At 47.5% G+C, this 72,089-nt stretch overlaps 2 protein-coding genes across 3 annotated transcripts; both read left to right on the top strand.

The window, feature by feature from the left end:
* Positions 1-5,696: 5,696 nt before the first annotated feature.
* Positions 5,697-8,021, top strand: LOC119952073 (interferon-inducible GTPase 5-like). The gene is made up of 2 exons (XM_038775615.1): positions 5,697-5,731; positions 6,749-8,021. Exons 1-2 carry the CDS (start codon positions 5,712-5,714, stop codon positions 7,947-7,949), a joined length of 1,221 nt encoding a protein of 406 aa, XP_038631543.1. The 5' UTR covers positions 5,697-5,711; the 3' UTR covers positions 7,950-8,021.
* Positions 8,022-28,012: 19,991 nt separating this feature from the next.
* On the top strand, positions 28,013-63,945 carry LOC119952056 (interferon-inducible GTPase 5-like). 2 transcript variants are annotated; one of them, XM_038775556.1, is made up of 3 exons: positions 28,013-28,095; positions 61,595-61,740; positions 62,745-63,945. In XM_038775556.1, the coding sequence occupies exons 2-3, from the start codon at positions 61,721-61,723 to the stop codon at positions 63,943-63,945; spliced, it is 1,221 nt and encodes a 406-aa protein (XP_038631484.1). In that variant the 5' UTR covers positions 28,013-28,095; positions 61,595-61,720. The 2 variants fall into 2 exon arrangements, with proteins under 2 accessions (XP_038631484.1, XP_038631483.1); XM_038775555.1 differs by lacking the exon at positions 28,013-28,095 and adding an exon at positions 43,513-43,638.
* Positions 63,946-72,089: the final 8,144 nt, after the last annotated feature.

Here is a 72,089-nt window from a genome sequence, read left to right as displayed (position 1 = left end):
TTTCTCTCTCTCTCTCTTTTAGTTCTCCTCCCCTTCTCTCCTGTTGCTGTTTCTCTCTCTCTCTCTCTCTTTTAGTTCTCCTCCCCTTCTCTCCTGTTGCTGTTTCTCTCTCTCTCTCTTTTAATTCTCCTCCCCTTCTCTCCTGTTGCTGTTTCTCTCTCTCTCTCTTTAATTCTCCTCCCCTTCTCTCCTGTTGCTGTTTCTCTCTCTCTCTCTTTTAGTTCTCCTCCCCTCTCCTGTTGCTGTTTCTCTCTCTCTCTCTCTTTTAGTTCTCCTCCCCTTCTCTCCTGTTGCTGTTTCTCTCTCTCTCTCTTTTAATTCTCCTCCCCTTCTCTCCTGTTGCTGTTTCTCTCTCTCTCTCTTTTAGTTCTCCTCCCCTTCTCTCCTGTTGCTGTTTCTCTCTCTCTCTCTCTTTTAGTTCTCCTCCCCTTCTCTCCTGTTGCTGTTTCTCTCTCTCTCTTTTAAGTCTCCTCCCCTTCTCTCCTGTTGCTGTTTCACTCTCTCTCTCTTTTAATTCTCCTCCCCTTCTCTCCTGTTGCTGTTTCTCTCTCTCTCTCTTTTAGTTCTCCTCCCCTTCTCTCCTGTTGCTGTTTCTCTCTCTCTTTTAGTTCTCCTCCTCTTCTCTCCTGTTGCTGTTTCTCTCTCTCTTTTAATTCTCCTCCTCATTCTTGCTGGCGTTGATCTTCGAGCCTTCCACCTCCTTGAGGGGAGCGGAGCTCCCCCGGGCCGTGCCCCGGCCGCCAGCTGTTGCTGCTTCGCGTTCTGCTGCTCTCTGTTTCGACCTCGCGCTTGGGGGGAGGGGCGAGGGGAGCCCGCGCTTAGTGCTTTTTGGCAGGAGAGATCGGAACCTCCGATAGGGGATGGGCTACGGGACTTAAAGGGGCATGGTGGGACACAACCAGGCCAATGGGTCCCCCTCTATTCAGTACATCACAGTGCTTCAACACAGCACAAAGAAATCTATGCAAACTCTCTTTTTCTTTTTCCCTTTCTCCTGCTGCAGGTTGTAATAACAATTCTGACAGACTGAAATTGACTGCATTTTTGACAGAAGAGCTGGCCACAGTTTCTGCTCTTTTCAGCTGCCACCAACCTCTTGTGGGATCTTTCCCTGCACTCTCCCAGACCAGATATTGGCAGACTTCTATGTTTCAAATGACACATTCTGTATTTTCCAGAACAGGGTGAATGTGGTAGTATGACTAGGGGTATTACGGTACCTGGGAGTGTGAGCTGCCATTGGTGCAGAGGACTCGCTGCCCATTGGCCCAGATATGTAATGTGCCTCTCAGCCAATTGGTTTTGTGTCCATTGATTGGCCTTTAACCTGCCCTGTTAGCCTTTGACCAGCCCTGGTAGCCACAGTATTAATGTGGCTCATCCAGTTCAGTTTCTGGTCAATGTTAACCCCCAGGATGTTGATTGTGGGGGATTCAGCGACGGTAATGCAATTGAATGACAAGGGGTGGTGGTTAGATCCTCTCTTATAGGAGATCATCTTATAGGTCATTGCTTGGCTCTTGTGTGGCACGAATTTAACTTGCCACTTGTCAGCCCAAGACCTGGATATTGTTCAGGTCTTGCTGCATTTGGACATGGACTGCTTCATTATCTGAGGATGGTGCTGAACATTGTGCACTCATCCGCAAACATCCCTACTTCTGACCATTAAAGGTCATTGACGAAGGAGCTGAAGATGGTTGTGTGTGGACACTACCCTGAGGAACTCCTGCAGTGATGTCCTGGAGCTGAGATGATTGACCTCCAACCAGGTATACCTCCAACCTTGTGCCAGGTATGATTCCAACCAGCAAAGAATTTTCCCTTTGATTCCCATTGAATCCCATTAGCTCGGGCTCCTTGATCCTACACTCAGTCAAGTGCTGCCTTGATGTCAAAGACAGTCCACTCTCATCTCACCTCTGGCATTCAGCTCTTTGTTTGAACCAAGGCTATAATGAAGTCAGGAGCTGAGTGCCCCTGGCAGAACCCAAACTGAGTGTCCATGAGCAGATTATTGCTGAGTAAGTGCCATTTGATAGCACTGTTGATGACTCCTTCCATCACTTTGCTGATGATTGAGAAAAGACTGATGGTAATTGGCTGGGTTGCATTTGTCCTGTTTATTGTTTACGGAGACCTGGTCCGCGATCGGGACCCACCGATCCGCGGGAGGGCCTGTGCCATTGGGGCACTATGGCCGTGATTCTCCCAACGGGAAACTAAGTGCCGATGTCGGAGTGAAACCCGGAGTGTTTCACTCCGGCGTCGGAGGCCACTCCTCGCCCCTATTCTCCCCCGCACTCCCCCGGGGGGGCTAGGAGTGGCAGGGCGTGAATTCGAAGCGCCCGGCCTTGATGCTTGCGTCAATGCGGCGCGCCAGGAATGACGCGGCAAGCAGCGCTGAAGTGATGTCAGCTGCACATGCGCAGGTTGGCCGGCGCCAACCCATGCATGCGTGGTTGCCGTCTTCCCCTCCGTTGCCCCGCAAGACATGGCGGCTTGATCTTGCAGGGTGGCGGAGGGAAAAGAGACGCCGGCCCGACGATCAGTGGCGGGGTGGAGGGGGTCTCCTTCACAGGTGGGGGGGGCCTCCGATGTGGTCTGGCCCACAATCGGGGTCGACAGATCGGCGGGCCGACCACTTTTCCCCCCCCCCCCGGGCCTACTTTCTGGCGCGTTGGCCCCTGAATACTGGCTCCATGTTGAGTTGGAGCCAGAGCACTAACGAAGTCCCCCGCACACGTGCAGGTTGCCGGCAATTTATCGCCGCAAAAGGAGGTTGGAGTGGCGTGAACCGCTCCAGCGCCATACCCTGTCGTCGTGCCAGGGCCTGGTTCGCGCCATCATGAAACGCGATGACGTTCACGACGGCTTGGGCTCTATATCGGAGAATCGCCCAAGTTCTTGAAGAATGGAATTAAAAAGCAAGGTAATTATATTGAGCGCCTTGGATTGATTACACTACAAGCACTGGACACTGAAAAATTATAGAGATCATAGAATAATACAGCTCAGAAAAGGCCATTCCACCTGACCATTCCAATCCCATTTTCCAGCACTTTGGCCCTGGAGAACGTGCAAAATAGATCCACAAGGTTGATACCAAAGTAGAGCAAATACACTGCAGGAAAGATCAAACAGGTTGTGGCTGTTTTCTAATAGAGGCTGAGGGGATGAACTTGATCACTTGGAACATAACACAAGAAATAGGAGTAGACCATACAGTCCCTCAAACCTGCTCTGCTCTTCAATATTATGGCTGAATCTTGACTACAACTTATTTTTCAGTCCTGTCTCTTGACTGCCCAAAAATTCCAAAATTCTATCAATCTCGACGACCCCAAACAATGTCCTTCTGACCATTCCCTTACTATTTCTTTTATATAAATATTGTGTTTGATCCAGAAGCAAGGCAAAACTATCTGAAGCAGCAAGAGGATTCAGAGAGATGAAAAATCCAATAATATTACTGTCAGGAGGGGTTGTTTCGGAAGTGGCAGCGGGCAGGGATCGAGAGATTTGGAGACCTCTTTATTGATGAGGGTTTCCCAAGCTTGGAGGAGCTGGAGGAGGAGTTTGAGTTGACAGGTTGGAATGGGTTTTGGTATATACAAGTGAGGGATTTTGTGTGGAGGCAAGTTTCCACCTTGCCGCACCTGCCGACCGGGGACTGCAGGATGGTGTCGAGAACAGGAGTAGGAGAGCGGAAGGTCTGAGAGATCTACTGAGAGCTGATGGAGTGGGAGGGAGCGCTAATATGGTTGAAGAGAAAGTGGGAAGAAGAGCTGGGTGGGGGGTTGGAGGCCGGATTAAGGGAGGAGGCCCTGATGAGAGTTAACGGTTCCTCGTTGTGCACCAGGCTCAGCCTGATACAATTCAAGGGCACACATGACAGTGGTCAGGATGAGCAGGTTCTTTGAGGGTGTGGAGGATAGGTGTGGGCGGTGTGAACCACCTTGAATTGAACCACCTGCGAACCATGTCCATATGTTTTGGGCATGTCCGAGGCTGAGGGGTTTCTAGCAGGGCTTTGCTGACGTCATGTCAGAGGTCTTACAAGTGAGGGTGGTGCCGAGTCCAAAGGTGTCGACCGTTGATGTGTTGGAAGGCCCGGGAGCCCAGGGGGTGAGAGAGGATGACACCCTGTCCTCTGCCTTCCTGGAGGCCTGGAGACGGATCGTACCAGGATGGAGGGAATCGGAACCCCCGAAGCCGGGGGTGTGGGTTCGGGACATGGAGAGGTTTCCCGGGCGCGATTCTCCGCTGCCCGCGACGGGTCGGATAATAGCGGGAGGGCCTTCCCGACATTTTTCCCGACCTCCCACTATTCCCCCCCCCCCCCCCCCCCCCCCCCCCCCACGGCCGCCCCACGACACGAATCGCTGCTCGCCGTTTATTACGGCGAACAGCGATTCTCCACTGGCCGATGGGCCGAGTTCCCAGGCCTTTACGGCCGTTTTCACGAACGCAAACACACCTGCTCTCACCGTTCGTGAAAACGGCTGCAAAGTGCCGTCCCGGATAACCATGACACCGATTGGCCGTGCCAAGGGTGGCATGGGCCCGCGATCAGTGGGCACCAATCGCGGGCAGAGGGTCCGATACCCGCGCACTCTTTGTTCCTCTGCCGCCCCGTAGGATCAGTCCACGGGGCAGCTGGAGGGCATGACGGCCCACGCATGCGCGGGTTTGACGCATATACGTGATGTGGTCATATGCGTGATGAGGAGCCGTCCAACCCGCGCATGCGCGGCTGATGTCATCGTGCGCGACGGTCGCTAAGCCCGCGATGCCGTTCTTCACGGCGCCGCGCTGCTAGCCCCGACCGGGGGGGGAGAATTGGGTCCCGGGAGGAGGCGCGGAGGCTGCCATGAAACACGACCAGTTTCACGGCAGCCTTTACAACTCTCCGCATTTGCGGAGAATCGCGCCCCTCAGACTTGAGAAAATTAAATTTGCCTTGAGGGGTTCGGTGCAGGGGTTTTCCTGGAGGGGCAGCTGTTTATTGACTTCTTTGAGAAAAATTAAGCTGTCGGGGGAGGGGCGGGAGGCCGTCAAAATTCATAAAGTAGGTTAGCTAGTTGTTTAAGCTGTTTTACACAGACAGATTCCCACTTGAGAGACAAATCCTGACTATTATGTGTTGAAGTGAAAGTCTCATAATGCTCAACATCATTGTTAATCTAATGTTACTGTACAGGTGCAGTTGGACACAGCTCATTGAAGCTTTTTCGTTAAAATCCAGGTTTTCCATTCCTTCCGATTAAGAGGGCAGTGGGAATTACATAAATCCTGGTCCTTTTGATTGACCTGCAAATTCAAACTTCAGCCAGTTCACTGCTCACTTACTTCCCACACTGTTTAAAGATGACCCTTTAATTCCCCAACTTTATCCCTACCGATATGGAACCTGAAATTCCTATTTGCTCAACATATTGAAGAAACTCTACTATTTCAAATAGTAGATATACCGATGCTAGAGGCAATGGCAGAACACAGATAAATACACAGTATTATACAGTACACAGTGACACAGAAAGCCACTCACACTCTCTACTTTCCTCTCAAAGGAGAAAACCCAACACAACCAAAGATAAAGAAGTGACATCAGGGGAGAACTGCACGCCTCTGCCCTCTCCCGCTTTCTGAGGAGGAATCTCTGAGATCGCTGAAAAGTCTCACGGGGAAAGCCGCGACAGAGAAGCAGGATGGGAGAATCCAGCTCCAGGTTGGTCAAGAAAATCCCCATATTGTGTCTCTTCAGTTCCTCTCTTCCAGCACACCAAGTCATTGTAACACATGACCATTGCATAATGTAATCACTTGTAATGAGAGTGTACTGAACAATTCTATATGTACCTCCATTAACCTGTCCTCTTGTTCAGCTCTTCAACAGAGGAGGAGAAGCCTCAAGAACCAGGGCCCTCAGTTTGGGCTTAAGCCAACCCTCACTTCACCAACCCTATCACTGCATCTGAGCCTCACAAACAGTAAGTGTGTGACATCCAATCGGGATGGCTCAGTCAGATTGAGGGCAGATCACATGGTGATTCACAGAGTGGCGAATAGAAATCAATTGTGGATTAATGAGGCTGCAGTACTGCTGTCTGGAGAGACAGGAGAAGATTGCCCTTATCTGTGCCACCTCATGATCAAAATGTAAGGGACAGCACAGTAGCATTGCGGTTAGCACAATTGCTTCACAGCTCGAGGGCCCCAGGTTCGATTCCCAGCGTGGGTCACTATATGTGCGGAGTCTGCACGTTCTCCCCGTGTCTGCGTGGGTTTCCTCCGGGTGCTCTGGTTTCCTCCCACAGTCAAAGATGTGCAGGTTAGGTGGATTGGCCAAGATAAATTGCCCTCAGTGTCCAAAATTGCCCTTAGTGTTGGATGGGGTTACTGGGTTATGGGGATAGGGTGGTGGTGTGGACCTTGGATAGGGTGCTCTTTCCAAGAGCTGGTGCAGACTCAATTGGCCGAATGGCCTCCGTCTGCACTGTGAATTCTATGAAATAACTATTGGGGGCACGGTTACTTTCAAGAAAAGTCAAATTTACTGGTCCTTCATCCAATTGCTCACTGTGGGATCTTGCCGTGCATAAATTAGCTGTCATAATCAGCTGCATGATTGCCATCCAAAAGGAATTAATGAGATGTATAAGGAGGTTTTGAGGATGTGGCAATGTGCGGTATGAATAGGGATTATTTTCCAATGATGTAAAACATGTAAAATGTTTCCTTTCAGAGATCAAACTACTGAAACTTCAAACTCTTCATTCTTCACTGAGGATGAAGTGAGGAATCTGAAATCTGAATATGAAACGGGTGGGATGGAAAAGGCAAAACTACTGATACAGAGAAAAATAAATGATCTGGAGAACACCGAGCTTAACATCGCAGTGACAGGAGAATCAGGAACAGGGAAATCCACCTTCATCAATGCAATGAGAGGACTTGACAAAGATGATGATGGAGCAGCTGAAACTCGAACCACAGAAGGTACAATGGAGCCAACCGGATACAGACATCCCACCCTGCCCAATGTTTGTTTGTGGGATCTGCCAGGAGTGGGAACACCAAAATTCCCAGCGAGTAAATACCAGAAAGAAATGAAATTTGATAAATATGATTTTTTCATCATTATCTCTGGCTGTCGATTCACAGAAAATGATGTAAAACTCGCCAAAGACATTAAGCGGCTGGAGAAGAATTCCTACTTCGTTCGATCTAAAATTGATAATGATCTCCATGCAAAGAGAAAGGAAGGGAGGGACTTTAATGAAGAAAAAGAACTGGAAAAGATCAGGAATTATTGTATCAGGAACCTGCAAGAGGCAGGAATACAATCACCCCGTGTTTTCCTGATATCAAGCTTTGATCAGAATCGATATGATTTTAATCTGTTAAATAAAGCTCTTGAAGGTGATCTTCCTGGTATAAAGAAAAGTATTTACATCCTGTCCCTTCCAAACCTAAATTTGGAAATTGTAGAGAGGAAAAAGAAAGAGCTAAAGAAACAAGTCTGGATGTTGGCATCACTTTCCGGAGTTGTGGGAGCTGTGCCAGTTCCTGGAGTTTCCCTTGGTTGTGACATTGCGATACTGATTAGAGTAATAATAGATTTCCGTAAATATATGGGTTTGGATGATGACTCTCTTCAAAGACTGGCGAAGATGGCAGGGAAACCTGTGGGAGATCTGAAAGCCGTGGTGAACTCTCCCCTGGTGGGTAAAATAACTCCCGATATAATAAACAGATTAGCCTGGGGTACCGCTGCTATTTTCATATCTGGTCTTGAGATTGCACTTGACATCATTCCAGTTGTTGGTTCCATCTTTGGGGCAGGATCATCATTTCTTATGACCTACAAACTGCTGACTGGTGTACTGGATGATTTAACAGTGAATGCAAAGAGAGTGGTGAAGGCTGCATTTGGGACTGACTAAAATGATTCAGAGCAAACACCAACCCAGTGAACCAATGGAGCAGCTGATATATTAAAGATCTCTAACACTGGACATTACAGATTCTTCTACCATATTCCCTTTTTACTGACTTAATTCCTGGACATATTCCCGACCCATTTTGTGGAAGGAATTTCATGCTATGGTGTTTAGTGAAAGGTTTTGTCTCGGTGTAATCTGAATTTTAAAAGAGCCCACCTAATATCACACACGAGGCCCATGCGATTCCCTTCATTAAACATAATAACAAGGAAATTTGCCCTGTTCCTAGAATCAGAGGCCGGGATTCTCCGTTGCCAGTGCGTCCCGCTGTGACGAGGAAGTAATTTTGGTGCTCTGCCAAATCTCCCATTCCCTGCAGCGGGACTGGAGAATCCCGCTGCCGTGAACAAGCGGAGAAACCTTTCCCTAGAATCATATGACACAGCTTGTGGCCATTCAGCCCATCATCCCTATGTCAGAAATCTCTGTGTTCTCAATGAGCTCCTTCTCCGTGAAGTTCACATTTGATTCATGGGTTTACAATGGAGTGAAAACCATTGAGAAGATATATTTTATTTCCTTTTTGACAATAATTGCTCGCTGATTCCACCCTCATCTGTGTGATTTACAGCAAATTTGATACCTAGGTTAACAGTGCAGTCTTTCTTCCAGTACACACTGAACACGATATAGGGATTTATTAAGAGGAAACCCATTTCCTAATTCGATTAAACCATTATCCACTTTCACTGGACATCCCTCTCGATTCTGTCTTTAGAACCATTGCTGCATCAAACAATGTCTGTCTGAAAAGGAATCAATTCTCTACAGTTCCAATAAATTCTGTTTTGTCCGAGAAGCAGCAGAATCCAAGATTGAGACAGTCAGGATCAGACGGTTGTCGAATGATGAGAATACAGACTCCCCATCATATATATTCCATCTGTCATATAGAGTCATCCTGACCATCCCTCGCACAGATCATCCTTCGCACAGACCCTTCCTCACACTGAGCATTCCTCACGCAGACTGTCCCTCAGACAGACCATCCCTCACACAGACCATCCCTCACACAGCCCATCCCTCATACAGACCATCCATCATACAGACCAACCCTCACACAGATCATCGCTCACACAGACCATCCCTCAAACAGACAATCCCTCACACAGACCGTCCCTCACACAGACCGTCCCTAATTCAGGCCATCCTAATTTGGTGAAAAGTTTATAGCAATGAACAGGAAAAGCTCTGGGAATGTGGGGAAATATATTAACTATTGTTCAGAAAGGCAATGAATCGCAATAAGATAAAAGCAAAATACTGCAGATGCTGGGAATTTGGAAAACAGAAGTGCTGAATAAACCCAGTGGGTCTGGCAGCATCTGTGGAGGAAGACACAGAGTTAATGCTTCAACTCCAATATCGCTCTTCTTTGCTTCCAGCGTAATCAGGGAATGGGTGTTGCTCGTCCATCAAACATTCCAGTTAATGTGGAATTTCATTATCAGCACAACACCTGTAAATGACTGAATATGCAAGTACTCATAAAGTAAAGAACTATGGGCGCGATTCTCCGCCCCCCATGCCAGGTGGGAGAATAGCGGGAGGGCCTTCCCGACATATTTCCCGACCTCCCGCTATTCTCCCCCCCTCCCCACGGCCGGCCCACGACACGAATCGCTGGCCGCCGTTTTTTACACACACCTGCTCTCACCATTCGTGAAAACGGCCACAAAGTGCCATTCTGCACAACCATACCACCGATTGGCACGGCCGCACCACGGCCGTACCAAGGGTAGCATGGGCCCGCGATCGGTGCCCACCGATCACGGGCAGTGGGTCTGATTCCCGCGCACTCTTTGTCCCTCCGCCGCCCCGCAGGATAAGTCCATGGGGCGGCTGAGGGGCATGACGGACAGCGCATGCGCGGGTTTGACGCATATGCGCGATGACATCATCCGTGCATGCACGAGTTGGAGCTGTCCAACCCGCGCATGCGCGGCTGATGTCATGAGTCTTGGCGGCCGGGCTTAGCGAACGCTTGCTAAGCCCGCGCTGCCGTTCTTCCAGGGGTTGCGATGCTAGCCCCGACCGGGGGGGGGGTGAATCGGGTCCCAGGAGGGGGCAGCCTTTATGACTCTCCGCATTTGTGGAGAATCGTGCCCTATATTTTTACTTCTAACATTCAACTGTGCATTTAAACATAAAGTGTAAAATAATACAATACAATGCGTTCCGATAGTTTCATAATTCTAGTTTGTAAAGTGAGAATTTGCATTCGGGGAATATCAACAATTTCGGTTGGTGGAGAATTCCGGTTATTTAACCGGATAAACAGAAAGTTTGCTGCACTTTCTGCCACCAAGTGGCATTGGTGCTTGACCCTCAGTGAGTGTAGGAGACAGAGGGTGATGACAGATGGCTGCTTTAGTGACTGGAAACCAGTGTCCAGTGGCGTACCACAGGGGTCTATGCTGGGTCCCTATTGTTTGTCATTTAGAGAAACAACATTGATGACGATGTTGGGGGTAGGATCAGTAAGTTTGCGGATGATACAAAAGTTGGCTAGATAGTTAATGGTAATGTTCAATGTCTTGGGTTACCGGAAGTTATAGATGGGATGGTCAAATAGACAGAAAAGTGGCAGATGGAATTTAACCCTGAAAAGTGTGGTGATACACTTTGGAAGGAGTAATGTGACAAGGAAGTATTCAATGAATGGCATTACACTGGGAAGTTCTGAGGAACAAAGGGACTTTGGTGTCCATAGATCTCTGGAAGCAAAAGGGCAGGTTAAAAGACTGGTGAAAAAGGCGTATGGAACACTTGCCTTTACCAATCGAGGCATAGATTCCAAAAGCCGGGAGGTCAGGTTGGAGTTTTATAGAACTTTGGTGCGGCAATTGCTGGAGTACTGCGTGCAATTCTGGTCGCCACATTATAGGAAGGATGTGATTGCACTGGAAGGGGTGCGGAGGCGATTCACCAGGATGTTGCCTGTGATGGAATATTTAAGTTATGGAGGGAGGTTGGAAAGGCTTGGGTTATTTTTGCAGGGACAGAGAAGACTGAGGGGAGTCCTGATCAAAGTGTACAGGATTATGTGGGGCATGGACAGAGTGGATGTGGAGCAGCTGGGGTGTGTATCTCTCTGTATCCTCCAAAACAGCCAGTACCTTCCATTACTCAATGGTGAGATCACCGACACCCATCATGGTATTGACAACACATTCATCAGTAGAGTGAATGAAACACTGTCAGAATGATGGCCACCATGTCAGTTCCAGCTGGCTGGAAAAAGGGAGAGGAAAATGATCCGAAATAGCAGCAGAAGAGCAGTTTCTGCTGGGGGAGAGGTGTGGGAGTGTCTTACACCAACACACGAGCCTACTGTTCTGCAATATCACTTGATATGTACAATGGGTTGATGTTATTGATGTGTTATATTGTATTTTTAATCTGCATTGTGATTTTCTTGGAGTAATTGAATTTAATTATCATTTAACCATATGTATGATTTCTTGTTAGCTGATGATAAATATATACATTTTTCAACATAAAGGCTCTGTTGAACCTTTTGGTGTATTAATTGTGAACTTATGTTTATCTGTCCTGTGGGAGCCCACAGGAATCAGTGTTGGAGTCCTTGCTGTTTGTGGCTTATAGAAATGATTTAGATATAACTGTTGGAGGGTTGATCAGTAAGTTTGCAGATGATCTGAAAATTGTTGGGGTGGTAAATAGTGAGGAGGATAGCCTAGGAATACAGGAGGAAAAAGATGATCTGGTCAGATGGGCTGATCAGTGACAAATGAAATTCAGTCCAGGTAAGTGTGAGTTGATGCATTTGGGCAGGAAAAACAAGGCAAGGGGATACATGATAAACGGCAGGACCCTGGGAAGCACCAAGGATCAGAGGGTCCTTGGTGTGCATGTACACCCATCCCTTGAAGCAGCAGAACAGGGAGGTACAGTAGTTAAGAAGGCATATGGCCTGCTTGTCTTTATTCGCCAAGGCATAGAGTTTAAGAGCAGGAGGTTATGCTGCAACTGTATAAAAGTTTAGTTAGATCCCTGCTAGAATATTGTGTGCAGTTCTGGAATCCACATAACCGGGTGGATGTGATAGCACGGGAAAGGATACAGAGAAGACTTACCAGGAAGTTGCCTGGATTGGAGAGTGTTAGTTATGAAAAGAGATTAGATAGACTAGGATTGTTTTTCTTGGAGCAGAGGAGACTGAGGGGGGGGGCATGATTGAGATGTATGAAATTGTGACGGGCATGGAGACAGGAGACTGGGAGAAACCTTTCCCTTTGGTGGAGGGATCAATGACCAGGGGGAATAGATTTAAGGTAAGGGGAAGGAGCTTTAGAGGGGGTGTGAAGAACAACTTTTTTCACCTAGAGTGTGGTGGGAGTTTGCCTGAAAGGGACGTGGAGGCAGAGACCCTATAACATTTAAGAAGTATTCAGATGTGAAATTGCGACCTAGGGCATACAAGGTTTATGGGCCAAATGCTTCAAAATGGGATTAGAATAGTTAGGTGGTGGTTTTTGACCAGCAAAGACTTGATGGGCCATGGAGCTTTTTCTGTGCTCGATAACTCTCTGACTCTAAATGATTTCCAGGACAGATGGAAATATAATCAAGTGAAACTTACGAACAATGCCATTGTAACATTCTAAACATGAATATGGTGTCTTTTGCTCATGTATCTCTGCTTTGGAAACCAGGTGTTGTTGGCATTGCTGCTGAGACAATACTGTCCCAACTCAGGCAGGTAACATCCACACACCATGTAATGATACAATAAATGCTGAACTCTTCACCTCATGTTTGTGCTGAGTATTTATTTGTCACCACTATTACGATTCAAGACCAGGCCCCAACAGAGGCTAGGATACTGGACTGAAACCCCAATATTTTAGTTTCTTTAGACTGTGTGGAAAGAGTAATTTCACAAAGAAATCAGGTTTTGATATATTTAAAGCAGAACTTTATTATGTATACAATATTAAACTTTTTAACTTTACACCCGAAATGAACAGCTTATAATTACCCTTGAAACAACACATTACCTGGCATGTTTCAGCTTCTTCCTTGTCCCCAGACAAGACTGCTCCGCTTCAAATATTGTGACTCTTTCATAACTGTCCTGCTGTGCGAGAATTGTGGACTTAGTGTCAGACAGATCAGACCTCACCTCTGATCACGCCGAAGCCTTCTCCAAAACTGACCCTCTGCATTCCTTGGCTCCACACAGCGACAACATCATCTCCCCAAGCTGGAAAACAAATGACCTCTGCAGACTGAAAGCACATTAACTCCACAGGGACTTTCCCCAGTCAAATTACAGTGCATTAGTCCAGGCTGAAAGCCAACAATCCTTTATCAATTTCACCTACTGGCTCCTCAAAGCCCTCAGGGCTTTACAAAACAAAATCCCTTCTGAAACATGACCACTGCAGTCAAGCACACTATGTTAGCGGAAGAAATTGCTATGTGTGTCACAGAATTGATATAAGTAATAATAAAGATGTCTCAAGTTTTATAGCAGCACAGGTCAAGGGAAAAAACCAGTAGACAAGGGGTTAAAATGTTGAACCTTGAAAAAAGTCACCTAAACTTGAAATAATTCAATCATACTCCAGGGCATTAGGATAAGAAAAGGGACCCACAACACAGAAATCATGGTTCCAGCCTGTCTGTAAGAGATTCATTATTTAGCCCAGAGCAGGGGATAAAAACACATTAAGAAGTTAAGGTTAAGGGAAATATGTGGAAAGAATCCAGGAGATTGTAAAGAAGCATTGTATTAGTTGATCGTTTTTCCATTAAAGGGCATAGAAAATAGGCACACTGATCACCTTGTCTTGTTACAAATGAATTGATGACGTCAATGCCTACTTGTAACTCTGAAAGAACTTTAAATGTATATGCATGTAACTCTGACCATGATCAGAGCTGACTTTTGTGAGCTAAGGATAGTAGCAGAATGTGCCTCTCCTGTGTGCATACAGCGATTCCGAATAAACGCAACTTTTACAACCCCACGCGGTCGAGAAAAGACTCTGAGTATTAGTTCCCTCCAACACTTAGCACTGTGAGCAAGGGTATCGGCACAGGACAACCGCCGACTATGTGGCTCAAAATCGGGTGAGTGTTTTTATCTACCACCCATAGTTAGGGAGAAATTTCACGTTAGTCGTTGGCCGACTGTAAGTTGCGATTCCAAAGAACGAAACGGATGAAGAGTCTGACCGCGTGAAGTGGAGTAAAATCGTTGGGGGATACCGGGGTGTGGGTTTGGATAGTTATGTTAAGGAAAACTTGTTAAGGAATTGCTTTGGAGATTGAAGTGCCTGGTCATAAGTAAAAACCCGTAGGACAAAATACCACGGGAAAAAGAGTTGGAAGGATCTCACCTGCTGTGAGAAAGGTATAGCCGCAGGAGTAACCGTGAGAGGGTAGAGCCACGGAGGAGGAACCCCGCAGGAATGGTGTGTGTGTGTTTGTGAGAGTCAACGGCAGAGATGGCCGGATCCGATAAAACAGGCAGCAAGACCAAGTTAGAGCAAGATAGATGGGAACCTGAGAGATCGATCATACAGATGATTGTAACCCAGAATAGTAAGTTAATTGCAAAGATGAGGGAGAAAGGATACAACCCAGACGCACCCGCAGCTGAGCAGAAGGCCTAGTGGACAAACCAAACGAAGAAAAAGTATGAAAAGGGGGTAATAATGGCAACTGTGATTTTAAAGAACCAAGGGATTGAAGAATTGCAGGAGGCAAGAGTAGCAGCTGTAAGACACGCGCAGGAAGGGGACAAGAGAAAACCGCAGGGAAGATTTGTAGAGACTGTGACCCCGACAGCTCCATGTGTCATGGAGGAGAGTGACTATGTGGATGACTGGGACAGTTTTGAGGAGGGAAGGTACGAGGATTATGCATCCTCCGTCCTTATGAGGAAAAGGATGAACCATTGCCTGTAGCCCCATTGCATGTAGTGAGGAAAATGGTGGAGGGGCAAACCACTGAGCAGCATATCCAAATACTTTTCACAGCTGGGGAATAAAAAATGATCCTGAATGAACTGCCTTCTCTAAAACGACAGGATGATAATGGCTCATTTTGGGATAAACTGGACGAATTACGGGAGGCTCATGGGTTAACCACTGATGATATTAATTTATTGTTAAGGTCAAAGTATGGGCAAGCATGCCACAACCATACAGAGATCGCACGTGGGTCACGCAGAGGTGTGGGGGAGACTAGGATCCCCGCTTTGCAACCTTTGGAATGGCAGTGTGAACGGCCCTTGGGAGAGGTAGCCCAAATTGACTTTACTTAAACAGGGACCAAAGGAATGAATTTGAGGATCAGTGACGGACTGGCCAGGGTGTCGGCTTGCCCGATGGCAAGTGGGCCCCTGATGAAGTGGGCCCCCTATATCAAATAAAAATGCAATAAAGAAACAAACACAGACAACTGTTTTAGTAATAAAAAGGAATAAGAAAAAGAAGAGAACAGGATACAAATAAGCAGTGCATGAAAAGGAACAAAGCAGGGGAGGTAGTGAAAGGATGTTCAATAGGGGGGCCCGGGTTGGGCATAATAAAGGAAATTCCATGTTTTCAGAAAGAGTGTGTGAATTTAAAGATAAAATTACAATTCGTGATTTGAGATGGTCGACAACTTCAAAGGATATCAAGCAGAAGTCTTGGTTCAACCGGTACATCGGCCCGGGGCCCGGAGAGCCAAGAAGGGGCCCGTGAATCTCTGAAGGGCCCTTAAAAATTATAATTAATTAGATAAATAAATCTCCAACTTTTTTCCTGAGATTTGTATTCTAACTTAATAAAATATAATTGTTTTTAAAAAGAGCAATACCAAATAAAAATGCAATAAAGAAACAAACAAATAATAACTCAGTGTATGAAGGAACAAAGCAGTGTTAAACAGATGTGAAAAGGAGTGGAGGGGGGTGGGGGGGGCGGGCTGGTTCACCCGCGTCGGACATAGTTGGAAATCCACGTTTTCAGCAAGAATGTGTGAATTTAAAGATAAAGTTACAGTTCGTGATTTGAGATGGTCGGCAACTTGAAAGGATATCAAGCAGCACATAGGGTCGTGAGGTCACCAAAAAGGAGAAGCGGTACATTTGACCGTGAATCATGAGGTCAAAGATATTGAAGTGATAAGCCATGATCGGTAAACTCAAAGGGTTGTGACTTGTAACACTGCACTGGTATCAAACTGGACATGTTAACTTTGGTCGTGGGACCATTCTTAATGTCTTACAATAGTCGGACCAAACTTCTAAGTTTCAACAGTTGTCTCAGTTGCTTGCTGGTGTGAACACTGGACAGTGGATTGTCTCCTCTTCTGAAGCTGCATAGGCCACAGTAGTATTGACTAATGAACATAGCCTACTGAAGTGTAAATAAGTTATTCTATATTTTTTATCAAGTAGGGGTTTATCTGGCGTTCCTTCAAGTTATTCTTGCAATCATCAATATTCATTTTTCACAATGTGGGCTATTTTTAATTAAGTTTTTATTTCAGGACTATTACCCCTACCAGCATGGAAAAGAAAAAGCATAAATCTGGGTCACTAAAACGCAAAGAACAAAAAGAAGCAGAAAGGAAGGAATCAGCCAAGCAATGCAGGTTTATTACAGAGATTACAATACCACAAGCACAATCCACATCAATATCCAGTTCTGCAACAAATAATCAAGAAGCAAGAAACAATGCTCATGGTGATGATGCAATGACATGCGAGTTACAAGAACAGAGAAGAACTACTTTGAATGTAGAGACAAATACAAGTGCATCCATTACTAATCAAACCAGGCCCAATATTTCTTCTGGCTTCCTTGTTCCGATATCTGTTATGCCTGTAGTTGCAACATCTGAACACATAGCTTCAACTAGTGACAGGGAATCAGATATTCCTTCAAACATAAATGACGGTTTCTGAAGCACATCCTGTAAATGAACCTACACAAGAAAATGAAAGATCAATTACTGGAATCTTCCAATATCCATCACGAGCAAAGCTAAAACAGTTTTTTGCTGAACATCCACTTCAGCCACGATGATCTGCCATTTGATGCTCGTTTGTATGAGAGGAAAATTATGAATGACTCAGTCCCAAGAAAATGGCTAACATATAACAAAGAAAATAAATGCTTATATTGTTCATACTGCTTAGCCTTTGAGTTTCCCAACACTTGTAATCCATCACCCTTTGTACTTGGCTTTAGTGACTACAAGCGTATTAGCCAGAGCTTGACTTTACATGAATCGACAACAATACATGCCAGAAATGCTCAGCAATATATCAGTGTGGTTAATGATGGCACCTTAGATAAATTTTTTGCAGCATCACTAATTAAAAGGAAAGAAGAAGTATTGAAGTGGAGAAGTATTGCCATGAGGATTATAGACATCATAAAGTTGTTACGCAAGCAAGCACTTCCTTTCGAGGTCACAGAAATAAATCGGCCTACACTCGAGATAATGAGGTTCTGAATCATGGCAATTTTTTAGCTACAGTGCAGTTGATGGAAAAATATGACCCCATTATGGCAGCTCACGTTTCTGCAGTGCAAAACAAGTCTAAACAAAGAATCAAACGATTAGAGCAACAAGGAAAGGCTCAAAGTAAAGGTGTGGTGGACTTGTTACATACCTGAGTAAAACAACTATAAATATATTAATCAAAATTATGAAGAATATGATACAAGAAAGAATTAGTCATGAAGTTTCTCAAGCAAAATGTTATTCTATTCAGGTTGATTCAACACAAGATAATTCATCCATCGATCAGTTTAGCATTATTATTTGGTATGTGCTTAAAGGTATTATCTGTGAGCGACTACTTTCAGTTGTGCCAAGTAATGATGGTACAGGACAGGGACTTTTTGATCTATTGATTGAAACATTACAGCATCTTAAAATTGACCCCCAAAAATGTTTATCTGATAGCACAGATGGCGCTGCAAGCTACCATGGCCAGTATAATGGTTTACAATGTAAAATTGCTGATGTGGCTGATCAACATGTTCATATATGGTGCTATGCCCATGTATTGAATTTGGTGATAACTGAAACAACAAAATGTTGTGTGCCTGCAGTTTCTTTTTTCAATTTGCTCCAGAATAGAGCAACTTTTGTGAAAGCATCATACAAGAGAATGGCTGTATGGATAGAAGTTGTTGGAAAACACCTAGGACAATACAACATGAAACGATTAAAGCTAATTGGTGAGACCAGATGGTCAGGAAAATCCAATGCAGCAACAACTATATTTGAACGTTTTGATGATGCTGCTGCCAGTACTTTCGTAAATATATTGACATGCTTATCAATGATACAAGATTCAGAAAAGTTTGATGCAAAAACAAAACATGAAGCAAATGTTTTACTTCAAAGTCTTCTAAAGTTTGAAACCATATTGACAGCATCTACTTACTTGTATATATTTGAAACTACAACCCCATTATCAAGTTATCTACAGACAAGTGGTTTAGATATGTTTACTGCATGGAGTTTGGTAGATTCAGCTACAACAAAGTTGAAGGAACAGACAAGAACATTTGATAATGTTCACAGCAAGGCTTTGGAATTTGTAAATAAATGTAATGACAGGATTTCACAGATGAATATGGAAGAAAATCAAACATTGGAAATTGATACGTTGGAAACAGCATTGCCAGTTAAGAGGCAGAGGAAGAAGAAAAGAATGGCAGATGAGCTTATTGATGATGAAAGAAATTCCTCAGATTCTCTAGCTGATTTTCGGGTAAATGTGTTTAACCTAATAATGGATCGCATTGCCCAGTCACTAGAATCACGCTTTGTACAACACAAACAGTTGTATAAAGATTTGTCCTGCTTGGACCCAGCAAATTTTAAATCCATTGCATAGAAGGGCCTTGAAGATGAAGCATTGAAAGGTATTATTAAACTGTTTCCACAAATTAGCAAAGATCAAGTAATATTGGAATTGTTTTCTTTTGCTTCAAACTTTGATGTATTAAAGCTATTGCTTAATGATGGTGAGAATATGGATTCCAGTTGCAACAATTGTAAAATTTGCAGCACTTGCCCATCGTGTGTATTAAAAATTCTGACATCCAACAGACTTCATGACAAGGCATATAATAACCTTCATGAACTTTATAAAGTCATCTGCACACTATCAGTTACTCAAGTCTAATGTGAGAAGACATTTTCAAAGCTAAAGATCATAAAGACAAGGTTAAGAAGTTCGCTGTCTGAGAAGAATTTGGAATCATACACGTTGCTATCCATTGAAAAGGAATTGTTAGATGAATTGGATGCAGAAGCAATTATTGGCAGATTTGCACAATCATCTAGCGAACACAAACGATTGCTCTTAATATAGTGGACTGCATGCAATGCTCTATTGTGCTTTTGAACTATCTGTCAATGTGTAAATTCTGCAGTAAACTATTTAAAAATATCAACCAATTACTTAAAATTTTAAAAAATAAATAAAAAATTCAATTATAACATTCTGTATTTACATTTGGTATCTGCTGCCAGTAATATGTACAGTACATGTACACTGTAATTACTAAGAAATAAACATTTTTTCCACAACATTTTTAATTGTACCCTTTTTTTTCCATATGTATTTTTTGAAAATGTTATTTATTCGTTATGAAAATTAAATGATAGCATTGTAGTTGTAAAAGGGAATATAGATAAGATTGAATATGACAGATTTAGGACAGAGATCTCTCTCAGAGGATTGTGCAACTTTGGAATTCTTTGCCTGAGACGGTGGTGGAGACGGGGGTCATCAAATTTTTTGAGGTGGAGGTAGATAGTTTTTCGTTAGTCAAGAGAATCAAAGGTTATGAGGGTAGATGGGAATGTGGAACTTGAAAGACAATGAGCCCAGATTTATGGAATAGTTGAGCAGGCTTGAGGGGAAGAATGGCCGATCTCTACTCCTAATTTGTCTGTACTATAAAGAGGGGGAGACATTTATTTTACGAAGATTTGTGAGGCTATGGAATGCACAATGAGTTGATAATTAAAACAGAGACCAAGTCGACATTTAAAAATAGGAGAGAAAGATACGTCAAGGAAAGGGATATGGAACCAGGGGGCTGGATTCTCAGCCGCAAAGGAAGCCCTGCTGCCGGCAGTGGAGAATACCACGTCAGCACTGGTCCCTATCCGATGCTCCAGTTCTCTTGCTGGTGTCTGGATTGTGGTTCAGGCCCCTCATTAGCAGGAAAATAAATGGGTCACCATATTCTCTGGGCCCTCGTGAATCTCCGGCCCTCTGGGCCGGGAATCACGTGAGCGAGAATTGGTTCAGGTCTCGACAAGCATGGCCCTGATGTGATGGACCTCGCAGTTGGCCAAGGGGGTAACTCTTTTAGCAAGTTGCTCCGAAAGCCCATCACCCTCACCCAACCGTAACCCTAACCCTTACCCTAACCCTCCCACAATGCAAGACATGCCCGGCTCACCCTCACCAGAACATTACCGCTCCCCCAGCAAAGACCCCCTAATTAAACAGAGCCCCACCAGAGACCCCATAATTAGAGAGGCCCTTACTGGAGACCACCTAATTAGAGAGATCCCACCAGAGACCCTGGAATTAGAAACACTCGCACTAGTGACTCCATCTCCAAAAGAGTGACCCCTTCCTGTATTCGTCAATACAGTGTAAAAACCCTGGGCTTGGTCCTCTGTTTATCCAATTAAGAGCCAATTTAGCTTGGCCAATACAGCTACCCTGCACATCTTTGTGTTGTGGGGTGAAACCCACGCAAACACGGGAAAATGTGCAAACTCCACACGGACAGTGACCCCGAGCCGGGTTTGAACTTGTGACTTTGGTGCCATGAGACAGCAGTGGTAATCACTGCAGCACCGTGCTGCCCTTGGATTCTCTGTTTCTGAGACTAAGTGTGGACGCCAGCAGCGCATGTGTGGGTTTTCACGACAGGAAAATCGGAACGAACCCCTCACCACCGATTCCGGTACCGGTGAGGGGCTAGCATCAGCGCTGAGTACTAACTCTGTGATATATTCCAATCATTATCACACCTATACTAACTCTCTGATATATTCCAATCAGTATCACACCTATACTAACTCTCCGAATGATGCAGTAAATCATCGAACTGACCCAAACCCCCTGAGACTTCATCAGGTCAGATGATTAACTCCGAGCATCTTTGCTCGGAGATGAACCAGATAATTTTTTTTTATTATTCATTTTTTTTATTATTCATTATTCATGGAGTTTAATGCGGAAAAGTGTGAGGTGGTTCACTTTGGAAGGAGTAACAGGAATGCAGAGTACTGGGCTAATGGCAAGATTCATGGTAATGTAGATGAACAGAGCGATCTCGGCATCCAGGTACATAAATCCCTGAAAGTTGCCACCCAGGTTAATAGGGCTGTTAAGAAGGCATATAGTGTGCTAGCCTTTATAAGTAGGGGGATTGAGTTTCGGAGCCATGATGTCATGCTGCAGCTGTACAAAACTCTGGTGCGGCCGTACCTGGAGTACTGCGTGCAGTTCTGGTCACCACATTATAGGAAGGATGTGGAAGCTTTGGAAAGGGTTCAGAGGAGATTTACAAGGATGTTGCCTGGTATGGAGGGGAGGTCTTACGAGGAAAAGCTCAGGGACTTGAGGTTGTTTTCGTTAGAGAGGAGAAGGCTGAGAGGTGACTTAATAGAGACATATAAGATAGTCAGAGGGTTAGATAGGGTGGACAGTGAGAGTCTTTTTCCTCGGATGGTGATGACCAACACGAGGGGACATAGCTTTAAATTGAGGGGTGGTAGATATAGGAGAGATGTCAGAGGCAGTTTCTTTACTCAGAGAATAGTAGGGGTATGGAACGCCCTGCCTGAAACAGTAGTAGACTCGCCAACTTTAAGGGCATTTAAGTGGTCACTGGATAGACACATGGATGAAAATGGAATAGTGTAGGTCAGATAGGCTTCAGATGGTTTCACAGGTCGGCGCAACATCGAGGGCCGAAGGGCCCGTACTGCGCTGTAATGTTCTATGTTCTATGTTCTATACTGGCCCTATTCCCTAGTTCTCCCTCAATGCTTTCACCTTCTGACCTATTGCTCTGGTACCCACCCCCCTGCCATACTAGTTTAAACCCTCCCGTGTGACACCAGCAAACCTCGCGGCCAGGATATTTATGCCTCTTCAGTTTAGATGCAACCCGTCCTTCTTATACAGGTAACATCTGCCCCGGAAGATCTCCCAGTGGTCCAGATAATGGAATCCTTCTCTCCTACACTAGCTGTTTAGCCACGTGTTTAGCTGCTCTATCTTCCTATTTCTAGCCTCACTGGCACGTAGCACAGGCAGTAATCCCGAGATTACAACCACAGAGGTCCTGTCATTTAACTTTCTGCCTCGCTCCCTGAACTCCTGCTGCAGGAACTCATGCCCCTTCCTGCCTATGTTTTTAGTACCAATATGTACAACAACCTCTGCCTGTTTGCCCTCCCCCTTCAGGATGCCTGCTACCAGTTCTGAGACATCCTGGACCCTGGCACCAGGCAGGCAACATACCATCGTGGAGTCTCTTTCACGTCCACATTAGCGCCTATCTGTGCCCCTGACTATAGAGTCCCTATGACGATTGCTCTTCTGTGCTTTGACCCTCCCTGCTGAACATCAGAGCCAGCCGTGGTGTCACTGCTCTGGCTGCTGCTGTTTTCCCCTGATAGGCTATTCCCCCCTGCCCCCCCCCCCCCCCCCCCTCCGACAGTATCCAAAGGGGTATACCTGTTCGAGAGGGGGACAACCACAGGGGATTCATGCACTGACTGCCTGCCCCTTCTGGTCATCACCCATTTCTCTGCCTGCACCTTGGGTGTGACCACATTTATATAACTGCTATCTATGACGCTTTCCGCCTCCTGCATGCTCCAAAGTGCATCCAACTGATGCTCCAACAAACCATGCGGTCTGTGAGGAGCTCTAGTTGGGTGCACTTTCTACAGATGAAGCCATCCGGGGCGCTGGGAGCCTCCCGGACCTGCCACATCTCACAGTCAGAGCACTGCACCCCTCTAATTGACATTGTGTCAATTAATTCGTAAATTACATTTTCAAATTTTTTTTTAAGTTACTGTTAACTATATGTTTCCTGGCACTATATCTCTACTATAAATGTGAAAGCTAAATACAGTACACTTCAATCTCTCTCTTAGATACCCTCCAAATTATAATTAAGTAATTATGTTTAATTTGTTTAACAATGGGTAATTTTTAAAATTTACCATGTCATGTTTTGTCGACTGGCTAATATGAATGATGCACTATAGAATATCTAGTTTACATAATTTATTATGAAACAACTGTGTGGTAAAGATACCTGGAACAAATAACCAATAATCTACTGACACTAACTAACTGTTATAGAGCTACTGCAAAATAAGTCTATCAACCAACACGATTTACTCCCGATTGTCTCGGGGCACAGAACCACATGATAGACTTACCCTGCCACACTGCCACCTGCTGGTCAGAGATCATGTACAATATTATCTACAGAATTGCTTCATGCATATCATCACACCTGCCTCCTCGAACATACCATCCATTAGTGACTGAGAAGGTAGGAGTCATGGAAATTCCCAGGGAACAGAGCACAGGCTTGCAGGATGTGCTTTTGATGGTCTCCTTTCAGGTGCTGAACATCATGGGCTGTTGCCATGGAGTCACTGAAGTCACATGGGTGCAGTCTATTGCACCCTGCACACATGGGAACCCAGAGATAACTGTGAAGTCTGTAAATGTCTAAGCCTAGCTATCCTCATCCAGAGAAAAGTTCACATAATGATGGGACCTCCTGTAAAGCCCTCCTGGATGCATCACTGTCTTTCTGATGGTGAAATTCCCGCCAGGCGCCCTGTTGATCCCTAGAAAGACCCAGAGGCAAAGAAATTGAGTGCTGCTATCACCTTCAGGGCCACGAGCAGAGGGAAGCCACCAAACTCACATGGCGTCAGGTCTTCTCGGAGAATGTGGCAGAGGGGGTGGGCAAAATATCAGGGTAATCACAGATTAGCCCTGAACTGCCTCTCATTCACGTGCAAGTAGGAGACTTGCTCATAGACCCTCAGTGTGGTGAGTTGTCTCTGCTCTCTGGGTATCTGCTTTTGGATCTGGCATTTGACCAATTGCATTTACTTTATCTTGATCTGGTTGCACACATCTTTCGAAATTCCAACTTCAATTTCTCTATGCCAAATTGGCATTTGTCTTTGTTTAATTTCAGGCCATGCGAGTCAATTCTCATCCTTGTTTACATGAGTCTTGAATAATGTTCTTCTGGCGTAGTTGACCATATTATAACATCATCGATGTAGACTCTAACACCAGATATTTGGTTCGTAAAAAGTCCCAAGTTCCGAGCTAGTGAACGCCCTCCCATTGTCGGGGACAATGATTTCTGGTATGCCGTGTGTAATGAACGTCTGGCGGAGTCGCCCGATTGTGGGCTTGGACGTTGTCAGTATCATTCGGTTAATATCCATCCACTTGGAATAGGTGTCGGCCAGGATCAAGAACATTAATCCCTAGAATGGCCTGGAAAACTAATAATAATAATAATAATAATCTTTATTAGTGTCACAACTAAACTTACATTAATACTGCAATGAAGTTGCTGTGAAAAGCCCCTAGTCGCCACACTCCGCACCTGTTCTTATATATTGAGGGAGAATTCAGAATGTCCAATTCACCTAACAGCATGTCTTTTGGGACTTTTGCAGGAGGAAACCGGACCGCCAGAAGAGGGAGAACGTGCAGACACTGCACAGACAGTGACCCAAGCCGGGAATCGAACCCAGGTCCCTGGTGCTGTGAAGGAACAGTGCTAACCACTCTGCTATTGTGCCACCCAAAATCGGCATGAAGCCGCGACCAGGTGGAGGGGCACCGCCTGCAGAAACTTCGGGTGCTGCTGGCTCAGGCCGCACTGCTGGGCGAGTTTTTTGGTGTCCCTGTCAATATCAGGCCACCACACATAGCTGCAAGCCAGCATCTTCATTTTCCAGACCACGGGATGGTCACTGTGGAGATCCATCAAAATGGTGCAGCAACCTTTTGTTGGAACCAAGATGCATGTCCCCCATAGGAAGACCCTGTCCTCTATGATGAGGTCCGTGACCATCAGGCAAAGCGCGGTGCTGAGTCCTGTACAATGGGATGTGCCGGATACGGGCTAACTGGAGATCTGTCTGGATCCAGATCCTGAGTTGAAATGTGGTAACAGGCAATGTTTCCATAAAATGCAAAGTAACGATGATTTTGTTGGTGCAAGTGGGCATCGGTAGCCTGGTCGGCAGGGGAAGACGTCTTAGAGCGTCCGCATGAGGGATCTTCATCCCAGGCCGGTGTTCCATTATATATTCATAAGCTTCCAGCAGCAAAGCCCATCATTGAATTTGTGCGGGTGCGACGGGAGGGATTGCCCTGTCTTCCTTGGAGTGTGATCTGTCAGAATCTCGAAGGCGTGGCCAGAGACATATTGATGGAATTTCTTCAATGCAAAACTCTATGGTCAAAGCCTCTTCCTCAATCTGGGCGTAATTTCGCTCGGCTGTTGCAAGAGTCTGAGAAGTGAAGGTGATGGGCCGTTTTGTGCCGTTGTCCATCCTGTGGGCTAAGGGTGCTCCAATGCAGTCAGTATCCGGCTCATCAGTAGCTTGGCGGAGTCGAAGTAGGTGAGCAACCACAAGGATGTGAGTTACTATTTTACCTCGGCAAACACGGCCTGCTATGGTGGACGCCATGTTCATTCCTAAACCTTCTTCAGAAACTGGTGTAAGAGGGGCCAGCAGTGTTGCGAGGTTCGGGATAAATTTCCTGTAATAGTTTCCCATTACAACCCGGTGAAGGCCAAGGTGTTCCATACGGGAACCGACGTACGTAATATCCCGGGTGTGGAACACGCACTTCTCCCTTGTAGCCACCGAAGTTTGTCACTGCCCGAACACAAAATGGAGGATTAAAATGCATGCAGGGAAAATTGGACAATGTAAGGACGACAAGCAGGTTGCAGAATCTCCCTGTGTATTCTGACTGCAAAGAAACCAGACAGCACTGAAACTGGCAGTTGCGCATATTAATTGAGCGATTTCCCGGGCACAATGGAAACAATCGCGAATAATCAGAACACATCCAGACTCTTCGGCGCCAGCAGGAGTCCCAGACAATAAGTTACAAACAGGCCCCAAGAACCGCCCAGCGATCGAGGATCAACCCCAGTATTGGGGGATTTAAACCAATCGATTGGTATGAGATCCCCCAACAGCTACATCGACAAGTAAGTGTCCAGTCAACGCACGCTACGAGAATAGACACTCCTGATCGCTTAGCCCGTACCAACTGGGAAGCCTGCAGTCTCAGGACAGAACAAGAGGCCATTGTTCCCTGATCCAGTGGGTTCCCTTATCGATGATGTATTGGCTCATAGTGGTAGGAATAGTTTAGTCCGCTCGTATTAGTTGCATGAGTATCGATTTACTGTGTAAATAATAAATATGTTTGATTGAACCTTACTAACTGGTGTATTGAGTTATTGATCTGATCTTGGACTTGAACCTCGTGGCGGTATCATAAGGATACCTGGCGACTCCAGAGCTAAGTAATAAAACAGAGCAAATTAAGTGGTAAGCACACTTAGTAAAACGAGCAACACCCTGCAGCCGAAAAGCAGCGGTGAGAAGGTCATCAAGTTTCCTTAAGTGTTCCTGGTCTGACGTCGCAAGGCCACCCTTGTAATATGTTTTCCTTGACACATTAGAATATTGCGTAAGCCAATGATACCCCAAAAGGTGGTCTCGTATATTCATACAACCCACGGTGCGTATTTACTGTCACAAATTTTCTTGATACCGGTTCCAAGATCAGCTAAGGTCAACCATGGTACGGGAATTGAACCTGCACTGCTGGCCTGCCTTGATCGGCTTTAAAAGCCAGCTATTTAGCCCACTGTGCTAAACCAGTCCCTATATCCGTGCTACCTTTGGTGCAGCAATGCAGTGCAGTTGCTGGCAGTCAACAACTTCATCCAAAAAATACGTCTGGTTCGGGTGGGGGTGCGGGATGGCGGGGTTGTCGTGTCTGGCAGGCTGGCGTGCTGGCAGGTGGATGGGCCTTCTCTCTGGTGCCTCTCTGCCCAGTCCCGGTAGGAATACATATACCGGTCACTCCGATCCGTGTTCTGCGGGTTGGGGGAATGCGCCTGCCGGGCATCCTAATCCTGCCAAGAGCGGAGATTGGAATAATCGGTTCCAGAAGGCGGTGCTCTGTGGGTGGTTGGGCCTCCCAGATTGAGGACCACCTTGCCCTGTAGCTCCTTGATTCCTTGTTCCGCACTCACGCGGGAAAGAACTATTTCAATGGGCTTCTTCAGGTCCAATTGTGGGTTGGCCAATATTTTCCTCTGGGTTGCCGCGTTGCAGATGCCTGTGCAGCCATGTAAAATGGCCACTTGCAAAGGACAATGGGAACTGTGGTCAATTTAGGACACAGACAGGTACACAGCCTCTGTGTGTTGTGCAAAGAAACCAGACCTGGGAGAAACTCACAGTTCATTAAAGACTGATCACTTGCTCCCGCCAGACAATAGCATTCGCATTAAAAACCATCAACAATAGCAGCCTAACCGGCGCCACTCACCTTATTTGGAAAGGCCTATGTGCCTGGGACAATGTTAGCTAGGACCCGCCCAGCCATCACGGTATCTGCCCCTAATTGGCTAATATCGATGAGGGTGATCTAAACCCTATTGATCCATTGGACCTGGAGTAAGGACTGCCCAAAAGGGCGCGAAAGGGATGAAGGATAAAAGGCAAATAGAAATAGAAAAGCAAAATCTCCCCAGTAACAAGTGACCATACAGGGTTTTGATTGTCATTGGATAGTATGCAGCAATCTACCCAATGACTTAATCAAAAGCTGTTAATCTGTTCATTGTGACTGTACTCCCTGTGCGAACATTCACACTGAAATACTCACTCTGGATAGAGAAGTTAGCAGTGCGAGAACTTCACTGAGTAAACACTCTGCTCATGCCAGGGAGCTGTACAGGTAAGAATGGAGAATTGAAACAAAGCGCAGTTGTCACAATTCAGGGTGAATTTTATTCAACAGGTTTAACGAGAGATTTTTAAAAATAAATTTAGAGTACCCAATTCATTTTTTTCAATGAAGGGGCAGTTTAGCGTGGCCAATCCATCGAGCTTGCACATTTTTAGGTTGAGGGGGCAAAACCCACGCAAACACGGGGAGAATGTGCAAACTCCACACGGACAGTGACCCTGAACAAAGAACAAAGAAAAATTACAGCACAGGAACAGGCCCTTCGGCCCTCCCAGCCTGCGCCGATCCAGATCCTTTATCTAAACCTGTTGCCTATTTTCCAAGGTCTACTTCTCTCTGTTCCCCGCTCGTTCATTTATCTGTCTAGATGCATCTTAAATGATGCTATCGTGCCCGCCTCTACCAGATCCGCTGGCAAAGCATTCCAGACACCCACCACCCTCTGTGTAAAAAACTTTCCACGCACATCTCCCTTAAACTTTCCCCCTCTCACCTTGAAATCGTGACCCCTTGTAATTGACACCCCCATTCTTGGAAAAAGCTTGTTGCTGTCTATCCTGTCCATACCTCTATAATTTTGTATACCTGAATCAGTTCTCCCCCTCAACCTTCGCCTTTCTAATGAAAACAATCCTAATCTACTCAACCTTTCTTCATAGCTAGCACCCTCCATACCAGACAACATCCTATTGAACCTCGTCTGCACCCTCTCTAAAGCATCCACATCCTTCTGGTAATGTGGCGACCAGAACTGCACGCAGTATTCCAAATGTGGCCTAACCAAAGTCCGATACAACTGTAACATGACCTGCCGACTCTTGTACTCAATACCCTGTCCGATGAAGGCAAGCATGCTGTACGCCTTCTTGATCACTCTATCGACCTGCTTGCCACCTTCAGGGTACAATGGACCTGAACTCCCAGATCTCTCTGTACATCAATTTTCCCCAGGACTCTTCCATTGACCATATAGTCTGCGCTCAAGTTAGATCTTCCAAAGTGCATCACCTCGCATTTGCCTGGATTGAACTCCATCTGCCATTTTTCTGCCCAACTCTCCAATCTACCTATATTTTGCTGTATTCTCTGACAGTCCTCCTCGCTATCTGCAACTCCCCCAATCTTAGTATCATCTGCAAACTTGGTAATCAGACCACCTATACCTTCCTCCAGGTCAATTATGTAGATCACAAACAACAGTGGTAGCGAGCACGGATCCCTTTAGAACACCACTAGTCAACTTTCTCCATTTTGAGACACTCCCTTCCACCACTACTCTCTGTCTCCTATTGCCCAGCCAGTTCTTTATCCATCTAGCTAGTACACCTTGAACCCCATACGACTTCACCTTTTCCATCAACCTGCCATGGGAAACTTTATCAAATGCTTTACTGAAGTCCATGTATATGACATCTACAGCTGGGATCAAACCTGGGACCTCAGTGCCGTGAGGCAGCAGGGCTAGCCCACTGCGCCACCGTGCTGCCCTGGTTTAATGAGAGTTATCGCATACTTTTAAAGATTGCACTTGCGCGTTTGACTCTGTCCGTCACCTTTTGTTTTTAAGCTCTGGCTGTGTTCACACCCAAAAATTACTGAAAGCAAGCTTTATATTCGTTGTTCAGAGGGCAAACTGAAAAGAGAAACAAAACTTCAGGAAATAACGAGTCATTTATTTAGCAGATTGTGAAATGATGCAATAACGGGGTGTCGTGATCAAGTGAACAGAGGAGTTCAACAGACTGTTCATTTTTTTCAGTACATGCAAATCAGCTGATGTGTTTTGTCATTCCACTGCAGAGCTGATGAAAAGTTTGGAATAAGTGAGAAAGCACTGTTCGATATTAGTGCATGGAGGTTGTTAACATTTTTTTAAAAAATTGTTTTCAAATGTTTTAAAATGGCCACGTACTTACATCTATGGGTCAACAGTCACTAAATCACTGACCCCTCGACTAGCTCTGACCAGAGCCACAGCCACGGGTTAGGTGGATTGGCCATGCTAAATTGCCCGTAGTGTCCTAATAAAAGTAAGGTTAAGGGTTGTTGGGTTACGGGTATAGGATGGATACGTGGGTTTGAGTAGGGTGATCATGGCTCGGCACAACATTGAGGGCCGAAGGGCCTGTTCTGTGCTGTACTGTTCTATGTTCTATGTTCTAAATCCCTGACACTATCCATCCACCCAGGTCTCACACACAACTGTCTTTTGGAAAAAATATACTTCTTTCATTAAATATCTGAAAGTGAGATTTCAAAACATTTCAAAATCATCAAAACATGGAAGTGCAATGATATTCAGATTTTCTCCAGAACAAAGAACATTACAGCACTGGGGCAGCACGGCCACATAGTGGTTAGCACAATTGCTTCACAGCTCCAGGGTCCCAGGTTCGATTCCCGGCTTGGGTCACTGTCTGTGCTGAGTCTGAACGTTCTCCCCGTGTGTGCGTGAGTTTCCTCCGGGTGCTCCGGTTTCCTCCCACAGTCCAAAGATGTGCGGGTTAGGTGGATTGGCAAGGCTAAATTGTCCTTAGTGTTCAAGAAGGTTGGGTGGGATTACTGGGTTACAGGAATAGGGTGTGGGCTTGGGTAAGGTGCTCTTTCCACGAGCCGATGCAGACTCGATGGGCGGAATGGCCTCCTTCTGCACTGTAAATTCTATGAGGACAGGAACAGGTCCTTTGACCCACCAAGCCTGCACTGATTGAGATTCCTTATTTAGACTTGGCAATGCGTTCCAGGCAACCACCACCCTCTTTCACCACACATCTTGTTGCTCGTTATGCCTTCCCTTAATTTGCTCTGTTTTAATTACCTTTGCTCAAGAGTCGCCAGGTATCTTTCTGATACCACCACAAGGTTCAAAACTGAATACTGATCAATGACTCGATACACCAGTTAGTAAGTTTGAAATCAATGCACATTTATTTACATACACAGTTAATTATTACTCATGCATAAACTCTATTCGCTAAACTACAACTACTACTAAAAGCCTATACTTAGCTTCGGGGGGGCACACTGAGTCAGAGGAACAATGGCCGTTGTCCGGTTCTGATACTGCTGGCTTCGGGCTGGTATAGAATAGTAGCTAGGAGTGCCTAGCTCGTAGCATGCGTTGACCTTAGACTTACTTGGCTGGTGCTTGGCGGGCCTCTCATCGCTGAGAGACAAAGGCCAAGATGAAGGTGACGAAGAAGAATAAGAGAGCGAACTGACCTTGGGGACTCTGCTTTACAGTCCCCAGGGTTTCACGCCCTTCTGGGCGGACCCTGGACTTGGCCCCAATTAATTGGACCATGTCCCAATCGTTTGTATCGATTCTCTTCAATAACGGGGTCGTTCCCCAATCGCTGGGCGGGCTCTAGGTAACCGTTGGCCTGCCTTTGTTTTAGTCTCCACTGGCGCCGGGGAGTCTGTCCTGGTACCGATTGTTTCAATGTTTACTTTTGTCCCCGGAGATAGCTCATTACTATGCTAATGGCTTGTAGTTTCAGTTCTGTCTGGGCTCTGCAAGTTCTAATCTACAGGAATCCTTGTACCTTCTCGTTTTTCTAGTGCTGTCCATTTTTCCCTGTACTCTTTGCGAGTGTCCATTTTGGAATCGGGACGTGGCCACCCCAGGTGGCTACACTCCCTCCTTGTGATCCTCAACGCGAAGTGTGAAGGATCACCTTACTGTGATGTTTTCGTTCCCTGACCAAGCGGGCACCCATGACTAGGCTCTACTCTGACCCTAACTATGCAACATATTTTGAACTAAACAATTTTACATACACACATCATCTTACGGGGGCACTATGTCATTAAGGACATGCATTACAAAATAAAAAAGTGGAACCTCTAACTATTCTCTATAAACTATCATCACTCAAAAATATCCTAATATGTTAACTGTACAAAAATAGCAGCATTCAAATTTCTCTGGTTTGGCAGTCAAACACAGAGTTCACATTTCTTTATTCAACAAACGAAAACACACAAAACAAAAAAACGAATGTACTTTAATCCATGTCAAGGGGTTTGGTGGCCTGGTGGAAACCGAAAATAGGGGATCTAATTCTGTATACCGGGGTGCTAGAGCGGTAGGCTCTCCTTCACCATTTCTTCATTTGAATGGTCTGCACGATACTGCACAGTATCGCCAGTGCTACAAGTGCTTCAATGACATATGAGAGGGAATACCAAGTGATAAATGTATCACACCAGGTCGGGATACGTTGACTGTTACTGGGCTCTGTGTACTGTGGGGGAGTGAATCATTGATGGCCTGTGGGGTGGGGGTGAGGGGGTTAGCGTTCGCGCGCAACCAATGGGACCCTGCTAGTCCATTTAGCAAAGATGGAGGCCATCTTCATCTTTTCTTCTCTTCTTGTCTTTCTTCTCTTCTTGTCTTCCTTCTCTTCTTCTCTTCTTCTGGAATCTTGTGAACACAAGCATAATATCTGTCATTATCTTGCTTAAGATCTCTTGTGTTTGTCTGTCTGTCCTTTATTGCCAATTACCCTTTATAATTGGTCACCACCTGTGACTCCCTCATTATTTTATAAAAACCGAATTTCTGGACAAGACATTCTTGAAAATTACTGACACAGTGCAAGCAGTCTCGCAGCCTGTGCGATTTACCATCCCAATATTTGAGGATGTAAATAGCATGAGGAAAGCAACCGAAGGGTCACTATAAAACAAAACAAAACTTTTTTGAAATGAAAGAGCCAAAATGCGGTGCGTATGGGCCGCGGCAGGTAAGATTTGGATGGAATCCCTGGGTAGGACGGGATGTGCTCTACCCGAGCTCAGCTGACCAGAGGGTGGGGGAGGGGGGGGTCCTCAGGCAGGGCGGGGACCAGTGTCGTTTCTCCACTTCCTGAGTAACGGGCAAGAATGTAGTCGTCGTGGTGGGTTGCAGTAATGTCTCTTCTACCCTCAAATTAGAAGAGCAGTTACGAATTGGCGTCTGGGCAAATTCTCCGATGTTTCTGCGGACAAACTAGGCAGCTGTCCGTGGACAAACTTGCTCCATTAACTGCCAGGGGGCGTTAAAGAAGTGGTGGCATGGGGCTGTGAAAAGCTGTTTAAATTCTAAACACTGAACACTTAATAAACACATACAAACAAACATGCAATAAATATCGTGCAGGTTCCATCAGAAAGGACACCGCATCTCTCTAACGGTTCCTTTTTAACATCATCTGGCCACCTCAGTTTTCAGTTGTAAATAGGGTCGCAAAGGGATTCGTGTGGTGGGAGTCAGACTCAATGTCATCATCTTCTCCCGGCTGCCATACTCTTGACTGCAGAAGTCCTGCCAAAGCTGCGTGGGGTGACATGGGGTCCATCTCATCGTTCCTGATGAGCCTGAATGAATTGTCTCGGTGCCAGATTCGTGTGTCTAGGTTGGAGCTACTGGCGTTCAGTCCGTAATCGTCGGGCGGTGGGTCTGGGTCAGGGGCTGTAATGTATGTGATCTCAAAGGGATCACTTGAATTGTACTCGGAGTCGCTGGGAGTGGGGCTTGGTGCACGGGGATAGTATCATGGTGTGCTGTGGCTGCCGTCAGTGCTTTCGCAGTCACTGTCGCTGTCGCTGCTGTCTGGGGGCGGGGAGAGGCAGAGTCATGGGTCAGGGGGTGGAGTCAAAGTTGAGTCAGAGGACGGGCTGGACTGGCTGGGGGAGGGTAGGAATGTGTTTTCTGTGGGTGGGGCGAGCTTGTCTGCTACTGCGAGCAGGATGTGGTGTGTGTGGTTGTTCTGCGATCCATAAGCCTTGAGCTGGTTTATGTGGAACCATGCAGACTTTCCATTAGGGTATTTTATCTTGTAGACAGAGGGGCTTACTTTGTCCGAAATGGAGTACGGACCTGAGTATTTTGGTGACAGGAATGTGCGGGGATTGTATAGGGAAAGCAGTACTTGCTGCCCTACTTCAAACTCAGTGGCATGCACCATCTTATCGAAACAAGCCTTGCTTTGTTTTTTCCTTGTGCCCATTCTCAAAGCGGCTGCGAGTTGGGCCGCCTTCACATTTGCTATTAACTGCTGTACAGCGTTTTCATGTGTGAGGGCTGTCACTGCGGGGCTGGTCAAATCTAAGCCTAATAAATATTCCGTTCCTTTCATGGGGCGTCTGGTGATGAGTGTGTGGGGGGTGTATCCTGTGGACGTGGATACCGTGTTTCTCAAAAACATTAATGCAAATGGGAGGACTGAATCCCAGGTGCTATTGTTCTGCTGAACCATTTTCCTAAGGGTGGCTTTTAGTGTCCTATTCATGCGTTTGATAATACCACTTGACTGGGGTGGTACGCGATATGAAACTTTTGAGTAATTCCAAAAATTGTGAGGACGTTTTTCATAACTCGTCCTGTAACGTGGGAGCCTTGATCGAATTCTATACTGCGGGGGAGTCCCCATCTTGTAAAGATGTGTTGGGTTAGTATTTTGGCTGTGGTCTTTGCCGTATTGGTGCGCGATGGAAAAGCTTCCACCCGTTTTGTGAAGGTGTCGATGACCACCAACACATACTTATATCCGTTTCTGCAAGGGGTTAGGGGTCCAATGAAGTCTATCTGGATGTTAGTCCATGGGCCATTAACGGGCGGGTGTGGCTAAATTGAGCCTTCTTTGCGTATCTGTACGGATTGTTCTGGGCACAGATCAAGCAATTCTCAACGTAGTGTGTCACGTCGGCTTTTAAATTTGGCCACAAACAGAGCGGTCTGAGGTGGGCTAAAGTGGGTTCAATTCCCTGATGTCCATGATTGTCATGGAACAAACAAATGAGTTGGTTCCTATCCTGCTCTGGAACTACATAAAGGCTGTCTTTTAGAATCACACCGTCATGTGTGGTTATGGAATTCTTCAATTTGTCATAAGGGGCTGGGAAAGTTCCCTTAAAACTTCCCTGAGCTTCTCATCCTGTTTCTGTGCCTGGGCTAAATCCTGTATGTTGGTCTGTGAGACCTGAACTGCGTATACTGGGGTGCTTTCAGGGGGGTTAGAAAAAACTCATGCCTAGAACCTGCCTTTGCTAGGGCGTCTGCTTTAACATTTCCAAGGGGGGAAGAACGGTGGTGACTGCGAACTTTCACAATGCGGTATTTCCTGTCCTTTACCTGCTTTAAAATATGGCTGAGTAATGGGGCTGATGGTAGGGGTTTTCCATCTGTGGAAACAAATCCTCTTGTCTTCCACAGGGGTAGGAATTTGGTTAAACTATTACAGACATACAGACTGGCTGAATAGATGTCTGCTGGAATGGGGAATGAGTCGGGGTGGTCTACTAGATACACTATTGCTGCCAGCGAGCCTAAGTGTCCTGGCAACTTTAGGGAAATCTCTTCTATGAAATGAAATGAAATGAAAATCGCTTATTGTCACGAGTAGGCTTCAATGACGTTACTGTGAAAAGCCCCGAGTCGCCTATTTCCGGCGTCTGTCCGGGAGGCTGGTACAGGAATCGATCCGTGCTGCTGGCCTGCTTGGTCTGCTTCAAAAGACAGTGATTTAGCCCAGTGAGCTAAACCAGCCCCTACCCTGCGCGTCCTCTACATAAATACCGCCTTCTGTTATGCGTTTGCCGTCTAAAACTGTGGAGGAGCCATCCACATAGATTTTCAGGGGTGCGCACGTGTCTGTGGGCTGGGGTCTCCGGGGTGAACTACCTATCTTCCTGGGAGATGTCTTTGGAATGAATGGGCCTGTGTTGTGCTGGGTGGAGATAATCTCACATTCATGAGGGGTGCCTGGGTACTGTAAATTGTCTGCAAGGAAAGTGTGTGTCTTTGTTCATTTAACTGTGATGTCCCGTCCCTGTAAAAGAAGGGTCCAGCGGGCTGCTCGGATTTGGCTGACTGTGCCATCTTTAAGTCGGCCGTCTAACAAAAGCTGTGTTGGGGTGTGTTCTGTGAGGATGGTGATGGGGTTGAGTCCTGTAAGGTATGAAAAGTACTGTACTGCCCAAAAAACTGCGAGCAGGTGCCTTTCACAGGCAGAAAATACATGCTCGACAGGGTCTAATACTTGGGATGCATTAGCTATGGGTCTTAACTGTTCATGCCGTTCCTGGAGGAGAACGGCCGAAAGGATTCGGTCGATGCTTGCTACTTCTATAGCGTACGGGGAAAGTGGGTCTGGGACGTGTCGTGCGGGGGCAGTGCTGAGTGCTCTTTTTAAAGCATCCACGGCATCTGTATGCTGGGGAAGCCATTCCCAAGGTGCCTTTTTCTTAAGAAGGTCGGATAGGGGAGCTGCTTTAGTGGCGAAACCATCAATGTGGTTTTGGCAGTAGCCAACCAGTCCTATAAATGACCGGAGGGCTGAGACGTTGTGGGGAAGGGGCAATTTGATGATCGAGTCAATCCTTTTCTGCTCGATTCCGCGTTTACCATGTGTGATAACTGTTCCCAAGTATATCACTTTTTCTTCCAAGATCTGGGCCTTTTTGGGGTTAACCTTACATCCAATTTCTTTTAGGAGTCCTAGGAGTTCTGCTAGAAGCGTAATGTGCTCTGCCTTTGTGTCTGTCTGTAGTAGCAGGTCGTCTGCATACTGGACCAGACATTCGGGGCGGGAAAATGTAGCTAACCCATTTGCCAGCTGTCGGTGGAAAATGGAGGGGGAGTTGTGGAAGCCTTGTGGAAGGCACGTCCACATGTACTGCTGTCCTTTAAAGGTGAAGGCAAATTTTTACTGGCATGCTTTAGCCAATGGAATGGACCAGAAGCAGTTACTAATGTCCAAAACCATAAAGAATCGTGGCTGGAGTCCCTGCTTGAGCATGGTGTCGGGACTTGTGGCTACGGTGGGGGCTGCTGCTGGGATTACTTTATTCAGTTCCCAGTAATCAATGGTCAGTCGCCATGATCCATCGGGTTTCCTGACGGGCCAAATCAGGGCATTATTAGTGGAGGCTACTAATCTCAGTACGCATTGTTCTAACAAGCCATCTATCACTTTTGAGATTTCTCCCTCTGCTTCCTGGGGAAATCCGTACTGTTTCTGGGGTCTGGGGTCAGGACCTGTAATCTGCACAGAGCCAGCCATTCGGCCACAGTCGTGCTTGTGCTGTGCAAATGCTGATTTGTGTTCTTGCAGGACTGCCCTAACCTGTCTGCCTGCACTAATTGTTCTCGGGTCAAACCAGTAGTCTCCAACTGAGCTGATCCTATCTGCATATTCTCCTACTGTGAGCGTGGTGGGGGCTCGTGCTGCTTTTACCATTTTCCAGACACATTTGTTGACTGGATCAAATGAAAGGTTGTGGGAGCTCATAAAGTCGATTCCTAAAATGTGCTCTGCTGTGTGGGACAGATCAACTAACACTATGGGGTGCTTTGTGGTGATGTTGCCGATTTGTATGGATACAGGGACTGTGATGTGTCCCTGCTGTAAGTGGCCTGTAAAGCCGCTGAGGGTGATGGTGTCTGTTGTGGGCCACGTGTCCCTCTGAAACATTGTGGAGGAATTGAGTGTGGTGCGGGACCCTCCTGTGTCCCAAAGAAATTCAACGGGCTGACCCCGGACTTTGGCTGCTACGACCGGTCGGCCAGACCTATCCCAAAGGGTGTCGCAGACACAAGCTAGGCAGCCCGAACACCGTCAGTCTGTGCTGTTCATGTCTCCCTGGTCTGAACGGTTGCTAACACTATGAATAGGCTTTACCCTATTCCTATTTAGGGTGCCTGTCTGTTGGGCTCTTTGTGGTTTCTGTGGCGCATTGCACTCTCGTGCAAAGTGTCCTAACTGACCACATGGAGATCAGGATTTTTATATCTGCCAGGCCTCCTTTGTGATGGTCTCTGGGTCTATTCAGGAGTGTTTACAAAGAATATCAAGCTGAGTTATTGAAGAAAGCTGATTTATTTACACTACTAAATTAAATATTCCAACCACTCAACAAGGAATAAGTTATTAAATAAAACAAGATGATATATCTTACAACAGAACTCTATGCAAGGCACTTAATCGCTCCAACGCCTTACAACCTTCTGCCAGAAGACACATGATATTTATGTCACTGTTCCTTATCTCCATTGAAGTGGAAAATAACTTGTTCATACTAAAGAGTTGAGTTATTGGTTAAAGCTTTTGGGAGAAAGCCAGGCACTCCGCAGTGCTCGTGGTCACCTCTCAATTGTACAATGGCTAATAGCCTCTATTAGACATTTACATGGGTTAGTTCCTAATTAGCTTGGGGGGTTACATACATGACCAATTAGGCCCCCCTAGCAACACTTAGCTTCCAATCACATTCCTCTGAAACCCTTTGTTATCTAATGATCGCAACTCCTTGTTTACAGTTACAAGGTGTTGGAACCAACAATTCTACGGACACGTGCTTGTAGGATTAGAATAGCAGTTTTAATATACTCACAACAGATCCAGCCTATTAGCCATTGAACTTTCGGTGAACTGGCTGGCTGACCATGTGGCACTGATCTTTATACAGCAGCTTCCGGGGGAGGAGTCCTGGGCAGAGCCAAGGGAGAAGCCCCGTACAACTCGAGCATTCCCAGAGCTACTCCCCTGGAGGACAGGTAGTTAAACTGCATTTACAATACAGACACATGTATATACAGATTATAATCCGGTGTGAATCACATTCACCACATTCACCCCCTGTGAAAAAAATCGAGTCCAGCGGGGGTGGTGGCTCACAGAGTTAGTCTGTCCGGTGGATGAATTGTTCTTTTCGATTTGCGGAGCACCGGGGTTGCAGCCTGTTGCGGTGGCTGTGTGGGTGTTGAGAGCTGGGGTACGATGGCAGACTCCGGGGCGGGTCTTGTCCGAACTTTATACACCTCTGGCTCGACCGGAGACTGGGGGCGCTGGGGCCGGGCTGGTTCTGGTGCATGGAACCGGTGGGGTGAGCTTGCGGAATCGGGGGCGCGAGGGGGCGGCAGCATAGGGAACGGGGTAAGGGGTTCCTCAGCGGGGGAAGGGGGGGCTGGATCCAGCGGGTGCCAGGTCTGGAAGGGATACCGTGTCCTGGTGATTGTCCAGGAACTCTACAACTGTGTACTTGGGGTTGGAATGGAGGAGGTGCACTTTTTTAACAAGGGGGTCAGTTTTGTGCCCCCTGACGTGCTTCCTCAGGAGGACCGGGCCTGGTGTCCTCAGCCACGCCGGAAGTGAGACTCCCGTGGTAGTGCCCCTAGAAAAAATGAAGAGTTGCTCGTGAGGGGTTTGATTTCTAGCTGTACAGAGGAGTGATCTGATTGCGTGGAGCGCGTCTGGGAGGACTTCTTGCCATTGGGAGACTTGGAGTTTTCTAGACCGTAGGGTCAGTAGGACGGTCTTCCAGACCGTCGTGTTCTCCCTCTCCACCTGCCCGTTCCCCCTGGGGTTGTAACTGGTTGTCCTGCTCGAGGCGATGCTCTTGTCGAGCAGGTACTGACGCAGCTCGTCGCTCATAAAGGACAAACCCCGGTTGCTGTGCACGTAGCTGGGGAAACCGAACAGGGTGAAGACACTATGCAGGGCCCTAATGACTGTGTGGCAGGTCATATCAGGGCATGGAATGGCAAAAGGGAATCGGGAGAACTCGTCGATGATGTTGAGGAAATAAATGTTCTTGTTAGTGGAGGGGAGTGACCCTTTGAAATCGATTGCAAGGCGTTCAAAGGGCCTAGAAGCCTTGACCAGGTGAGCCCTGTCTGGTCTACAGAAGTGCGGTTTGCACTCTGCACAGATCGGGCAGTCCCTGGTGACAGCTTTTACCTCCTCGTTGGAGAAAGGCAGGTTTCGGGCTCTGATGTCGTGGGAGAGCCGGGTGACCCCTGGATGGCAGAGGTCAACGTGGATGGCTTTCAGACGGCTGATCTGCGCGCATGTCCCGTGGGATAGGGCATCCGAGGGCTCGTTGAGCTTCCCCGGTCGATATTTAATATCGTAACTATAGGTGGAGAGTTCAATCCTCCACCGAAGGATTTTATCATTTTTTATTTTGCCCCTTTGCGAGTTGTCAAACATAAAGGCAACCGATCGTTGGTCGGTGATGAACCTCCTACCTGCGAGGTAGTGCCTCCAGTGATGAACAGCCTCCACGATGGCTTGTGCTTCCTTCTCGAGTGTCAGAGTTCTGAAGTGGATAGGGTACGGGAGAAAGATTTAAAGTGGCTGCTAGAGCTACCTCTGAGGCGTCGCTCTCAACCTGAAAGGGAGTGGATTCATCCACCGCCCGCATGGCTGCTTTGGCGATGTCCTCCTTGATGCAGCTGAAGGCCTGGCGCGCTTCAGCTGATAGGGGAAATCGTGTGGCCCTAAAGAGTGGGCGGGCTTTGTCCGCATATTGAGGGACCCACAGGGCGTAGTATGAGAAGAATCCCAAGCACCGTTTGAGGGCCTTGTGGCAATGAGGGAGGGGGAGTTCTAAGAGGGGGCGCATGCGGTCCGGGTCTGGGCCCAGGACTCCGTTCTCCACGACGTAGCCGAGGATGGCCAGTGTTTGTGCGGAAAACGCATTTCTCCTTGTTATAAGTGAGATTTAATTTCTGTGCCGTTTGGAGAAAACGGTGGAGGTTGGCGTCATGGTCCTGCTGGTCATAGCCGCAGATGGTAACATTGTCCAGATACGGAAACGTGGCCCACAGCCCGTACTGGTCTACCATTCGGTCCATTGCTCGTTGGAACACCGAAACCCCGTTAGTGACGCCGAAAGGGACCCAGAGGAAATGGAAGAGGCGGCCATCGGCCTCGAATACCATGTAGTGGCGGTCCTCCGGGCAGATTAGGAGCTGGTGGTATGCAGACTTCAGATCCACCGTGGAAAATAGCCGATATTGGGCAATCTGATTAACCATGTCTGCAATTCTTGGGAGGGGATACGCGTCTAGGAGCGTAAAGCGATTTATGGTCTGGCTATAGTCGACGACCATGCAAAGTTTTTCCCCGGTCTTGACGACCACCACCTGAGCTCTCCAGGAACTATTACTGACCTCTATGATCCCCTCACTGAGCAGTCGTCGGACATCCGATCGGATAAAGACCCTATCCTGTAGGCTGTAACGCCTGCTGTGAGTAGCTACTGGCTTGCAATCTGGAGTGAGATTGGCGAAGAGCGGAGGGGGGAGATGTGCAACGTGGTTAGGCTGCAGATAGTGAGTGGGGGCTGGGGCCCGCCGAAGCTGAGGGTGAGGCTCTTGAGGTTGCACTGGAAATCCAGGCCTAATAAGAGAGGCGCGCAGAGGTCGGGCAGGACATAAAGTTTAAATTTAGACTAACTAGCGCCTCGAATTGTGAGCGTAGCAACGGTGCGTCCTTGGATTTGGACTGAGTGGGAGCCCGAAGCGAGGGCGATAGTTTGGCACACCGGAAAAATAGAAAGCGAACAGCGTCTTACCAGCTCTGGATGTATAAAGCTCTCGGTGCTCCCGGAGTCAAAGAGGCATGGCGTGCTGTACCCGTTGATCTGGACCTCCGCCATCGAACTTCATAGGTGCTTGGGGCGGGATTGATCCAGGGTGACTGCGCTGAGTTGCCGGTAGTCGGCGGCTCGATCAGCTGTGCTGGAGTGGCCCTGTGATGACTGCCCTCTGAGTTCGTAGTAGTCGAGGTGAGTTTCAGAGTTTGAAGGGGCTGGATCCCAAGATGGCCGCCCCCATGAGTCGCACATAGCCGGCCGAATGGAGGAGGATTTCCAAGATAGCTGCCCCCATGAGTCGCACATGGTCGGCCGCATGGAGGAGGATTGCCAAGATGGCCACCCCCATGAGTCACAGATGTCGGGTGGGGGCGGAGTCGGCATACAGGCTGCAGCATTTCGGGGCCTGCAGGCCTGTGAATTCAGGGAACGAGTGCTTTGAGCCGAGGGAGGGTTAGAGCCTGGGGCTTTCTTCGCTAGACACACTCTGGCATAGTGTCCTTTTGGCCCGCAGCTGCTGCATGTCGCGTTACGGGCCGGGCAGTGCTGCCGCGGGTGCTGGCTTTGGCCACAGAAATGGCAGGCTGGAGCAGCCGAGTAGCTGGCTGGGGCAGCATAGTAAATGGCTGGGGCAGCAGAGTAACTGGCTGTGGCAGCGCTGTAGCTGGGGGGCCGTGCGGCACAGGCTTGGGGGGACTGTTGGTCGGGGGGTCCACGATGAGGTTGCGGGGACCGCGGGAAACGAGGTGAGGCTGTGGAAGGAAACTTCCATAGTGGTAGCAGCCTCCACGGTAGTGTCTAAGTCCTGGCCCCCTTTTCTAGCAGTCTTTGGCGCACATAGTTAGACCTAAGGCCCGCCACGAAAACGTCCCGCACAGCAAACTCCCTATGTTCAGCCGCGGTAACGGCTTGATAATTACAGTCATTGGAAAGATTGTTCAATTCCCGTACAAACTCGGCTAGCGTTTCTGTAGGCCGCTGACGGCGGGTCGTAAACACGTGGCGTGCATAAACCTCGTTAATGGGCCTAACGTACATTTTGTCCAATATTGCCAGCGCTGCGGTGTAAGAACCGGCTGGATTCAGCTGTGTGGATATTCTGTGGCTTACCCTCGCGTGCAGTAGGCTGAGTTTTTGTTCCTCCGTTGTTCCGGCGGTGCTGGCTTCTGCCAGGTAGGCTTTAAAACATCTCAGCCAGTGGGTAAAAATTTCCTTAGCCTCTGCATCCTCTGGGTCCTGTTCTAGGCGTCCGGGCTTGAGGGCTGCTTCCATGATTTCTTCAACTGTTTCCTGAGTATATTAAATTGTTGGAACTAACAATTCTACGGACACGTGCTTGTAGGATTAGAATAGCGGTTTTAATATACTCACAACAGAGCCAGCCTATTAGCCATTGAACTTTCGGTGAACTGGCCGGCTGACCATGTGGCACTGATCTTTATACAGCAGCTCCAGGGGGAGGAGTCCTGGGCAGAGCCAAGGGAGAAGCCCCGTACAACTCGAGCATTCCCAGAGCTACTCCCCCTGGAGGACAGGTAGTGCAACTGCACTTACAATACAGACACATGTATATACAGATTATAAAATGGTGTAAATTTCCCAGAACACCATCTGGCGGTGAGAAGTATTACTATCTTATTGTTAACCATTTGTATTCCTTACAAGACACGTATTGTTACACCCTTGTTAAGGGGAAGCCCCACCCCCTTAATGGTGGAGTTCGTATTCTGACGCGCTCACAGGGAACCCAGTAGTCCATAGCCCATGATCTTCATGAGGGTTATAACACAAGGAGAATTTTTAAACAAAATCCTTTGGGAGGTAGGAATTGCTTGAAACATGTATCTCGCCATACCTAGAAATTCAGATTTTGGACCCACAATTTTCCAACATTGTGAGTGAGAACCACCTTTTGTGATTTATCCTCCCAGTTTTGAAATAGAAAAGCAAAATCTCCCCAGTAACAAGTGACTATACAGGGTTTTGATTGTCATTGGATAGCATGCAGCAATCTACCCAATGACTTTTTAAAAAGCTGTTAATCTGTAAATTGTGACGGCGCTCCCTGTACGAACTCGACATTGAAATACTCACTCTGGATAGAGAAGTTAGCAGTGCGAGAACTTCACTGAGTAAACACTCTGCTGATGCCAGGGAGCTGTACAGGTAAGAATGGAGAATTGAAACAAAGCGCGGTTGTCACAATTCAGGGTGAATTTTATTCAATAGGTTTAACGAGAGATTTTTAAAAATAAATTTAGAGGTTATGGGGGCAAAACCCACACAAACACGGGGAGAATGTGCAAACTCCACACGGACAGTGACCCAGAGCCGGGAACGAACCTGGGACCTCAGCGCCGTGAGGCAGCAGGGCTAACCCACTGCGTCACCGTGCTGCCCTGGTTTAATGAGAGTTATCACACAACTTTAATGATTGCACTCGCGCGTTTGACTCTGTCCGTCTACTTTTGTTTTTAAGCTCTGGCTGTGTTCAAACCCAAAAAATTACTAAAAGCACGTTTTATATCCGTTGTTCAGAGGGTAAGGGTAAACAAAACTGAAAAAAAAAACAAAACTTCAGGAAATTACAAGTCATTTATTTATCAGATTGTGAAATGATGCAATAACAGGATGAAGTGATGAAGTGAATAGAGGAGTTCAACAGACTGTTCATTTTTTTCAGTACATGCAAATCAGCTGATGCGTTTTGCCATTCCACATTTTGTTTGAAAATTGTTTTCAAAGGTTTTAAAATGGCCACGTACTTACATCTATGGGTCAACAGTCACTAAATTACTGACCCTCGACTAGCCCTGACCAGAGTTACAGCAAATCCCTGACACTGCCCATCCACCCAGGTCTCACACACAACTGTCTTTTGGCAAAATTATACTTCTTTCATAAAATATCTGAAAGTGAGATTTCAAAACATTTCAAATCATCAAAACAAGGAAGTGCAATGATATTCAGATTTTCTCCAGAACAAAGAACATTACAGCACTGGGGCAGCACGGCCGCATAGTGGTTAGCACAAATGCTTCACAGCTCCAGGGTCCCAGGTTCGATTCCCGGCTGGGGTCACTGTCTGTGCGGATTCTGCTCATTGTCCCCGTGTGTGTGTGTGTTTCCTCCAGGCGTTCCGGTTTCCTCCCACAGTCCAAAGATGTGCGGGTTAGGTGGATTGGCTATGCTAAATTGTCCTTAGTGTTCAAGAATGTTGGGTGGGATTACTGGGTTACTGGCTTGGGTAAGGTGCTCTTTCCAAGAGCCGATACAGACTCGATGGGCCGAATGGCCTCCTTCTGCACTGTAAATTCTATGAGCACAGGAACAGGTCCTTTGACCCACCAAGCCTGCACTGATTGAGATTCCTGATTTAGACTTGCTACTTATTGTCCAAACGCGCTGTATCCCTCCATTCCTGCCCTGTTCATCTTTCTATCAAAATCCATCTGAAATGTTCCTGTCATGCCTGCCTCCACTACCTCTACTGGCAATGCGTTCCAGGCAACCACCACCCTCTTTTACCACACATCTCCCCTAAACACTCCCCCTGTCAACTTGAACCTATGCCCCCTTATAATTGAGTCTCCCACCCTCGGAAAAAATTCTGACTATTCAGTCTGTCTATACCTCTCGTAATTTTGTAGACATCAATCAGGACTCCCCTAACTCTTCATCTTGCCAATGAAAATAATCAGTTTATTCAACTTCTCCTCATAGCTAACAATCTCCAGACCAAGGAACATCCTGGTAAACCTTTTTTCCACTCTCCAAAGCATCCACGTCCTTCTGGTAGTGTGGCGACCAGAACTGCTCATAATATTCCAATGCAGCCAAACTAAAGTTCTACTCAACTGTAACATACCTGCCAACTCTTGTATTCAATATCCCGATTGATTAAGGCAAGCATGCTGTATGCCTTCTTGACCACTTTTCCCACCTTCATTTCCGCTTTCAAGGAACTATGGACCTAAATGCCCAGATCACTCTGTATGTCAATGCTCTTAAGGATTCTGTCTTTTACTACATAATTCACACCTGAGTTTGATCTTCCAAAATGCACCACCTCACTTTTGTCCAGATTGAATTCCAACTGCCTTTTCTCTGCCAACTCACCAATCTGTATCAATATTCTCCTGTATTCTCTGACAGTTGCCTTTACCATCTGCAAATCCACCTATTTTAGTGCCATCTGTAAACTTGCTAATCAGACCATCTACATTTTCCTCCAGATCATTTATATATATATATTACAAACAACAGGGAGGCCAGCCCTTTGGAACAGCACTAGTCACAGATCTCAATTCTGAAAAACTCCCTTCCACTGCTACTCTCTGTCTCCTATTGACAAGTCAGTTCTTTATCCATCTAGCTAGCATACTCCGAATACCATCCAACAGTACCAGATGACATCCACAGCCTTTCCCTCATAAATTAATTTTGTCACCTTCTCAAAAAACTCCATCAAGTTGGTAAGAAATGATCTTCCCCCAAACGAAACCTTGTTGCCTCATGTTTCCAAATGTGAATAAATCCTGTCTCAGTATCTTCTCCAACAGCTTCCCCACCACTGACGCTAGGCTCACTGGTTTATAATTACCTGGATTATCCCATTTCCCTTCTTAAACAAAGATATCTGTTCAGGCCCAGCTATTTCCTCTCTTGCCCCCCACAGAAACCTGCGATAGATTCCATCCGGCCCAGGTGAATTGTCTACATTAATGCATTTTAAAATATCCAACACTTCCTCCTTCATTATGCTGACATGCCCTAAAGTATTCAGACACCCATCCCTCAACTTAATATCCATCATATCTGAAGGGATATCATGGTAGTGTTGTAATTCTCTGACTGACTACTAGGGGCTTCACTAATGTATAAGTGAATGTTAAAGTCAGCTGACCTCAGACTGGCTGGAGGAAGCTGAAGACAGAGGTTGCTTGTCGATGATTTTACTGTTATTCATCTGATGTTATAGTTCACCAACAGTTAATGTTAATAAATCATTCATAACATTAGCTAAAAGTGTTCTTGTGATAAATCAGGCCATCCATCAAGATCATCTCAATATCCCTCTCCTTGGTGAATATCGATGCAAAGTACTCATTAAGGATCACACCCACTTCCTCTAACGCCACGCACAACTTCCCTCCTTTGTCCTTGAGTGGGCGTACTCTTTCCCTAGCTACCCTCTTGCTCCTTATATATGTATAAAAGGCCTTGGGATTTTCCTTGACTCTGCTCGCCAATGACATTTCATGGCCCCTCTTAGCCTTCCTAACTCCCTGTTAGAGTTTCTTCCTACATTCCCTCCAATCTTCAAAGGTTTTGTCTGCTTTTAATTGCCGAGACTTTATGTATGCTTCCTATGCTTCCTTTTTCTTTTAGACTTTTCTGTCCTTCATTTTTGCAAGGGCATGCCTGTCCTGCACACTAACCAATTGGTCTTTCAGAGACTCCCACATATCAAATGTGAATTTATCCTCAAACATCCTCTCCTAATCCACATTCTCCAACTCTTGCCGAATTGTATTGTGGTTGGCTTTTCCCCAATTATCTCCCTCACTCAAGGACCACTTGATGACCACTCTTGTCCATATCTGTACGTATTCGAAAACTTACGGAATTATGATCATAATTCCCAAAACATTCCCGTACTGAAACGTTGGTCACCTGGCTGGGCTCATTCTCAAATACCAGGTCCAGTAAAGTCCCTTCCCTGGTTGGACTATCAACAAACTGTTTCAAAAAAGCCTACCGGACACCCGTAACACATCCGAACCTCTGGCACTCAAGGAGTCCCAGTCAATATGGGGGAAATTAAAATCACAAGAACCATGCTATTTTCACATCTTTTACGAATCTGACTACATCTCTGTTCCTCTGTATCCTACTGGCTGTTGGGAGGCTGCTAGTATTATTCTAACATTGTGATTGCACCACATGGTGGTTAGCATAAATGCTTCACAGCTCCAGGGTCCCAGGTTCGATTCCCGGCTGGGTCACTGTCTGTGCGGAGTCTGCACGTCCTCCCCGTGGGTGCGTGGGTTTCCTCCGGGTGCTCCGGTTTCCTCCCACAGTCCAAAGATGTGCGGGTTAGGTGGATTGGCTATGCTAAATTGCCCTTAGTGTCCTAAAAATAATGTTAATGGGGGGGGGGAGTTGTTGGGTTACTGGTATCGGGTGGATACGTTGACTTGAGTAGGGTGATCATTGCTCGGCACAACATCGGGGCTGAAGGGCCTGTTCTGTGCTGTACTGTTCTATGTTCTATCTCTGACGATTAATAGTCAGGTGTAGACCATCCGATTTGTAATGGTCCCACCGCCCCCAGAACCGGTTCCAATGTCCCAAAAATCTGAACCCCTCCCTCCTGCACCATCTCTCAAGCCACATATTCATTCTAACTATTCTTGAATTTCTACTCTGACTGTCCCGTGGCACTGGTAGCAATCCTGAGATTACTACCTTTGAGGTCCTACTTTTTTTTAAAACTTATCTCCTAACTCCCTAAATTCTGATTGTAGGACCTCATCCCTTTTTTTACCTATATCGTTGGTGCCTATATGCACCACGGCAACTGGCTGTTCACCCTCGTCCTTCAGGATGTCCTGCAGCCGATCGGAGACATCCCCGACCCGAGCACCCGGGAGGCAACATACCATTCGTGAGTCTCGTTTTCGACCACAGAAACGCCTGTCTACTCCCCTTAAAATTGAATCCCCTATGACTATAGCCCTGCCAGTCTTTTTCCCGCCCTTCTGTGCAGCAGAGCTAGCCACGTTGCCATGAGCCTGGCTACTACTGCCTTCCCCTGGTGAGTCATCTCCCCCAACAGTATCCAAAACGGTATTCCTGTTTTTGAGGGAGATGACCGCAGGGGACACCTGCACTGCCTTCCTGCTCTTTCTCTGCCTTTTGGTCACCCATTCCCTGTCTCCATCACCAATTCTAATCTGCGGTGTGACCAACTCACTGAACGTGCTATCCACGACCTCCTCAGCATCGCGGATGCTCCAAAGTGAGTCCATACGCAGCTCCAGAGCCGCCATGCGGTCTAACAGGAGCTGCAGCTGGACAAACTTCCCGCACATGAAGAAGTCAGGGGCATCGGCCGCATCCCTGACCTCCCACATTGCGCACGAGGAGCATAACACAGGTCTGGGATCTCCTGCCATTTTTACCCTTTACCTTAACTGATTACAAATATAGTATCAAATAATTAATAAGTGAAAGGAATAAAGATTTTACTTACCAATCACAATACTCACCAACACACGAAGAGTTAAATTTCTCCCAGCAACTGTTAATTGGAGCACTTTCCTTGCCAGCCAATCAGGTCACTGCTTTGCTGTGATGTCACCCTTCAAGGTAAGTTTTTAAAGAGATAAACTTACTTTCCCGACAACCACGGTTGTAGTTGTTTTTTTGGTTAGAGGAGGGGGTAGGGAGGGAAAGTACTGAGGAAGTGTTTCGGGTTTAATTGTCACTTGACAACAGCCCCTTCACAAACCACCTTCAAATTTGGCTGACCGCACTGCACGTATGCAAATCTCCCCAGAACAGCCAATCAGTAGCTCCACTCTGCTGCCCTCTGTTGGATCTTAATCTTATCTTTATCTTTATCTTAAAAACATTTAATGAAGGATCCTCTACTGCTACATTGGGCAAGGAATTCCGTAGATTCACAACCCTTTGGGTGAAGATGTTCCCCCTAAACTTAGTCCTAAATCTATATCCCCTTATTTTGAGGCTATGTCCCCTAGTTCTGCTTTCACCTTTCCCCATTGCACCTTGGTGATGGAGGTGAGTTACACATTGTGGTAGTATGACTAGGGGTATTACGGTACCTGGGAGTGTGAGCTGCCATTGGTGCAGAAGACTCGCTGTCCATTGGCCAAGGTATGTCATGTGCCTCTCAGCCGATTGGCTGAGAGGTAGGTAGCTCCGCCTACAAGGCGGGGTATAAGAACCCGTATTTCCCCGGCAGTCTGCCATTCTTCTGTACGTCTGCTGCTGGGTCCACTTCTTGTGTATTAAAGCCTATCATTCGGACTTTATCTACGTTTCATGTCCATTGATTGTGCATCAATTTAATACACAAGATTTTAAAGGATGGAGCTTCGCATCAAGCCAGAGTGTCTTCGACTCAGCCGGCACGCAGCGAATGCAACAGCAGTATTTAAGCATTGGCTGGCTTGCTTCAATAGCTACCTGAGTACAGCCGCAAACGTCCCAACGAGGGAACAGAAATTGCACATCCTCCACTCGTGCGTAGGCACCGCCATGTACACGCTCATAGAGGACACAACAGACTACGATGCTGCCATGGACTTACTTAAAGGACATTTCATACAGCCGGTGAACCAAGACTACACTTGGCACTTACTGGCCACGAGGCAGCAAATACCTGGTGAGTCACTGGACGAATTTTACCGTGCCCTCCTCGTGCTGGGGAGGAACTGCGGCTGCCCACAGGTTTCTGCTGCCGAGCATACCAAACTTCTGATCAGAGACGCTTTTGTTGCAGGTAAGCAGTCCTCACAGATCCGCCAAAGACTTTTAGAGAGAAAGACTTTAAGCTTCACGGAGGCACGGGCCCTCGCCTGCTCCCTAGATGTTGCTAATCGGAATGCTCGTGGCTACGCCCCCGACCGCGCGGCGGCCCCCTGGGCAGCGTGGAACGCGACCTCCCTCACCCCCACGGACTCGGACCCCCCCAGGCCTGCGCCGCATGGCACCCCGATAAACCCACGGGGCCCTGCTGCTATTTTTGCAGCCAGGCAAAGTACCCCCGCCAGCGCTGCCCGGCCCGCTCCGCAACTTGCAAGGATTGCAGCAAGAAGGGCCACTTTGTGGCCGTTTGCCAATCCAAAGCGGTTGTTGCGGTCCCAAGCAGCTCTCCTCAGGGGCATCGTGCGGACCGCAGACCTCGCTGCCCCCACCCCCTCTGCCACATTCGATCCCCGGGCGCCGCCATTTTGGGCCCCGACTCCACGTGCTGGGATCAGGCCCCGCCATTTTGTCCAACCTCCACCATCTTGGATCAGCACCGAGGACCCCGCAGATGACTACTCTGCCTGAGGATGACTCAGAGTTTCTGCCACGACTCGCCTCAGTCACACTGGACCAGTTGTGGCCCCGCACTCTACCACACCAACTACGAAGATCCTCCTCAACGGCCACGAGACAAGCTGCCTGCTGGACTCCGGGAGCACAGAGAGTTTCGCCCACCCCTCCATGGTATGATGCTGTGCGCTTTCTGTTTACACAGTCAAACAAAAATCGCTCTGGCCTCCGGTTCGCACTCGCTCCAGTCCAGATCACGGGGTGCTGCACAGCAGACCTCACGGTCCAGGGGAGGGAGTTCAAAAATTACAAGCTCTTCATTCTTCCTCACCTCTGCGCGGCAGCACCCCGGGGTTAGATTTCCAGTGCAACCTCCAGAGCTTAACATTCAAATTCGCGGCCCTATGCCCCCCCTTTACTGCCTGCAGCCTCGCGTCCCTCAAGCCTCGCGTCCCTCAAGGTCGATCCCCCATCCTTGTTTGCAAACCTCACCCCGGATTGTAAACCCATCGCCACCAGGAGCAGACGGTACAGTGCCCAGGACCGGACCTTCATCAGGTCTGAGGTCCAACGGCTACTGAAGGAAGGGGTCATCGAGGCTAGCAACAGCCCCTGGCGAGCACATGTGCTGGTGGTAAAGACCGGGGCGAAAAATAGGATGGTCATAGACTACAGTCAGACCATCAACAGGTTTACGCAGCTGGACGGGTACCCTCTCCCATGTATCGCCGACCTAGTCAACAGGATCGCGCAGTACAAGGTCTTCTCAACGGTGGACCTCAAGTCCGCCTACCATCAGCTCCCCATCCGCGCGAGTGACCGAAAGTACAATGCGTTCGAAGCGGATGGGCGACTCTACCACTTTTTAAGGGTTCCCTTCAGTGTCAAAAACGGGGTCTCGGTCTTCCAACGGGAGATGGACCGAATGGTCGACCAATACGGTTTACGGGCAACCTTCCCGTATCTCGATAATGTCACCATCGGCGACCAGGATCAGCAGGACCACAACACCAACCTCCGAAAATTCCTCCGAACAGCAGAACTCCTTAATCTGACCTACAACAAGGACAAATGCAGGTTTAGCACCGACCGTCTAGCCATCCTTGGCTACGTAGAGTGTAACGGAGTAATAGGCCCCAACCCTGAATGCATGCGCCCCCTGATGGAGCTTCCCCTCCCCCACTCCCTCAAAGCTGTCAAGCGCTGTTTGGGCTTCTTTTCACATTACGCCCAGTGGGTCCCCAATTAGGCCGACAAAGCCCGTCCACTCATCCAATCAACCACTTTTCCCCTGTCGATGGAGGCCCGTCAGGCCTTTAGCCGCATCAAAGCAGACGTTGCAAAGGCCATGATGCGAGCTATCGATGAGTCTCTTCCCTTCCAGGTCGAGAGCAACGCGTCCAATGTAGCTCTGGCAACCACCCTCAATCAAGCGGGCAGACCCGTGACCTTCTTCTCCCGTACCCTCCATGCTTCCGAAATCTGCTACTATTCAATCGAGAAGGAAGCACAGGCCATAGTTGAAGCTGTGCGACATTGGAGGCACTATCTGGCCGGCAGGGGGTTCACCCTCCTCACAGACCAATGGTCAGTGGCTTTCATTTGCAACAACGCACAGACGGGCAAGGTAAAGAACGACAAGATCTTGAGGTGGAGGATAGAACTGTCCACCTACAACTACGACATCTTGTATTGTCCTAGGAAGCTAAACGAGCCTCCCGATGCCCTGTCCCGCGGGACCTGTGCCAACGCACAAGTGGACCGCCTCCGAACCCTCCACGCAGACCTCTGCCATCCGGGGGTCATGCTCTTTTTCCACTTTATAAAGACCCGCAACCTGCCCTACTCCATCGAGGAGGTCAGGACCGTGACCAGGGAATGCCACATCTGTGCGGAGTGCAAGCCGCACTTCTACCGCCCCGAACAAATGCATCTCATAAAGGCTTCCCACCCCTTTGAACATCTCAGCATGGACTTCAGAGCTCCCCTCCCCTCCAACAACCGCAACACGTGCTTCCTCAATGTGATTGACGAGTACTCCCGCTTCCCTTTCGCCATCCCCTGCCCTGACATGACCACCACCACCATCATTAAAGTCCGACACAGCATTTTCTCCCTGTTCGGATTCCCCGCTTACATACATAGCGATAGGGGGTCCTCCTTTATGAGTGATGAGCTGCGTCAATTCCTGCTCAACAGGGGCATCGCCTCCAGCAGGACGACCAGTTACAACTCCCGGGGTAACGGACAGGTCGAGAGGGGGAACGGTACGGTCTGGGAGACCGTCCTGCTGGCCCTGCGGTCCAGAAATCTCCCAGTCTCCCACTGGCAAGAGGTCCTCCCAGACGCCGTCCATTCTATCCGGTCACTCCTCTGTACCTCCACTAACCTAACGCCTGACGAACGCCATCTTGTTTTTCCCAGGAAGTCTTCCTCAGGAACTTCGCTCCCGACCTGGCTGGCAACCCCCGGGCCCATCCTACTCCGGAAACACGTGCGGGTGCACAAGTCGGACCCATTGGTCGAAAGAGTCCAGCTACTCCACGGAAACCCGTAATACGCGTATGAGGAGAATCCCGACGGCCAACAGGACACGGTCTCCCTTCGGGACCTGGCACCCGCCGGATCCCGGCCACACCACCCCCCGCCCGCCCCCGGCGCCAGCATCCCCCAACCCCCCCCAACCCCAACTGCCCCCTCCCCAGCCCCAGCGACACCTACGCACAAGCTGCCCAGTGGAAAGGACGATCCTCCCCCGGCCTGGCCCCCGCTAGCTCCGACTAGGGGTATGGACGCAAGACCAGGATCATTGCTCCCAGAGTCACGGACGACCACCGCTCCAATGTTGCCGGCACAGCTACGCAGGTCGCACAGGACATCCAAGGCACTCGATCGGCTGATCGAATTCATGTGAACTTCTGATGGACTCTTGTTTTGCTTGTTCTCCATTTTTTGTCTCCCCCCCCACCATTTTTTCCAAACTGTACAAAGTTACGGTTCTGTATTTTGTAAATAGCTGCGGGCCAGTGGGCAGACATCAATGCAATGGTACGATCTAACATCTCTCGTCATACTACCAGTCTCTCACGCATTCACGGGACACACACCCCCTCCCCCCCGGTTCCTTTCTCAACAGGGGGTGAATGTGGTAGTATGACTAGAGGTATTACGGTACCTGGGAGTGTGAGCTGCCATTGGTGCAGAGGACTCGCTGCCCATTGGCCCAGATATGTCATGTGCCTCTCAGCCAATTGGTTTTGTGTCCATTGATTGGCCTTTAACCTGCCCTGTTAGTCTTTGACCAGCCCTGGCAGCCACAGTATTAATGTGGCTCATCCAGTTCAGTTTCTGGTCAATGGTAACCCCCAGGATGTTGTTTGTGGGGGATTCAGCGATGGTAATGCAATTGAATGACAAGGGGTGGTGGTTATAGATAGAGATAGAGAAATACAGCACAGAACAGGCCCTTCGGCCCACGATGTTGCGCCGAACTTTTGTCCTAGGTTAATCATAGAATTTTGGACAATTTTTCATGGCCAATCCACCCAACCTGCACATCTTTGGACTGTGGGAGGAAACCGGAGTACCCGGAGGAAACCCACGCAGTCACGGGGAGGATGTGCAGACTCCACACAGACAGTGACCCAAGTCGAAATCGAACTTGGGACCCTGGAGCTGTGAAGCAATTGTGCTATCCACAATGCTACCGTGCTGCCCTTAAGAAGTTAACCTACACTCCATTATTCTACCCTAATCCAAGTACCTATCCAATAGCCGCTTGAAGGTCCCTAACTTTTCCGACTCAACTACTACCACAGGCAGTGCATTCCATGCCCCCACTACTCTCTGGGTAAAGAACCTACCTCTGACATCCCGTCTATATCTTCCACCATTTATCTTAAATTTATGTCCCCTTGTAATGGTGTGTTCCACCCGGGGAAAAAGTCTCTGACTGTCTACTCTATCTATTCCCCTGATCATCTTATAAACCTCTATCAAGTCGCCCCTCATCCTTCTCCGTTCTAATGAGAAAAGGCCTAGCACCCTCAACCTTTCCTCGTATGACCTACTCTCCATTCCAGGCAACATCCTGGTAAATCTCCTTTGCACCTTTTCCAAAGCTTCCACATCCTTCCTAAAATGAGGTGACCAGAACTGCACACAGTACTCCAAATGTGGCCTGACCAAGGTTTTGTACAGCTGCATCATCACCTCACGGCTCTTAAATTCAATCCCTCTGCTAATGAACGCTAGCACACCATAGGCCTTCTTCACAGCTCTATCCACTTGAGTGGCAACTTTCAAAGAACTATGAACATAGACCCCAAGATCTCTCTGCTCCTCCACATTGCCAAGAACCCTACCATTAACCCTGTATTCCACATTCATATTTGTCCTTCCAAAATGGACAACCTCACACTTGTCAGGGTTAAACTCCATCTGCCACTTCTCAGCCCAGCTCTGCATTCTATCTATGTCTCTTTGAAGCCGACAACAGCCCTCCTCACTATCCACAACTCCACCAATCTTCGTATCATCTGCAAATTTACTGACCCACCCTTCAACTCCCTCATCCAAGTCGTTAATGAAAATCACAAACAGCAGAGGACCCAGAACTGATCCCTTCGGTACGCCACTGATAACTGGGCTCCAGGCTGAATATTTGCCATCCACCACCACTCTCTGTTTTCTATCGGTTAGCCAGTTTGTTATCCAACTGGCCAAATTTCCCACTATCCCATGCCTCCTTACTTTCTGCATAAGCCTACCATGGGGAACCTTATCAAATGCCTTACTAAAATCCATGTACACTACATCCACTGCTTTACCTTCATCCACATGCTTGGTCACCTCCTCAAAGAATTCAATAAGACTTGTAAGGCAAGACCTACCCCTCACAAATCCGTGCTGACTATCCCTAATCAAGCAATGCCTTTCCAGATGCTCAGAAATCCTATCCCTCAGTACCCTTTCCATTACTTTGCCTACCACCGAAGTAAGACTAACTGGTCTGTAATTCCCAGGGTTATCCCTATTCCCTTTTTTGAACAGGGGCACGACATTCGCCACTCTCCAATCCTCTGGTACCACCCCTGTTGACAGCGAGGACGAAAAGATCATTGCCAACGGCTCTGCAATTTCATTTCTTGCTTCCCATAGAATCCTTGGATATATCTCGTCAGGCCCGGGGGACTTGTCTATCCTCAAGTTTTATCCTCTCTTGTAGGAGATCATCTTATAGGTCATTGCCTGGCTCTTGCGTGGCACGAATTTAACTTGCCACTTGTCAGCCCAAGGCCTGGATATTGTTCAGGTCTTGCTGCATTTGGACATGGACTGCTTCATTATCTGAGGAGTTGTGAATGGTGCTGAACATTGTGCACTCATCCGCAAGCATCCCCACTTCTGACCTTTAAAGGAAAAGAGGTCATTGACGAAGGAGCTGAAGATGGTTGTGTGTGGACACTACCTGAGGAACTCCTGCAGTGATGTCCTGGAGCTGAGATGTTTGACCTCCAACCACCACAACCATCTTCCTTTGTGCCAGGTATGATTCCAACCAACAAAGAATTTTCCCTTTGATTCCCATTGAATCCCATTAGCTCGGGCTCCTCGATCCTACACTCAGTCAAGTGCTGCCTTGATGTCAAAGACAGTCACTCTCACCTCACCTCTGGCATTCAGCTCTTTGTTTGAACCAAGGCTATAATGAGGTCAAGAGCTGAGTGCCCCTGGCAGAACCCAAACTGAGTGTCCATGAGCAGATTATTGCTGAGTAAGTGCCACTTGATAGCACTGTTGATGACTCCTTCCATCACTTTCCTGATGATTGAGAAGGACTGATGGTAATTGGCTGGGTTGTCCTGTTTATTGTGTACGGAGGTATTACTTATGCTATTCACTTGCTTTTGCTGGTGTGTTTACACGGGAACAGAATGTAACTATTCAACTTGGTGCCAGTCCTACCATTCAATACCTCACGGCTAATCTGTATTTAAATCCGACTTGGTTTCCTATCCTAAGAAAAATCACCTCATGTTTTTTCAATTCTATTCCTCTAGAAATAAACCCTGTGTTTTTTTATTTTAAAGTTCATCAGCTCTTTAAATATTTTTGTTACTATTCATGGACTTGTTCCTTTTTTTGCAAATAATACCAGATTGGAGGGTATAATTAATAATATTAATACCACCGGCGCATCTCCAGGCCGCAATGGCCAAGTGGCAGCCTGTTTTTTTGCCGGTCCAGATGATATAAATTAGAGTAGGTCCTTCCCGGTGGGACCTGGCGGCGCGGGCAGCCTCTGGGGTCCTCGGGGGAGGTGCGGGGAAATCTGGACCCAGGAGGTGCTCCCACGGTGACCTGGTCCGCGATCGGGACCCACCGATCTGCGGGACGGCCTGTGCCATTGGGGCACTCTGGCCGCGATTCTCCCAACGGGAAACTGTGCCGATGCCGGAGTGAAACCCGGAGTGTTTCATTCCGGCATTGGAGGCCACTCCTCGCCCCCTATTCTACCCCCCACCCCCCCGGGGGGGCTAGGAGCGGCGGCACGTGAATTCTGAGCGCCCGGCCTTGATGCTTGCGTCAAAGCGGCGCGCCGGGAGTGACGCGGTAAGTGGCGCTGCCAGCGCCAACCCGCGCATGCGCGGTTGCCGTCTTCCCCTCCGCAGCCCCGCAAGACATGGCGGCTTGATCTTGCGGTGTGGCGGAGGGAAAAGAGTGCGTCTTTTAGAGACGCCGGCCCGATGACCGGTGGGCACCGATCGCGTGCCAGGCATCTGCTGAGCATGCCCGTGGTGCTTGATTCCCCCCCCCCCCCCCCCCCCCCACAGGCCCCACACTCACTGGTTGTGCGCTGTCCATGCTAGCAGCGACCAGGTGTGGATGGCGCCCGCGTGAACTGGTCGGGTTCAACAGGCCGGTCGGCCCATCCAGGCCGGAGAATTGCCGGTCGCCATGAGAAACGGTGAGCGGCGATTCTCCGAGCGCCTGTCGAAAAATGCGACACGCCATTTTTGGGTGGGTGGCGTGATTCACCCAGCCCTCCTGCGATTCTTCCACCCAGCGTGGGGTGCAGAGAATCGCGCCCAGCAATTCCTCGCATCGGCTGCTATTCCTCCGCAATGGACGACGCGGAGATGAACCCCCCTCCCCCGTGCATGCACTGGGTTGATGCCAGCGCACATTGGTGCTCCCACACATGCACCAACTCATGCCGGCCAGCGGAGGCCCTTCGGCACCGGTTGGCATGGCGCCAAGACCCTTCCCAGCCGGGCGGCGCAGCGCAAACCACTCCAGGGCCGGCCTAGCCCCTGAAGGTGTGGAGGATTCTGTACATTTGGGGCAGCCCGGCGCCGGAGTGGTTCACGCCACTCCTCGCCGCTGGGACCCCCACCCCGCCCGGTAGGGGAGAATCTCGCCCGTGCTGTTAGGTGATTTGGACATTCTGAATTCTCCCTCTGGGTACCCGAACGGTGGCGGAATGTGGCGACGACGGGATTTTCATAGTAACATCATTGCAGTGTTAATGTAAGCCTGCTTGTGATAGCAGAGATTGTTATTTTTATAAAGTTAATTCAATCATAATAAAGCAAATGATGCACTGACATTAAGGGGAAGATTCTCCGAGCCCCGCGCGAGGCCGGAGAATCGGCGCAACCACGCCACAACGCCCCAACGCTGGAGTGCAATTCTCTGAAGTGCGGAGAATTGGCGCTATTTGCGCTGGTGCATTTGATGCGGTGCCGGCCGCAGGCCGCTGGAATTGGTAGGGCCGCTGATTCTCCGGCCCGAATGGGCCGAGCTGCTGTGCCGATACTACAGAGTCCCGCCGGCGGCGTTCACCCCTGGTCGCTGCCTGTGGGAACAGTCGGGAGGGGGGGGGGGGCAGTGGTGAGGTGGAGGGGGTCTCCTTCACTGTTGGGGGTCCTCCGATGTGGTCTGGCCCACAATCGGGGTCGACAGATCGGCGGGCCGACCTCTTCCCCCCCCGGGCCTACTTTCTGGCGTGCCGGCCCCTGAATACTGGCTCCATGTTGAGTTGGAGCCAGAGCGCTAAAGAAGTCCGCCGCACACGTGCAGGTTGGCGGCCATTTATCACCGCGAAAGGAAGTTGGAGTGGCGTGAACCGCTCCAGCACCATACTGGCCCCCTGTGGTCGTGCCAGGGCCTGGTTCGCGCCGTCATGAAACGCAACGACGTTCACGACGGCTTGGGCTCTATATCGGAGAATCGCCCAAGTTCTTGAAGAATGGAATTAAAAAGCAAGGTAATTATATCGAGCGCCTTGGATCGATTACACTACAAGCACTGGACACTGAAAATCTATAGTGGTCATAGAATAATACAGCTCAGAAAAGGCCATTCCACCTGACCATTCCAATCCCATTTTCCAGCACTTTGGCCATGGAGAACGTGCAAAATAGATCCACAAGGTTGATTCCAAAGTAGAGCAAATACACTGCAGGAAAGATCAAACAGGTTGTGGCTGTTTTCTAATAGAGAAGGCTGAGGGGATGAACTTGATCGCTTGGAACATAACACAAGAAGTAGGAGTAGACCATACAGTCCCTCAAACCTGCTCTGCTCTTCAATATTATGGCTGAAACTTGACTACAACCTATTTTTCAGTCCATCTCTTGACTCCCCAAACATTCCAAAAGTCTATCAATCTCGACGACCCCAAACAATGTCCTTCTGACCATTCCCTCAGTATTTCTTTGATATCAATATAGTGTTTGATCCAGAAGCAAGGCAAAGCTATCTGAAGAAGCAAGAGGATTCAGAGAGATGAAAAATCCAATAATATTACTGTCAGGAGGGGTTGTTTCGGAAGTGGCAGCGGGCAGGGATCGAGAGATTTGGAGACCTCTTTATTGATGAGGGTTTCCCAAGCTTGGAGGAGCTGGAGGAGGAGTTTGAGTTGACAGGTTGGAATGGGTTTTGGTATATACAAGTGAGGGATTTTGCGCGGAGGCAAGTTTCGACCGTGCCGCACCTGCCGACCGGGAACTGCAGGATGGTGTCGAGAACTGGAGTAGGAGAGCGGAAGGTCTGAGAGATCTATTTGGAGCTGATGGAGGGGGAGGGAGCGCTAATATGGTTGAAGAGAAAATGGGAAGAAGAGCTGGGTGGGGGGTTGGAGGCCGGATTAAGGGAGGAGGCCCTGATGAGAGTTAACGCTTCCTCGTTGTGCACCAGGCTCAGCCTGATACAATTCAAGGGCACACATGACAGTGGTCAGGATAAGCAGGTTCTTTGAGGGTGTGGAGGATAGGTGTGGGCGGTGTGAACCACCTTGAATTGAACCACCTGCGAACCATGTCCATATGTTTTGGGCATGTCCGAGGCTGAGGGGTTTCTGGCAAGGCTTTGCTGACATCATGTCAGAGGTCTTACAAGTGAGGGTGGTGCCGAGTCCAAAGGTGTCGGCCTTTGATGTGTTGGAATGCCCGGGAGCCCAGGGGGTGAGAGAGGATGACACCCTGGCCTCTGCCTTCCTGGTGGCCTGGAGACGGATTGTACCAGGATGGAGGGAATCGGAACCCCCGAAGCCGGGGGTGTGGGTTCGGGACATGGAGGGGTTTCTCAGACTTGAGAAAATTAAATTTGCCTTGAGGGGTTCGGTGCAGGGGTTTTCCTGGAGGGGCAGCTGTTTATTGACATCTTTGAGAAAAATTAAGCTGTCGGGGGAGGGGCGGGAGGCCGTCAAAATTCATAAAGCGCGTTAGCTAGTTGTTTAAGCTGTTTTACACAGACAGATTCCCACTTGAGAGACAAATCCTGAATATTATGTGTTGAAGTTTCATAATGCTCGACACCATTGTTAATCTAATGTTACTGTACAGGTGCAGTTGGACACAGCTCATTGAAGCTGTTTCTTTAAGACCCAGGTTTTCCATTCCTTCCGATTAAGAGGGCAGTGGGAATTACATAAATCCTGGTCCTTTTGAATGACCTGCAAATTCAAACTTCAGCCAGTTCACTGCTCACTTACTTCCCACACTGTTTAAAGATGACCCTTTAATTCCCCAACTTTATCCCTACCGATATGGAACCTGTAATTCCTATTTGCACAACATATTGGAGAAACTCTACTATATCAAATAGCAGATAGTACCGATGCTAGAGGCAATGGCAGAACACAGATAAATAAACAGTATTATACATAGAACATAGAACAGAGAACAGTACAGCACAGAACAGGCCCTTCGGCCCACAATGTTGTGCCGAGCCATGATCACGCTACTCAAACCCACGTATCCACCCTATACCCGTAACCCAACAACCCCCCCCCCCCCATTAACCTTACTTTTTTTAGGACACTACGGGCAATTTAGCATGGCCAATCCACCTAACCCGCACACCTTTGGACTGAGGGAGGAAACCGGAGCACCCGGAGGAAACCCACGCACACAGGGGGAGGACGTGCAAACTCCACACAGACAGTGACCCAGCCGGGAATCGAACCTGGGACCCTACAGTACACAGTGACACAGAAATATTCAGTATATATATGAGAAATTAGCTGTATTCAGTTGATAAAGTGTGTTCATTCATTCTGCTCTCAGTCACAATTCCTAGATAGAAAATTCCCAGATGCACAAATCTCACTATGCTGAAGTCTCACCCTTTTGATAACCTGACCATCAAGTCCTGGAACTTTGTCTCTCTCTCTCTTTCTAGTACCTTTATTTTTCTATTACTATTTCAAACTTCCATTAAGTCATAAAGCTTTTCCTTGGATTTGCTTTTAACTTTCATCCTATTTCTGGTACTTTATTCTCTGTTGTGATGGGAAATGAGTATTTAGCAAATCAGCCATTTCCCAATTTCAATTGTAGTTTGATTAATGGCCAATTAATGTAACAACTTCATGAAGATCATGGGAGGTCACATTTTCCATTTACACTCAGTCTGCCCTCTCTCACTGATCCACATTAGGTGCTACTTCGCTGAAATATTAAGAGGGATAGACGGGAGCATTGTACTTTATCTGATGGTAAATAAAGGGCTGCCACTCACACTCTCTACTTTCCTCTCAAAGGAGAAAACCCAACACAACCAACGAGAAAGAAGAGAACCACACGCCTCTGCCCTCTCCCCCTTTCTGAGGAGGAATCTCTGAGATCGCTGGACAGTCGCACGGGGAAAGCCGCGACAGAGAAGCAGGATGGGAGGATCCAGCTCCAGGTTGGTCAAGAAAATCCCCATATTGTGTCTCTTCAGTTCCTCTCTTCCAGCACACCAAGTCATTGTAACACATGACCATTGCTTAATGTAATCACTTGTAATGAGAGTGTACTGAACAATTCTATATGTACCTCCATTAACCTGTCCTCTTGTTCAGCTCTTCAACAGAGGAGGAGAAGCCTCAAGAACCAGTGCCCTCAGTTTGGGCTTAAGCCAACCCTCACCACCAACCCTATCACTGCATCTGAGCCTCACAAACATTAATGAGTGACATCCAATCAGGATGGCTCAGTCAGATTGAGGGCAGATCACATGGTGATTCACAGAGTGGCAAATAGAAATCAGTTGTGGATCAATGAGGCTGCAGTACTGCTGTCTAGAGAGACAGGAGATGATTGCCCTTTGCTGTGCCACCTCATGATCAAAATGTAAGGGGCAGCACGGTAGCATTGTGGTTAGCACAATTGCTTCACAGTCCAGGGTCCCAGGTTCTATTCCCAGCTTGGGTCACTGTCTGGGCGGAGTCTGCACGTTCTCCCCGTGTCTGCGTGGGTTTCCTCCGGGTGCTCTGGTTTCCTCCCACAGTCCAAAGACTTGCAGGTTAGGTGGATTGGCCAAGATAAATTGCCCTTCGTGTCCAAAATTGCCCTGAGTGTTGGATGGATTTACTGGGTTATGGGGATAGGGTGGTGGTGTGGACCTTGGGTAGGGTGCTCTTTCCAAGAGCCGGTGCAGACTTGATGGGCCGAATGGCCTCCTTCTGCACTGTAAATACTATGAAATAATATGGTTACCTTCAAGAAAAATCAAATTTACTGCTCCTTCATCCAATTGCTAACTGTGGTATCTTGCTGTGCATAAATTAGCTATCATAATCAGCTACATGATTGCTTTCCAAAAGGAATTCATGAGATGTGTAAGGAGGTTTTGAGGATGTGACAATGTGCGGTATGAATCGGAATTATTTTCCACTGGTGTAAAACATGTAAAATGTTTCCTTTCAGAGATCAACCTACTGAAACTTCAAACTCTTCTTTCTTCACTGAGGATGAACTGAGGAATCTGAAATCTGAATATGAAACGGGTGGGATGGAAAAGGCAAAACTACTGATACAGAGAAAAATAAATGATCTGGAGAACACCGAGCTTAACATCGCAGTGACAGGACAATCAGGAGCAGGGAAATCCACCTTCATCAATGCAATGAGAGGACTTGACAAAGATGATGAGGGAGCAGCTGAAACTGGACCCACAGAAGGTACAATGGAGCCAACCGGATACAGACATCCCAACCTGCCCAATGTTTGTTTGTGGGATCTGCCAGGAGTGGGAACACCAAAATTCCCAGCGAGGAAATACCTCAAACAAATGAAATTTGATAAATATGATTTTTTCATCATTATCTCTGGCTGTCGATTCACAGAAAATGATGTAAAACTCGCCAAAGAGAGTAAGCGGCTGAAGAAGAATTTCTACTTCGTTCGATCTAAAATTGAAAATGATCTCCATGCAATGAGAATGGAAAGGGGGGACTTTAATGAAGAAGAAGAACTGGAAAAGATCAGGAATTATTGTAACAGGAACCTGCAAGAGGCAGGGATACAATCACCCCGTGTTTTCCTGATATCAAGCATTGATCTGAATCGGTATGATTTTAATCTGTTAAATAATGCTCTTGAAGGTGATCTTCCCAGTATAAAGAAAAGTATTTACATCCTGGCCCTTCCAAACCTAAATTTGGAAATTGTAGAGAGGAAAAAGAAAGAGCTAAAGAAACGAGTCTGGATGTTGGCATCACTTTCCGGAGCGATCGGAGCTGTGCCAGTTCCTGGAGTTTCCCTTGGTTGTGACATTGCGATACTGATTGGAGGAATAATAGATTTCCGTAAATATATGGGTCTGGATGATGCCTCTCTTCAAAGACTGGCGAAGATGGCAGGGAAACCTGTGGAGGATCTGAAAGCCGTGGTGAACTCTCCCCTGGTGGGTGAAATAACTCCCGATATCATAAACAGATTAGCCTGGGGTACCGCTGCTGTTGTCATATCTGTTCTTGAGATTACACTTGACATCATTCCAGTTGTTGGTTCCATCTTTGGAGCAGGATCATCATTTCTTATGACCTACAAACTGCTGACTGGTGTACTGGATAATCTAACAGTGAATGCAGAGAAAGTGGTGACGGCTGCATTTGGGACTGACTAAAATGATTCAGAGCAAACACCAACCCAGTGAGCCAATGGAGCAGCTGATATATTAAAGATCTCTAACACTGGACATTACAGATTCTTCTACCATATTCCCTTTTTACTGACTTAATTCCTGGACATATTCCCGACCCATTTTGTGGAAGGAATTTCATGCTATGGTGTTCAGTGAAAGGTTTTGTCTCGGTGTAATCTGAATTTTAAAAGAGCCCACCTAATATCACACACGAGGCCCATGCGATTCCCTTCATTAAACACAATAACAGGGAAATTTGCCCTGTTCCTAGAATCAGAGGCCGGGATTCTCCGTTGCCATTGCGTCCCGCTGTGACGAGGAAGTAATTTTGGTGCTCTGCCAAATCTCCCATTCCCTGCAGCGGGACTGGAGAATCCCGCTGCCGTGAACAAGCGGAGAAACCTTCCCCCAGAATCATATGACACAGCTTGTGGCCATTCAGCCCATCATCCCTATGTCAGAAATCTCTGTGTTCTGAATGATAGTGATGGATTCAGTCCCCATGTCCAGCTCCTTCTCTGTGAATTTTCCATTTGATTAACGGGTTTACAATGGAGTGAAAACCATTGGGAAGATATATTTTATTTCCTTTTTGACAATAATTGCTCGCTGCTTCCGACCTCATATGTGTGATTTACAGCAAGTATGATACCTAGGTTAACAGTGCAGTCTTTCTTCCAGCATACACTGAACACGATACAGGGATTTATTAGGAGGAAACCCATTTCCCAATGCGATTTAACCATTAACAACTTTCACTGGACATCCCTCTCAATTCTGTCTTTAGAACCATTGCTGCATCAAACAATGTCTGTCTGAAAAGGGATCAATTCTCTACAGTTCCAATAAATCCTGTTTTGTCCGAGAAGCAGCAGAATCTGGGCAGCACGGTAGCATGGTGGTTAGCATAAATGCTTCACAGCTCCATGGTCCCAAGTTCGATTCCTGGCTGGGTCACTGTCTGTGCGGAGTCTGCACATCCTCCCCGTGTGTGCGTGGGTTTCCTTCGGGTGCTCCGGTTTCCTCCCACAGTCCAAAGATGTGCGGGTTTGGTGGATTGGCCATGATAAATTGCCCGTAGTGTCCTAAAAAGTAATGTTAAGGGGGGGGGGGGGGGGGGGGTTGTTGGGTTACGGGTATGGTGTGGATACGTGGGTTTGAGTAGGGTGATCATTGCTCGGCACAACATCGAGGGCCGAAGGGCCTGTTCAGTGCAGAACTGTTCTATAATGCAAAACTGAGACAGTCAGGATCAGACGGTTGTCGAACATTGAGCATACAGACTCCCCATCATATATTCCATCTGTCATATAGAGTCATCCTGTCCATCCCTCGCACAGATCATCCTTCGCACAGACCCTTCCTCACACTGAGCATTCCTCACACAGACTGTCCCTCAGGCAGACCATCCCTCACACAGACCGTCTCTCACACAGCCCATCCCTCATACAGACCGTCCCTCACACAGACCATCCCTCACACAGACCATCCTTCACACAGCCCATCCCTCATACAGACCATCCATCATACAGACCAACCCTCACACAGACCATCCCTCAAACAGACCATCCCTCACACAGACCGTCCCTCACTCAGACCGTCCCTAATTCAGGCCATCCTAATTTGGTGAAAAGCTTATAACCATGAACAGGAAAAGCTCTGGGAATGTGGGGAAATATGTTAACTATTGTTCAGAAAGGCAATGAATCGCAATAAGATAAAAGCAAAATTCTGCAGATGCTGGGAATTTGGAAAACAGAAGTGCTGAAGAAACCCAGTGGGTCTGGTAGCATCTGTGGAGGAAGACACAGAGTTAATGCTTCAACTCCAATAGCGCTCTTCTTTGCTTCCAGCGTAATCAGGGAATGGGTGTTGCTCGTCCATCAAACATTCCAGTTAATGTGGAATTTCATTATCAGCACACCTGTAAATGACTGAATATGCAAGTACTCATAAAGTAAAGAACTATGGGCGTGATTCTCCGCCCCCCACGCCAGGTGGGAGAATAGCGGGAGGGCCTTCCCGACATTTTTCCCGACCTCCCGCTATTCTCCCCCCCCCCCCCCCCTCCCCACGGCCGGCCCACGACACGAATCGCTGCCCGTCGTTTTTTACACACACCTGCTCTCACCATTCGTGAAAACGGCCGCAAAGTGCCATTCTGCACAACCATACCACCGATTGGCACGGCCGCACCACGGCCGTACCAAGGGTGGCATGGGCCCGCGATCGGTGCCCACCGATCACGGGCAGTGGGTCTGATTCCCGCGCACTCTTTGTCCCTCCGCCGCCCCGCAGGATAAGTCCATGGGGCGGCTGAGGGGCATGACGGAAAGCGCATGCGCGGGTTTGACGCATATGCGCGATGACATCATCCGCGCATGCACGGGTTGGAGCCGTCCAACCCGCGCATGCGCGGCTGACGTCGTGAGTCTTGGCGGCCGGGCTTAGCGAACGTTTGCTAAGCCCGCGCTGCCGTTCTTCCAGGGGTTGCGATGCTAGCCCCGACCGGGGGGGGTGAATCGGGTCCCGGGAGGGGGCTGCCGTGAAACATGGCCGGTTTCACGGCAGCCTTTACGACTCTCCGCATTTGTGGAGAATCGTGCCCTATATTTTTACTTCTAACATTCAACTGTGCATTTAAACATAAAGTGTAAAATAATACAATACAATGCGTTCCGATAGTTTCATAATTCTAGTTTGTAAAGTGAGAATTTGCATTCGGGGAACATCAACAATTTCGGTTGGTGGAGAATTCCGGTTATTTAACCGGATAAACAGAAAGTTTGCTGCACTTTCTGCCACCAAGCAGCATTGGTGCTTGACCCTCAGTGAGTGTAGGAGACAGAGGGTGATGACAGATGGCTGCTTTAGTGACTGGAAACCAGTGTCCAGTGGCGTACCACAGGGGTCTATGCTGGGTCCCTATTGTTTGTCATTTAGAGAAACAACATTGATGACGATGTTGGGGGTAGGATCAGTAAGTTTGCGGATGATACAAAAGTTGGCTAGATGGTTAACAGTAATGTTCAATGTCTTGGGTTACCGGAAGTTATAGATGGGATGGTCAAATAGACAGAAAAGTGGCAGATGGAATTTAACTCTGAAAAGTGTGGTGATACACTTTGGAAGGAGTAATGTGACAAGGAAGTATTCAATGAATGGCATTACACTGGGAAGTTCTGAGGAACAAATGGACTTTGGTGTATTTGTCCATAGATCTCTGAAAGCAAAAGGGAAGGTTAAAAGACTGGTGAAAAAGACGTATGGAACACTTGCCTATACCAATCGAGGCATAGATTCCAAAAGCCGGGAGGTCATGTTGGAGTTTTATAGAACTTTGGTGAGGCCATAGCTGGAGTACTGCGTGCAATTCTGGTCACCACATTATTGGAAGGATGTGATTGCACTGGATGGGGTGCGGAGGCGATTCACCAGGATGTTGCCTGTGATGGAATATTTAAGTTATGAAGAGAGGTTGGAAAGGCTTGGGTTATTTTTGCAGGAACAGAGAAGACTGAGGGGAGTCCTGATCAAAGTGTACAGGAATATGTGGGGCATGGACAGAGTGGATATGGAGCAGCTGGGGTGTGTATCTCTCTGTATCCTCCAAAACAGGAAGTACCTTCCATTACTCAATGGTGAAATCACCGACACCCATCATGGTATTGACAACACATTCATCAGTAGAGTGAATGAAACACTGTCAGAATGATGACCACCATGTCAGTTCCAGCTGGCTGGAAAAAGGGAGAGGAAAATGATCCGAAATAGCAGCAGAATAGCAGTTACTGCTGGGGGAGAGGTGTGGGAGTGTCTTACACCAACACACGAACCTACTGTTCTGCAATATCACTTGATATGTACAATGGGTTGATGTTATTGATGTGTTATATTGTATTTTTAATCTGTATTGTGATTTTCTTGGAGTAATTGAATTTAATTATAATTTATCCATATGTTTGATTTCTTGTTAGCTGATGATAAATATATACATTTTTCAACATAAAGGATCTGATGAACCTTTTGGTGTATTAATTGTGAACTTATGTATATCTATATAGAAATTATTTAGATACGACTGTTGGAGGGTTGATCAGTAAGTTTGCAGATGATCCGAAAATTGTTGGGGTGGTAAATAGTGAGGAGGATAGCCTAGGATTACAGGAGGAAAAAGATGATCTGGTCAGATGGGCTGATCAGTGACAAATGAAATTCAGTCCAGGTAAGTGTGAGGTGATGCACTTGGGCAGGAAAAACAAGGAAAGGGAATACATGATAAATGGCAGGACCCTGGGAAGCACCAAGGATCAGAGGGTCCTTGGTGTGCATGTACACCCATCCCTTGAAGCAGCAGAACAGGGAGGTACAGTAGTTAAGAAGGCATATGGCCTGCTAGTCTTTATTCACCAAGGCATAGAGTTTAAGAGCAGGAAGTTATGCTGCAACTGTATAAAAGGTTAGTTAGGTCACTGCTAGAATATTGTGTGCAGTTCTGGAATCCACATAACCGGGTGGATGTGATAGCACGGGAAAGGATACAGAGAAGACTTACCAGGAAGTTGCCTGGATTGGAGAGTGTTAGTTATGAAAAGAGATTAGATAGACTAGGATTGTTTTACTTGGAGCAGAGGAGACTGAGAGAGAGGGGGGGGGGGGGGGGGGGGGCATGATTGAGATGTATGAAATTGTGAGGGGCATGGAGAGAGGAGACTGGGAGAAACCTTTCCCTTTGGTGGAGGGATCAATGACCAGCGGGTATAGATTTAAGGTAAGGGGAAGGAGCTTTAGAGGGGGTGTGAAGAACAACTTTTTTCACCCAGAGTGTGGTGGGAGTTTGCCTGAAAGCGTCGTGGAGGCAGAGATCCTATAACATTTAAGAAGTATTCAGATGTGAAATTGCGACCTAGGGCATACAAGGTTTATGGGCCAAATGCTTCAAAATGGGATTAGAATAGTTAGGTGGTGGTTTTTGACCAGCGAAGACTTGATGGGCCATGGAGCTTTTTCTGTGCTCGATAACTCTCTGACTCTAAATGATTTCCAGGGCAGATGGAAATATAATCAAGTGAAACGTACGAACAATGCCAGTGAAACATTCTAAACATGAATATGGTGTCTTTTGCTCATGTATCTCTGCTTTGGAAACCAGGTGTTGTTGGCATTGCTGCTGAGACAATACTGTCCCAACTCAGGCAGGTAACATCCACACACCATGTAATGATACAATAAATGCTGAACTCTTCACCTCATGTTTGTGCTGAGTATTTATTTGTCACCACTATTACGATTCAAGACCAGGCCCCAACAGAGGCTAGGATACTGGACTGAAACCCCAATATTTTAGTTTTGTTAGACTGGGTAGAAAGAGTAATTTCACAAAGAAATCAGGCTTTGATATATTTAAAGCAGAACTTTATTATGCATACAATATTAAACTTTTTAATTTAACACCCGAAAAGAACAGCTTATAATTACCCTTGAAACAACACATCACCTGGCATGTTTCAGCATCTTCCTTGTCCCCAGACAAGACTGCTCCGCTTCAAATATTGTGACTCTTTTATAACTATCCTGCTGTGAGAAAATTGTGGACTTAGTGTCAGACAGATCAGACCTCACCTCTGATCACGCCGAAGCCTTCTCCAAAACTGACCCTCTGCATTCCTTGGCTCCACACAGCGACAACATCATCTCCCCAAGCTGGAAAACGAATGACCTCTGCAGACTGAAAGCACATTGGGGAGCAGCACAGTAGCATGGTGGTTAGCATAAATGCTTCACAGCTCCAGGGTCCCAGGTTCGGTTCCCGGCTGGGTCACTGTCTGTGTGGAGTCTGCACGTCCTCCCCGTGTCTTCGTGGATTTCCTCCGGGTGCTCCGGTTTCCTCTCACAGTCCAAAGATGTGCGAGTTAGGTGGATTGGCCATGCTAAATTGCCCGTAGTGTCCTAAAAAAAGTAACGTTAAGTGGGGGGGGGGGGGTTGTTGGGTTACGGGTATAGGGTGGATATGGGTTACGGGTATAGGGTGGATATGTGGGTTTGAGTAGGGTGATCATTGCTCGGCACGACATCGAGGGCGGAAGGGCCTGTTCTGTGCTGTACTGTTCTATGTTCTATGTTCTAACTCCAGAGGGACTTTCCCCTGTCAAATTACAGTGCATTAGTCCAGACTGAAAGCCAACAATCCTTTATCAATTTCACCTTGCTCCTCAAAGCCCTCAGGGCTTTACAAAACAAAATCCCTTCTGAAACATGACCACTGCAGTTGAGCACACTTTGTTAGCAGAGGAAATTGCAAAACCTGTCACAGAATTGATATAAGTAATAATAAAGATGTCTCAAGTATTATAGCAGCACAGGTCAAGGGAAAAACCAGTAGACAAGGGGTTAAAATGTTGAACCTTGAAAAAAGCCACCTAAACTTGAAATAATTCAATCATACTACAGGGCATTAGGAAAAGAAAAGGGACCCACAACACAGAAATCATGGTTCCAGCCTGTCTGTAAGATATTCATTATCTAGCCCAGAGCAGGGGATAAAAACACATTAAGGTTAAGGGAAAATGTGGAAAAGAATCCAGGAGATTGTAAAGAAGCATTGTATTAGTTGATCATTTTCCCATTAAAGGGCCCAGAAAATATGCACACTGATCACCTTGTATTGTTATAAATGAATTGATGACGTCAATGCCTACTTGTAACTCTGAAAGAACTTTAAATGTATATGCATGTAACTCTGACCATGATCAGAGCTGACTTTTGTGAGCTAAGGATAGTAGCAGAACGTGCCTCTCCTGTGTGCATATAGCGATTCCGAATAAACGCAACTTTTACAACCCCACGCGGTCGAGAAAAGACACTGAGTATTAGTTCCCTCCAACACTTAGCGCTGTGAGCAAGGGTATCGGCACAGGACGACGGCCGACTATGTGGCTCAAAATCGGGTGAGTGTTTTTATCTACCACCCATAGTTAGGGAGCAATTTCACGTTAGTCGTTGGCCGACTGTAAGTTGCGATTCCAAAGAACGAAACGGATGAAGAGTCTGACCGCGTGAAGTGGAGTAAAATCGTGGGGGATACCGGGGTGTGGGTTTGGATAGTTAAGTTAAGGAAAACTTGTTAAGGAACTTGCTTTGGAGATTGAAGTGCCTGGTCATAAGTAAAAACCCGTAGGACAAAATACCACGAGAAAAAGAGTTGGAAGGATCTCACCTGCTGTGAGAAAGGTGTAGCCGCAGGAGTAACCGTGAGAGGGTAGAGCCACGGAGGAGGAACCCCGCAGGAGTGGTGTGTGTGTGTTTGTGAGAGTCAACGGCAGAGATGGCCGGATCCGATAAAACAGGCAGAAAGACCAAGTTAGAGCAAGATAGATGGGAACCTGAGAGATCGATCATACAGATGATTGTAACCCACAATAGTAAGTTAATTGCAAAGATGAGGGAGAAAGGATACAACCCAGACGCACCCGCAGCTGAGCAGAAGGCCTAGTGGACAAACCAAACCAAGAATAAGTATGAAAAGGAGGTAATAATTGCAACTGTGATTTTAAAGAACCAAGGGATTGAAGAATTGCAGGAGGTAAGAGTAGCAGCTGTAAGACACGCGCAGGAAGGGGACAAGAGAAAACCGCAGGGAAGATTTGTAGAGACTGTGACCCCGACAGCTCCATGTGTCATGGAGGAGAGTGACTATGTGGATGACTGGGACAGTTTTGAGGAGGGAAGGTACGAGGATTATGCATCCCCCGTCCTTATGAGGAAAAGGATGAACCATTGCCTGTAGCCCCATTGCATGTAGTGAGGAAAATGGTGGAGGGGCAAACCACTGAGCAGCATATCCAAATACTTTTCACAGCTGGGGAATAAAAAATGATCCTGAATGAACTGCCTTCTCTAAAACGACAGGATGATAATGGCTCATTTTGGGATAAACTGGACGAATTACGGGAGGCTCATGGGTTAACCACTGATGATATTCATTTATTGTTAAGGTCAAAGTATGGGCAAGCATGCCACAACCATACAGAGATCGCACGTGGGTCACGCAGAGGTGTGGGGGAGACTAGGATCCCCGCTTTGCAACCTTTGGAATGGCAGTGTGAACGGCCCTAGGGAGAGGTAGC

This window comes from Scyliorhinus canicula, chromosome 17 (assembly GCF_902713615.1).
Source record: "Scyliorhinus canicula chromosome 17, sScyCan1.1, whole genome shotgun sequence".
Lineage (NCBI taxonomy): Eukaryota > Metazoa > Chordata > Chondrichthyes > Carcharhiniformes > Scyliorhinidae > Scyliorhinus > Scyliorhinus canicula.
The sequence above is the reverse complement of the archived record's forward strand: the minus strand, read 5'-3'. Positions and strand labels throughout refer to the sequence as shown.

Excerpts from the sequence above, each read along its gene's own strand:
- LOC119952073 (XM_038775615.1), top strand. The coding sequence starts at position 5,712 with ATGGGAGAATCCAGCTCCAG. Across the intron at positions 5,732-6,748 it reads ATGGGAGAATCCAGCTCCAG|AGATCAAACTACTGAAACTT; the intron begins GTTGGTCAAGAA and ends GTTTCCTTTCAG.
- LOC119952056 (XM_038775556.1), top strand. The coding sequence starts at position 61,721 with ATGGGAGGATCCAGCTCCAG. Across the intron at positions 61,741-62,744 it reads ATGGGAGGATCCAGCTCCAG|AGATCAACCTACTGAAACTT; the intron begins GTTGGTCAAGAA and ends GTTTCCTTTCAG.